The sequence below is a fragment of the Triticum urartu genome, chromosome 7A (genome assembly GCF_056163025.1).
Source record: "Triticum urartu cultivar PI428250 chromosome 7A, HENAU_Tu73, whole genome shotgun sequence".
Taxonomy (NCBI): domain Eukaryota; kingdom Viridiplantae; phylum Streptophyta; class Magnoliopsida; order Poales; family Poaceae; genus Triticum; species Triticum urartu.
The window spans coordinates 564511048-564581903 of NC_141879.1; the positions used below are offsets into that span (position 1 = coordinate 564511048).

At 46.3% G+C, this 70856-nt stretch overlaps 7 protein-coding genes, 1 non-coding gene and 1 pseudogene across 16 annotated transcripts in view; 2 read left to right on the forward strand and 7 right to left on the reverse strand.

Moving 5' to 3' along the window:
• LOC125522541 (polyamine oxidase 7) overlaps positions 1 to 56 on the reverse strand; it is a 4539-nt gene extending 4483 nt beyond the window's left edge. The window contains exon 1 of one of the 2 annotated variants that reach the window (XM_048687592.2): positions 1 to 55. This exon is cut by the window's left edge and continues 179 nt beyond it. The gene's annotated coding sequence lies outside the window, so the exon portion shown is untranslated. The other variant, XM_087535241.1, reaches the window with a different exon arrangement.
• Positions 57 to 1576: 1520 nt separating this feature from the next.
• LOC147960462 (uncharacterized) lies at positions 1577 to 2161 on the reverse strand. Its single transcript, XM_087533364.1, has one exon. It carries the CDS (start codon positions 2159 to 2161, stop codon positions 1577 to 1579), a length of 585 nt encoding a protein of 194 aa, XP_087389490.1.
• Positions 2162 to 6707: 4546 nt separating this feature from the next.
• LOC125522097 (uncharacterized) lies at positions 6708 to 7603 on the forward strand. The gene is made up of 2 exons (XM_087535570.1): positions 6708 to 6838; positions 7015 to 7603. The coding sequence occupies exon 2, from the start codon at positions 7049 to 7051 to the stop codon at positions 7358 to 7360; it is 312 nt and encodes a 103-aa protein (XP_087391696.1). The 5' UTR covers positions 6708 to 6838; positions 7015 to 7048; the 3' UTR covers positions 7361 to 7603.
• Positions 7604 to 13183: 5580 nt separating this feature from the next.
• On the reverse strand, positions 13184 to 13264 carry TRNAL-AAG (transfer RNA leucine (anticodon AAG)). The gene has a single exon. It is a non-coding gene; the product is annotated as a tRNA-Leu (tRNA).
• A 447-nt stretch (positions 13265 to 13711) lies between these two features.
• Positions 13712 to 15893, reverse strand: LOC125522960 (FBD-associated F-box protein At5g60610-like). The gene is made up of 3 exons (XM_048688002.2): positions 14870 to 15893; positions 14586 to 14729; positions 13712 to 14384 (listed from the first exon to the last, which is right to left on the reverse strand). Exons 1-3 carry the CDS (start codon positions 15701 to 15703, stop codon positions 13998 to 14000), a joined length of 1365 nt encoding a protein of 454 aa, XP_048543959.2. The 5' UTR covers positions 15704 to 15893; the 3' UTR covers positions 13712 to 13997.
• A 2710-nt stretch (positions 15894 to 18603) lies between these two features.
• Positions 18604 to 23169, reverse strand: LOC125524191 (pentatricopeptide repeat-containing protein At2g22410, mitochondrial). 8 transcript variants are annotated; one of them, XM_087534847.1, is made up of 6 exons: positions 21110 to 23169; positions 20735 to 20945; positions 20587 to 20624; positions 20433 to 20497; positions 20193 to 20321; positions 18604 to 19969 (listed from the first exon to the last, which is right to left on the reverse strand). In XM_087534847.1, the coding sequence occupies exon 1, from the start codon at positions 23118 to 23120 to the stop codon at positions 21216 to 21218; it is 1905 nt and encodes a 634-aa protein (XP_087390973.1). In that variant the 5' UTR covers positions 23121 to 23169; the 3' UTR covers positions 18604 to 19969; positions 20193 to 20321; positions 20433 to 20497; positions 20587 to 20624; positions 20735 to 20945; positions 21110 to 21215. The 8 variants fall into 8 exon arrangements, with proteins under 8 accessions (XP_087390973.1, XP_087390974.1, XP_087390970.1 ...); XM_087534848.1 differs by having other exon boundaries at positions 20433 to 20501; XM_087534844.1 differs by having other exon boundaries at positions 18605 to 19969; positions 20433 to 20624.
• A 2280-nt stretch (positions 23170 to 25449) lies between these two features.
• On the forward strand, positions 25450 to 28192 carry LOC125520216 (Pentatricopeptide repeat (PPR) superfamily protein). Its single transcript, XM_048685062.2, has one exon. The coding sequence runs from the start codon at positions 25527 to 25529 to the stop codon at positions 28098 to 28100; it is 2574 nt and encodes an 857-aa protein (XP_048541019.2). The 5' UTR covers positions 25450 to 25526; the 3' UTR covers positions 28101 to 28192.
• Positions 28193 to 29599: 1407 nt separating this feature from the next.
• LOC147960463 (putative F-box protein At5g55150) lies at positions 29600 to 36624 on the reverse strand (annotated as a pseudogene).
• Positions 36625 to 37607: 983 nt separating this feature from the next.
• On the reverse strand, positions 37608 to 38701 carry LOC147960464 (F-box/LRR-repeat protein At3g03360-like). The gene is made up of 2 exons (XM_087533365.1): positions 37989 to 38701; positions 37608 to 37644 (listed from the first exon to the last, which is right to left on the reverse strand). The coding sequence occupies exons 1-2, from the start codon at positions 38699 to 38701 to the stop codon at positions 37608 to 37610; spliced, it is 750 nt and encodes a 249-aa protein (XP_087389491.1).
• Positions 38702 to 70856: the final 32155 nt, after the last annotated feature.

Genomic DNA, 70856 nt, shown 5'->3' on the forward strand with positions numbered 1-70856 from the left:
GCACTGCTATAGCTAGTGAGGCTGCTGCCCTGCTCTCTAGCTCAGCCGGGGAGTGCACTTATATATACCCACACGAGATGCTGCCCTTGTGTCGAAAGAAATATCAGATTTTTTTTAAAAAAAAATCGGAATTTAAGACGCGGGAACCACACACGTTCCCAAGAGTTAATAATTTGTACCGTGGCCACCAAATCCAGTGGTCATGGACACCTGGACGGAGACAGGGGCCGGTGTGGTGTCGACCTTATCTTATTTGTTTTCCTCGGCGATGAGCCCTTTTTTCTTGTGAAAATGAGTGATTTGGCTAGATTAGACAGCTGCGGCAATCTCCAACACACAATTGTTTTTATTTATTAGGTGCCTTTCCTGCGTTCCACAAAGGGTGTGGCTAGGTCTCAGTCGACTGAGACTTAACCAAGTGTCAGTCAAGTGAGAATAGTACTCCATTCGTTTATACTGAGACATAGTATAGTACTCCATCTGTTTCTAAATATGTCTTTTTAGACATTTCAAATGGGCAACAACATACGGATGTATGTAGACATATTTTAAAGCATAGATTCATTCATTTTGCTTCATATGTAGTCACTTATTGAAATCTCTAGAAATATTTATATTTGGGAACAAAGGGAGTATATACGAAAATACGAAAAACCTAAAAATAAAAGATCAAACGAATATAGCGTCGTCGACTGAGACATAATTAACCAGTTATGTCGACCGAGACTTATCAAAACTGTTCCACAAAATTAAGGGGAACATGCTGGTCATGCGGTTTTTTCTGAACAATAAAAAAAGTCGATAAATAGTAATTAAGGGATTGTTGGTTGAGACTAAAGTTTGGCCAATTTAAGTGGGTCTCTTGTTTAAGACATACCTCATGCAATATGCATTTTTGCTACACTAACGACCCACATCACTTTAGTGTGGCGAGATTTGTCTTCAATTTTATTGAACTACTCTTATGCAAGTTTGGCCATATATATGCGGTGAAGTATGGCATTGTTAATCCTAGAACTAAACAGCCGCTGAATCAAATATGGTGAGATTAATATGGAAGCACGTCGTTAAAATAAAAATATATAATTTTTCGATAGTCTGTACACTAAACCTGGAGGTTTGCAAATCTACTCCGGGAATAATAGCTACTCTAATGCTGGTAGCATATGTGTTCACTTTTTTACAGAAGCTCCAAGTCCATGAAATTTAAAGTTCGAAGCCGAAGAGCCCTACTCAGCAAAGAGTTGTCTTTGACTATAATAGACTGTAAATATTGTAATAGTAGGCATATTTGGGTTGTAATAGACTATGTACAGATTGTAGTAGACTTAGTGTTATTTGATGAACTAAGAGCATCTCCAACAGCCGCGCAACGCGCCGCGCGCTAAAAGTCGCGATACAACGCCAGGTTAGCCAGTTTTTGCATGCAGCGCGCTGGCTCCAGCGGTCGCCGCAAATTAAACGCGCCCACGCCGCTCCAGCAGGCGCGCTATATTTCAGTTTTTTCTACTACATATTTGGTTTCGTAGGTAGTTCTCCTGCTACATATTTGGTTTCGTAGATAGTTCTCCTACTACTATTTGTCCGACTCGGACTCTGTCTCAGTGATGTCCTCCTCCGACGTCGGAGCGTAGGCGTCAAGGAACCGCTCGTCGCCGGAGTTCCAGGAGGACGCATCTCCTAGCGCTTGATTGTATTTAGCGACCGGCTTCCGCATTCGCTTGTCCTCACGATAGTCGGCTCGCTCCTCTCTCCTCTTCGCCCTCCTTGCCCTCCTCTGGGCGAAGAACTGTTCCTCGTTGGTGTCTTCCGGAAAGCGATGACTCCACAGCGCCATGGCTTGCTCGTCCATCTCGGCCAGCCTGAGACGATGCTCCCGCCTCCGGTGCTTGCGATCATCATCGTCAGTGAGAAGCCGCGGAAAAGGCGCCAACTCCTGTGCGTGCTCCCGCGTCGCCACGTCGGCGAAGTTCATGTCCTGACGGGACCGCAGGAGGCGCCACGCCGCAGCGTCGTACGCGCGGGCGCCCTCCTGGACGGTGTCGAAAGTTCTGAGACGGAGCCGCATGCCGCCGCCCGACCGAATCTCGGCGGAGTAGGTGCTGGACGGACGCACGCGGACGCCGCGGTAGCCCGTACCTCCCCAGCGCCGAGGCGGCATCGTGGCGCGGTGGTGGCGTGTCGGCGGCAGAGCGCGGCAGGGGGCGATGGAGAGACGGAGAGAGAGGCAAAGAGTGATGGAGAGAGCGGCGGAGGCGCTACAATTTATAGACGCGCCGGACGCAGCGCGCTAAATATAACGCACGAGCGGCCGCCTTTTCCCGCGCGCGCGCAATCGTTTCCCGCGCGCGCTAGTTTCGCGCCATTGTTGGAGCACGCGAAAACGTCCCGCGCGCGCTATAAAGCCAATTTACCCTGTGCGCGCGTTTTTTGACGCGGCTGTTGGAGATGCTCTAACGTCCATGTATCTACATCATTCATTTGTTGAAGGTATTGGCTTGATATATACTCCGTTTTATGGAGAAGAAGGGCTGACGCGGCACTGTGGGTTCCCCTGCATCTTCTGCAATACGATTATATGTGTGTGAATCTAAGGGTGTAGAGGGCTGGGAGACCCTCTTCCTGCATCTCGACACTCGCATCCCATGTCAAGATGATCAGGGTGATACAGTGTCTGCATGCATGAAGATATACGTATGCATGCATATGTTTTGAACCCTAACTCCTGGGTACTCCTCTTTTCCCATCCTCCCTTTGCCCATGACAGTACATGTGTTGGGGTTCAGATTGCATGTTGCAATCCAGATCCAGCGAGCTCTTGGTTGACAGGGGGCAACAGATCTTATCGCCTAGCTCAAGATACAGGGTCGTGGTGGCTTTGGGTGCTATGGTGGTCGGCGTTGTCTCTGGCCTTGGCATGAGCGCGGCTGTTGTATGTCGACTAGGCTATACTGGTGACCTTGGGAGGAAGGACACAGCTGGGTGAAGTGTTACCGGCGGTATCACGGAGGTCGTCGACGGTGGTGATGTCCTATTGGGCCTGCAGTGCACGTGGCAAGCCTAACAAGTACGTACTCCTTAACAAGTTAGTCCGGCTTGCTAAACTCGTTATCACCCCTCAAAAAATGCTACTCCATCGACCGTCGTGATTCCTGCTTTTTTTCACCACTTCAGACCATAGTTTTAAATAGCTAGCTATAGCCCTGCTATAGCCGTTTGAAAGTGTTGCCGCTAAATGATTTCATGTACAATTTGCTGCTATAGCTCCGCTATAGCACAGCTATAACTGTTTTTAAGAATCACTGCTAAATACTATAGCCCGCTATTTTAAAACATTGCTTCAGACAGGCGACACCAGATTAATTGGGTTGGCCGTCCGGGCCTGCTTTCCGGCAGGCGCTTGGCGCGGAGTGCAGGGTACCGGCGGTAGTTGATGTTGATCGGCGTCTCTGTGCTCGCAATGAAGTTTTTCTTTTGTTGTTTGCTCGCAATAATTACACTACCTTTTTAGGAGAAATACAATTACACTATTGAATATATATATATATATATACCAGATGAAAATATATTCTATGATAAATCTGATAATTTTGATTTGGTATTCTAGATGCTGATAAAAACTTCTATAAACTTGTTCAGAGTTTATAAGATTTTTTTTAAGAAAATCTAGTACGCACTGTGTTTTAGGACCGAGGGAGTAATGAGAAGATGAAAGTAATGAATAGATGAAGTATTATAAGAGCAACTCTAGCATAATCGTCATACTGGTCCAATCACCATAACAACCGTCCCTGCATTGATTTGGCCAAAAAGCCGGTCTAGTAGATTTGCTATCCCGCAACCCATCATCAATTTTTTGGAGGGCACTCCAAAAATCACCCTAGGCCTCTATATTTGGAGGTTGGGGAGGCAATATAGCGCTTCCTCCATCTATCAAATTTTTGGTGTCATGGACATTTCAGGATGTGACCCCTTCCGCCGCCATCCATAGCTCGTGTCGACATTGTCTGTTACCACCTTCTACCCCGTACCACCACGATCTGGCACGACTCAACCCTGTTGAACCGTTACTGGACCTACTACATGTCGGTGCAGCCCCACGCCTGCCTCTAGCCATGCGACCGACCACCGCCATGGTCGCGCCGCAGGACGTCGATGCGGGCATCTTCTGCTGTCGATTCACCCTCCCATGGCTTCCCGGGGAGGGTGGCGTCACTCGCTGACACCATCTGTCATCGCTAACTCAATCTTCCACATTGTCAGTGCGTCATACTGGCCCTGTGGTGCATGTAGCAAGCCTAACCGAGTTACTACGGATGCAACAGTGGCAAGCCAATGCACAAATTAAACTTTCTTTGTCTCGAATATGCATATAGCATGTGTGTCATTTTATAAAGAGAGGGAAAAGGGCATAGAGAACCCTCCACCGATGTGGCAATTACAAATTACATGCTACACCTCCACTGTTAGTCGACTCCATACTCACACTTCAACTCATACAGACGACTACTCACGCCTATTCCACGTACTCAACCTACCAAAGAAGCCCTCTACACCGCCCTTCATGAGCCCTGCATTCCACCAGGCGCGTCCTTCCTGCTCCACACGACGCATGGCCTTGGCAATCTCCAGTATAGCACCATCAGACTAGTCATAATGGGGAGTAACTTAGAATAGTAACATCACATTTTACTAGGCTATATTACTACCTTTACAGTGGGTAGTAACATATATGTGTTGTCATGTTATGGTTCATTTATTAGCCTATAGACTCATATTATTTTGGTATCTGTGATGTTACAGTAACTAGCTAAGTTACCACCGTCACCTTTCTCATCATTAAATATATGCCACATAAGTAAAATTATCTTGAAAAGTGTAATGTTACTAGTGATGTTACTCCCACTATGGGTAGTCTCAAAGACCATTGTGCATTCCATGCTTCCACGGCTCCCAAAGACCAAGCAAGATGATTGCCCGACTCGTCCTGATGCTTAGGCCCTGCTTCGCTCTACTTCGGCACTAGTCGGATACACAAATTAAACTAACTGCACCATGACCCAAATAAAAATAATTTCTCTAATAGTATTGAATACGAAGCAGGGTGGATGGGGCGCCGCTTTGCATCCCTGCAAGCTACAGTGCTCCTGAACAAGTTAGCCCGGCTTGCTAAACTCGTTATCTCGCTAGCTCGAACGTCTGTTCGGCCTGCAGTGCACCTAGTAACGAACGGATGAAGAAATCCCGTGATGGAGGCAGGAGAGCGGACGTCCTTGTGTGCCACAGTGCAGTAATAGCGTTGATGGTTGCATTAGGAGTGAGTCTTAGAAAGAAAGAGAAAAAAAAAGAGAGAGATCGGGAGAAAGTGGCGCGTCCCTCTCGCTGTCTGCAAGGTATATTAAACTCGCAGTGGCATGCAGGGGTACCAGCTTATAGGCATAGAAATCATCAACGTACGTGAAGTCGTGAATGTGTGGTCATCCGATGGCCGAGAAGCGCCGAGCTATCCGAATCCGAGATGATGATCGATCCGCCACGTTTAAGATGAGGCGCCAAGCTGAAAGGTTGTGTTTCACCGGACGCCACATTTCCAGGGCCGGGAGAAAGACCGTTTCGTCCGTTGGCTGCTGCTCCTTGGATGGATGTGACATGTGAGTGTGAGCTCACGTCGGTGTGAACTCAACAGACTGGAAATTGATGAAACATATCGTGTAAAATTGTAGGCTTGGCTCTTGGATATAGGAAGGGCCGCTCCCAGCCGCCCAGCACATTTCGAAGATTAAAAAGAATCCATTCTGACCAACCGTTGGTTTTCAATCAAAGCGTCAGTCTCCATCTTCAACCCCCGTCCAAACTAATTCGGCCGTCGGCTGATGGCCGCAAATTAACCAAAGGAAAAGTTGTGCCTACATCCAAGTACCCATGACGAACAGTAAATTTATAACAAATAGCAAAAAAAGTGAAACTTCATGGCATTGATTATGAACTGATATCTTAGGCGCTTGTAAAGTTTGATGGTCAAATAACATCATATGAACTCTATACAAACTAAATACAAATTTCCCTCAAACAGTGCACATAACAAAAAAGACATATTGCTGAAAACCGGCCGTGGCTTGAGAAAATCCCAATAGGACGCATTTGAGCAATTTGTGATAAATGTATCGTTCAACATCTGAACTCCTTAGAAATGGAAAGTTAGGGTTGCTTCCAGTGGTGGGCCTACCTTTGGAGGGAGAGTTGTGGAAAGGCAATCAGTTTTATTTATAATTTGCTACTAGTTTTTATGTGAATTATTATGCTTTCTTTGCAGGTGAAATTATGCTAACAATCAAAACAAATTGGAGATATAAAATAAAAACTTATGGCATCATTAGAAAACACTGCAACAAAGGCGCTTCTAGTATATGTGTATGGATGCAGATTTCCAAAAAAGCAGAACAATCAGGTAGAATGTACCATAGGTAGAAGACATAGAAGACAAAACTTATGGAGTAATCTACACTTGGATGACCCACACAAATGTCGCAAAATCACTCTAAAAATAGCGACCCCTTGACTCCTTATATTGGACTGTGCTCTGTCCATTTTGAATCTGCATGGATATGGATATATCCGATCCATGAGTGGCGCCAACGAATTCGGGATAGGCGGTAAAAATAGCTCGGTGTGGCCGTTGCGTGGCTTTAAATAGACCAGTGCATGGATAAAGCACCCCCTTTTTTTACCTCCCTCCCCGCTTTGTCACTGCTCACCACTACAACCCGTAGAGTAATTTAACTTAGGCTGATACAAGGATCCACAATTTACTGCACATTAGTCTTCCATTTCGGCAAAGGTAACTCGCATGATTCATTCTCCACGTACGTCTTTCTTGTGTTCAGATTTTTTCGTGGGGTTTGTATGAGAGGTTTCTGGGTAGACGATGACAGTAATTTTGTTAACATTTCTAGTACGATGTTCGTTGTTTCACCGGTTCTTGGTTCTGATCAAACGTTCGTTGGAATGGTAGAGGTCGATCGAGATTGCCGTCGTCGTGGCTCGGTCGATGGGGGGCAGCATGGAGGAGCAGCTGCAGGTGCCGGCGGCGGCGAAGAAGATCGCGGTGCCGTTGAAGAAGCACCACCCCAACCTCCACGTGGCCCACGCCGGCGCGGGCAAGGGCAGCGGGGAGGCGCCGGCGGTGATGGTGACCACGCCCAAGGCGGCGTCGCAGGCGCCGAAGCACGCGCACCTGCTGGCGAGCCCCCGGGCGTGCCTCTGCTCGCCGACGACGCACGCCGGGTCGTTCCGGTGCAGGCTCCACCGCGCCGGCGCCGGCCTCCACGAGATGGGCAAGAAGACCAGCCCCGGCGCGTGACGCGCGCGCCCACCCGTCCGCACATTCTTGTTTCTGTTTTGCTTCGTTGGATGGGTGGTGTGCAGTGCATGGAAAGGGAAAAGTTTTTTTTTTCTCTCCTTCGTTTTGGATCCTCTATTTGCGTCGACGGGGAACTTCATCTGGTTCTACAGTCGACGATTATGAATGTTGATCGATTCCGTACCCGATGGGAACCGGCCACCTGTATATATAACAAAGTGTACATAACTGCCGGTTCAGGGATGGGCAATTGCAAGGTTAGTCTTTCTAGGGGTGGGGGACGAGGTGGTAAGATGAACGATTTTTTCCCCGAAACTAAGGACCCCTCCCTCTGGCGGCGGCGATTAGGGTTTCGACGTGGAACACGACGGCGCTCGCTGATCTCGTCGGCGAGGCGTGCGGGGCTTGGATCGGGCGCGATGGCATCATCTCAGCCTGTTGACGCCAACCAGAAGGATGGGGGGAAGGGCTCCCCTCGGTCAGCAAGAACACATCTGGAAGAGGCGCTGGGGAAGTTGGATATCTCTGAAGAAGAAGCCACGCCTCTGGTTCTGGATGATCGTGTGGAAGGAGGCCCGGCGAAGTGGTTGCTGGCAGGCAAGATCTTGCACCGTAATCTGTACCATATCCAGACGATCACCAACGCCCTTCGCCCGGCTTGGGGCAATCCAAGGGGACTACAGTTCCGCTCTGCTGGTCCTAACATGTTTGTGGCTGAGTTTGAGAATCAACGAGATAGAGATCGAGTTTGGAGTGGATCACCGTGGCACCTGAACAAAAATGTTGTGATTCTAGCGGAGTTTGAAGATTGTATGAGGCCGGATGAATTGAAATTTGACAAGCTCCAAGTGTGGGCTAGGGTTTTAAACCTCCCATACAATCTTCGTGATGATGCATGGGCTGGACCTATTGCTAGACAGATTGACCCCAAGGCGCAGCTAGCAAAGTTTGATCACATCGGGGGCTATCTGCGGGTAGGGTTACCATTGAAGTGGACAAGCCTCTGAGAAGATGGATATTAATTGACTCGGCCAGGAGGAAGAGGGTTGATCCCTATGATATTCAGTATGAGCAAATCCCTTACTTTTGCTTCTCCTGCGGCCGCCTTGGACACTCGGAGCTGCACTGCCCTACACCGGGGACCCGAGACGCAAACGGCGACTTGCCGTTCGGGGCCAAGCTGAGGGCTGCTGACGAGTCCAAAAAACCAGCCACTAGTGACAACTCTTCCCGGAGCCAGAATTCAGAGCAGAGCAGCAAGAACAATACTAGGAATTCTTGCTCTAAGGAAGATGCAGGGGTAGAGGTAACTTCACCTGTGAAGAACAGGCAGCAGTATAAGAGGAAGGAGGGGCCGAATCCAGTATACAAACCAAAACAGCAGCTCCTCCTTACTTCGGGCCAGGGCGAACACAACAAGAATTCAGAAGACCCAATCATATCTGATGGTAAGCTAGACGACAAGGAGGGGGAGGGGAGAGAGTTTGCACGTGAGCCAAAGAAGAAGAAGCCTACACCTGAAAATTCGGCAGAGACCGCGGCGCGGTCCTGCTCGTCCCAATGAGATGCATGAGTTGGAACTGCCGGGGGCTTGGGAACCCCGAGGAAGTTCGAGAGCTTCGCAGTTTAGTGAAGCAATAAGGACCCTCTCTTCTCTTCGTCATGGAGACAAAGATTAGAGGCAAGCGTGTTGAATTTCTGAAATATGGACTTGGTTTTAGTGGCTGCTATGCAGTCGACAGTGAAGGGTTGGGCGGAGGTATTGGTCTGTTCTGGACAAAGGATATTTCAGTTGAGCTGAAGAATTTTAGTACCAGTCATATTGACGTGATGGTGAAGGATTTGAATCAAAACTCTCTGGAGTGGCGATTCACATGATTTTATGGCGCTCCTAGAGTGGAAAACCGACATCATAGTTGGCGCTTTCTGCGCACCTTATTCGGTATTCCACACTCGGCGTGGCTGTGCATGGGGGACTTCAACGAGACGCTTTTCGCATCAGAACACTTCAGTAGAACACCCAGGCCGGAGGGGCAGATGCGAGCTTTTCGGGAGGTTATAGATGACTGTATGTTACAAGACCTTGGCTGGTCAGGCTGTGCGTACACATGGGATAACAGGCAAGCAGGCATGTCCAATGTCAAAGCAAGGCTGGATAGAGCCTTTGCAAATGAGGAGTTTCGGCAACATTATGAGTATATCCGAGTGAAGCATCTTGCGGCATGTGAATCGGATCACTGTTTTGTTGTAGCGGATGTGCAAGCTTCTCTGCCGGGTAGATCTCAGCATACATAGCAGTTTAGATATGAAAATGTTTGGCAAACACACATGGATTATGATCAGCTTGTGTCAGAAACATGGCGTGGTCATGCTCGCGCCCCGAGACTGCAAGGTATATCAGATTCGCTTGATCTTCTCAGACGCACTCTTGGTCCATGGGGAGCAAAGGAGTTCGGGTGCCTCACACGTACGGTGAGACAGCTTCAGAAAAAGTTGAATAAGCTCTGGAGTGAGTCTGTTGGACGTGGCCCGACAGATGAAGAGAAACGTACGGTCACAAAACTCCGGGAGGCTATGCATCAGGAAGAGATATGGATGAAACAACACTCGCGTGTCCGTTGGTTACGCGAAGGAGATCATAATACTTCCTACTTTCAAGCACAAGCAGCAGTGAGAAAACGCATAAATAGAATTGTCGATCTCAGGCGTCAGGACGGCTCGGTTTGTGCAACAGAAAGAGAGGACAAGGAGGAAGTGCAAGCTTTTTACCAGAACTTGTATGAGTCCCAAGGTTTTTATGATGTTAATAATTTGTTGAACTTTGTTCCGGTGAAAGTAACACAGGCTATGAATGATCTTATGAATAAACCATATGATGCAACCGAGGTGAGGGAGGCTCTATTCCAAATGGCGGCCTCCAAAGCCCCGGGCATTGATGGGTTTACGGCGGGTTTTTATCAACGTCACTGGAGTGTTATCTAGGAGGACGTGACATGAGCAGTTTTGGATTTTCTAAATGGGGGTGACATGCCTACCGGACTTAACGACACTTCGATCACTCTTATTCCCAAGGTACGGCATCCACAGACAATTCTTCAATACCGCCCTATAGCTCTCTGTCCGGTTCTGTATAAGATTGTTGCCAAGGCAATCACTAATCGCATGCGGAGTATTATGGATGAAATTATTAGTGAAGAACAGAGTGCCTTTGTTCCTGGACGCTTGATCACCAACAATGTGTTAGTTGCATACGAAAGTGTGCACACAATGAAGCGGAGGAAGAAGGGGAAGAATTATTCCTGTGCGGTCAAGCTTGACATGATGAAAGCGTACGATAGAGTCGAATGGCACTACCTGGAGGCCATCATGTTGAGATTGGGTTTCTCTATGAGTTTTACTAGACTCGTTATGAAGTGTGTATCTTCTGTCAGATTCTCGATTCGGGTCAATGGGGAGCTTCTCCCTTTTTTCACCCCTTCGAAAGGTTTGCGGCAGGGAGATCCCGTATCACCATATTTATTTCTAATTTGTGCAGAGGGCTTATCTTCTTTGATCAAGTCATATGATGGGGGATATATTGACAGGGGGATCAGAGCTAGCTTCAGATCATCTTGGGTCAGTCATTTATTGTTTGCAGATGACAGTCTTATATTCATCAGTGCAAGTGGACAAAGTGCGGACAGATTGAATACGATTCTGGAGATTTATGGCAATGCCTCCGGACAGAGGGTTAATAGAGACAAAAGCGCAATTTACTTCAGTACAAACACCCCTGATTCGGTGCGGCAAACAATCAAGGCGATGCTGGACATTCAGGTTGAGGCCTTTAGCGAGAGGTACCTGGGTCTTCCTACTGCTGTGGGGCGCATCACAAGTGAAACTTTCGACCACATTGGTGACATGGCTCGAGGGAAGATGCAAGGGTGGTCTGAACGTTTATTGGCATGTGCAGGCAGAGAAACATTGATGAAATCAGTGGTGCAATCCATACCAACGTTTAGTATGAGCACTTTTCTTCTAACCAAGAAGGTATGCAAGAGTGTTACCTCCCCAATGGCAATTTTTTTGGAGCAGCTCTCTTGACAGGAAGGCAATGCATTGGGTCTCATGGGAACAATTGACGACGCCAAAGTGCAAAGGGGGCATGGGCTTTAGGGGCATGCACCAGTTTAATCTAGCTATGTTGGGCAAACAAGGGTGGAGGCTGCTCACACAGCCAGATACATTGTGCTCAAGGGTGCTAAAAGGACGGTACTTCCCGGAAGTTGATTTCATGGATGCTACGCTGCCCAAGTCAGCTTCCAAGACTTGGCGGGCGATTATGGCGGGCAGGGAAGCTCTCCAAGCCGGTTTGATCAAAAGAATTGGAGATGGCACATCCACTTCTATATGGACTGACAGATGGATTCCGGGAACCATCTCCATGATGCCACTGCTGCAACCATCGCCTACCACACTCGACAAGGTCTCTGATCTGATAGATAGTGATAACTGGTCATGGCGACAGCAGGTGGTCCGAGACAATTTCATTGCGCCAGATGCCCAGACCATTCTTAATATTCCATTGCAAGGCGGTGGTGAAGATTTTCTCGCTTGGGCGCTCGATAAGTCAGGCAACTATACCGTCAAGACGGCGTACCGTGCTCTTACTACTCAGAAAAGAGCGTTTAGCTCTAGAGGAAGGGACGGATACCGGTACTTCACGGGATGATCAACAGTTGTGGTCTGCACTTTGGAAGCTCAATGTTGTCCCGAAGGTGAGGGTGTTCTGGTGGAGAGTTATCCGCGGCATTCGTCCAGATGAGCACACACTCAAGAGGCGGCATATAAGTGAGATTAGCAGATGCAATATCTGCTTAGCTAGAGATGAAGACCTCCAACATGCGTTGATGTACTGTTCGCATGCGAAGAGGTTCTGGCACGAGGCTCGGTCATGGTTTGATCTTCATCTACCTCGGCTCCATCCAGACTCTTGGGCGAGGGATATATTATGTCATGATCGTTTCTCAGAGAAGGACAGGTCACTGATCATTACGATCATGTGGGCCATTTGGCACTCCCGCAACAAAATCAAACACAATGAGGAAGGAACATATCCGGCAACATCAATGCGTCTGACGAGAGAGGCTCTCGCCATTCTAGATCTTCCTCGAAATCTTACTATGACCATGGCGAGGCATGGGTGGCGGCCACCTGAGTTTGATCACATTTCTATCACTACAGATGGCGCCATTTACTTCGACACAAGCACTGGAGGTGCAGGTGGTGTGGCTCGTTCGGCAACCAAGATGTTAGGAGCTTGGTGTAAACCATACATGGGAATCACCGATCCCCTCTTGGCTGAAGCTTATGCACTTCGTGACGGGGTGTTGTTTGCAAGACTTCGAGGCTTCACACATGTGATAATGGAAGTAGACTGCATGAAGATGGTTGATCTCTGGAATTCTCGCCACAATTCGAGATCTATTGTGGCACCTATGTTAGTTCAGATTGGAGAGCTAGCTCGTGATTTTTCTCTTTTTGTTGTTCAACATGTAAATCGGTCAGCGAATGTTCCGGCTCATCTATGTGCTAAGCGTGCTTGCACATTGCATGTAACGGAAAGCTGCCTTGATGAGACTCCCAGCTTCCTTGTGACAAGCCTTATGGTTAACTGTCCAAGGAATGCTCTTGTTTGAATAAAGCTCTCTGAATTGATTGCAAAAAAAAAGGGATGGGCAATTGCACAGCTCTAGTAGATCAAAAAGTTTCAGAATATACCTCGCCAAAAAAAAAGTTTCAGAATATTTTTATATATACGCCTGGAAGGAAAAAAAAATCAACTGTTGACAGTGGGATTTGAACCCACGCCCTTTCGGACCAGAGCCTTAATCTGGCGCCTTAGACCAACTCGGCCATATCAACTTGTTGGCAAAAAATCCTCCCGCAGAGATCATGAACGCTTTCTACCATCATCCTTCTTAACTACCCCTTGTTAAAACATTTTCTGAACCTGTCTCTCAATTTCGTTCTAATTTGAGATCCCACTAGGTATTACTCCCTCTGCTCCAAATTACTTGTCACAGGAATAGATGTATCTAGATGCATTTTAGTTTTAGATACATCCATTTCTGCGACGAGTAATTTGGAACGGAGGGAGTAGCTAATTTGTATAGGGACTAAGCATCATGTAAAACTAACATGGCGCACAGCACCTGATAACCTGGCCACCTAGCTCTGTGCAGTCTGCTCATCTGATGATAACGAAGAAGCGGGCAGAGGTGACACGCTACAAAACCAGAGCATAGCAAAGAAAATGGCAACCAAGAATATGCTACAGAGCAGGCGCACTATATTCAGATTTCGGAGCCACATAGTTGTAGGTTATATATCACTAGTACGTAACACTGGTCTTTAAGTAACAGGATAAATAACACTGGTCTTTAGGTAACAGGATAAATAACACTGGTCTTTAAGTATGTTTCAACTTTCACCTACCATGTCCTTGAGTAGGTGAAAGTTGAAACATACATGTAAGGTCTTTTTTTGATGAAAACCTGAAATGTGCCCTATCTCAAGAAAATGCATACCTACAAACATGTGTTTCCCAAAAGGCTCGGATCGATCATGTGAACATATAGCGAATTAAACCGTGTGTTCAGCAACGAAGAAAAGGGTCGTCGATGGCAAGGTCCAGTGCTTTCTGCAAGTTCCAAGCACCGTCCACTTTGGGCGACACCAGCAACACTTTAGAGGCCCATGCTCGAAACTGAGGACACCCGCATCTGTCTATAATCTCATTCACCTCGACCGCTGAAGTAATTTTTTCGTCGAACGGCACAAGCAGCAAAGACTCAAGCTCTTGCGCATCCCTGGCGATGAACTTGAGGAATTCAAATTCTTTTTGATTCCCTCGGAACTTGTGGAAAACCATTTTCTTGACGCGTGATTTCCAGCATCTAACTGCACTGACCTCCTCCCAGAACTTGGCATGGTGCTCCCAAGTGGGTTGATAGGCAGTTGAGGACGGAGCATGTAGGGCAGACTGCATATTCATACCAGTGGGTGAACAATTCAGTTGCATATATGGATCAGGATGATATACAGTGTTATAGCATCGTGTCTGGTGCCGAACAATGTTGTATTTCCGTCATTCATGTAACGGAAAGGGGTAATGCCCGTTAAAAAAAGGTATTTATAGCATTGCGAAATGACTGACTGACTGAAGGAATTGGATGATATATACCTCAATGTGTAGGATTGAGATGTTGGGGAAGCATCCGAGGAAGCTGGCTAGCATCTTGACCTCGCTCAAGATACGGAAATTCACTTTCAAGGCCAATATCCTGACGCCTGGAACCACAGCGCATCTGCTCGTCATTGTGTCAGTCTGAAATGTCGTGCACCACGAAAAAGATAAGATACCACACGTTAAATGTTCAATAGTCATCAAGAAAATCATGATTGATGGATCAAAGCATACTGAATAATTTCACAGGTTGAGAGAGAGAGATGGAGAGGTAGCCATACCTCGACGACACTGTCACCAATCTGCAGCTTGTGAACTCTTGGCTCCAGGTACCCGAGCACTCGCAGGTTGGGTGCACAAGCAATGTTGATCCTCACACAATCGCACCCAGCAATAGGCGGCTCCAAAATGATGAGGCGCTCCAAGAGTGGCGCGTCCATCACGGCGAACTTCTCCATGGTGGACACCCCTACAAGCACACACCGGAGGCTTTGGCTGCGGAGATGGACGCGCTTGGGCGAATTGCGGGCCAGCGTAAGGGTGTGCAGAACGGGGCTGGCAGCGAGCAAGTAATCCAGGTCATGTTCGGCCATGCCGATACTTGTCATGTCGAGTTTCCGGAGGTGGGGGAGAAAGGCGTCGGCGCTGCGGGAGAGGGCGACGGGGAACCTCCATAAGGACAGCGAGAGGCACTGGGGCGAGGAGGAGCGGAGGATGTCGGCGGGGAGGCGCGCGTAGACGTAGTACTTGTTAAAGAGGGCGAGTTCCTGGGTGCCCTTGGCGGCGAGGAGGCGCGGCCAGTGGGCGAGCTCACGGTTCAGGTAGGCTGGCCTGCAGTCGGTGAGGAGGACGGCGCGGAAGGGGCCCGGGTGGTCGGCGAGGACTCGGACAACGGAGGCGGCGCGCGTGGGCTCCGGGAGGTGGGCGTCGTCGAGGACGAGAGGGGTGGAGCGCCATAGGTGGCGCCAGCGGGAGGCGAGGACGGCGGTGCGGGCGGCGTCTGTGACGGGGAGGCGCGAGATGATCTGGCGGAGGAGGTCTTCGTGGAGGGCGCTGATGCGGTCCTCGCCGTCGTAGCCCGCGGCGGAGAGGAGGGCGGCGGCGCCGTCGCCCATGGTGGCGACTGGCGAGGGTTTCGGTTTGATTTCGGCCGGAGCGGAGGAGCGAGCCGGAAATGGGTTCCTAGAGGCTCACTCTGTGCATTTAAAAACCGAACCAAAAAACCATACCGAAAATAGACCGAACCAAACCAATTTTATGGTTTTTATGGTTTCTGGTTTCGGTATGGTATAAACTTTTCATACTGATTTGAACTTGGTTTTTATGGTATATACTGGAAAACCGAACGGTTAACCGAATAAACCGAAGTAAAAAATAAATTTATATTTCTTAAGATGAACAACCATATAAGTTGTTATTTTTTTTACATGAGTCAAATGCACTACTAAGCACGTAATTTTTTTCTTGTAACATAGTCATTTTTCTATTTTTAAAATGCTAAGCACGTCCATAACCATCAACAGATGAATCAATGCATGCATATATACTTATATATATAGTCATATACTATTTGTGTAGAATAGTATGTGTTTTGAGTCATAAATTTGCTAATTATTATTACGGCATTTCCAAATTCGCGTCAACTTTGGTTTTTATGGTATATATCGAAAACATACCAAAATAATTTGATATATACCGAAACCGAACTGTATTTTAATTTTATACCATATTTATCGAAGTATTAATACCATACAAACTGAAAAACCGTATAAATCAAACTATGTAAACCGAATAAACCGAACGCACAGGGTGACTAGCGGCCCACCAAGCGGCCCCTGCCCACTCACCAGGAATAAGCTCGTTTTAAGAAATTTTATTTATTCAACACATGATATGATTTTCTTTAAACCATTTAGTTTTTTTTGCAGGTATCTAAACCCTCTAGTTTACAGTAAAGGATTTCTATTGTTATATGGGATTCATATTCTTTGCATTTTAAAGGAAAAAAGGTTAGCTACGACCTAATGGATTTTTTTATCTTATTATTGACATCGACTCCCTCCGTCCCATAATGTAAGACGTGTCAAAAAACGTCTTACATTATAAGATGGAGAAAGTGTTTTTCTAGATACATGTCATTTCATTTTCTATAACTTTCTTATTCCTATCTTTACGAATGATTAACTGAAGGGTGGTATTGACATTGTACTTAGATACTTAATTCTTGTGTCTAACTTCAAAATTATATCTACTTTGAAACGAAGGGAGTACACTTTTAGCTAGGTCCATCTTAACCGTAAACACTAGCATGGACTAATTTCTACCTATGGTATATTTAGAAAAAAAATTGGGGAGGGGGGGGGGAGGGAGGGTGAAAGTGGTGTCTCTTCCTTCTATAAGCACAACATTGCAAGAGCATGTGCTTTTGTGCGAGCATGTTACAACCTGAACTAACAATTTCCCTTGGCTAGTTGTAACCATATCTCCAACCCTAATTTCATTATAAAGCCGGCCTAAATGACCCATTGCTATGGAATTTTAGGCCACTCCAATATCCCCTGCCATCCCATCCCCTAGACCTACAAGTGTGTTATAGAGGTGCTACGGACTTGCCCCCCATCATCCACTAATCCACCACTCCCCTCTGCGTTTTGGGGTGTGGACTCCCTCACTCTCCCATTTCCAATCAAATCTCACCAAACTCAGCATGTAGCTTTAATTATGTAGAATTTATCTGTAGGTGTAGCAAACCTCTTCTCATTCTTAGGCAGGAGAATGTGGTGGTGAAGGTTGCCAACATATTTGTTTCATGACGTGCATTGGTGCCACCATAGGAGCTGGATTGCTGCTATGTTTCCTCATACTCCAGATCTGGACAAGCTAGGCTGTGTGGGTTCTTTAGGCTGGAAGATTCAGCTCCCTGATGGCTATGGGCAGCCAAAGTAGTTCCCCACCCCACCCCACCCCCTCGAATTTCATTTAACAAACACCTATAAAATAGGATAGTCGCACACACAATATAATAGAGACAACAACATAAACATGAAGGTGGTGTTCTTCTCCAATTATTCAAATCTCATAATAAGAGTCAATGTATATGATCATATAGCCATACCTCTAAAAATATAATAGATCACTAGGACGTGTTGGAAGAAATGCTAAACTTTTTCTTGGAAAGGAAAATAGGTCTTCTATATGCAAATTCCCTAAAGGAACGAAGCCAAAGCTTCACAGGATTTTAGGACTTCGAATCCATCGAATTGATTGCGCGAAGACATGAGTGCAAGATAGCACTTCATATTTCGTACAAGCAGATTTCAGGCGGCTTTTTTGGTGCATTTTATGTGCTAGTTTTCATTGGTTTTCTGTGTTTCTTTAGCGGTTTTCTTGCTTTTCCATTTTTGGTTTTATGTGTCCGTTTTCAATGGTTTTCTTTTGGGATTCAGTTTTCTGTGTTTCTTTACCGGTTTTTTTTGGATTTTTTAAAAGATTTTTTAAACATTGTACATTTTTAGTATACATAAGGAGTATTTTTTATAGACGTTCAACATTTTCTAAATACATGACACATTTTTCGTATACATCTAAAACATTATTACATACACATTTACCATGTTTAAAATAAAATACTAACATTTTTTCAAATACGTGTTAAACATTTTTCAGATACACTTTGAAACAGTTTTTAGAATGATATGAAACATTGTATAAACATTTTCTTTAAATGCCTCAGACATATTCTTGAAACACCCAAACATATTTGTAAATGTAATGCACATTTTTTCCTGAATGGAACGAAACATCTTTTTGAATTTTACGAACACTTTTTTACATTGCATAAACATTTTCTAAAATATCACTTACATTTTTTTTGAAACATGTGTGCTAACAATTACGCTAACATTTTTTTTGCACTGCGCTAAAAAATTTAAATTCATGGTTTTAAAATATTTTAAGTAAATTTAAGTTTTGGAATATATGTATTTATAATATTTTCGAAAATATAAATAAATAAAAGAATGTTTGTGACGCAGAAGAAAAATGAATTAAGCTGTAAGAAGTTCTTGGGCCGGTCCATTAGTAGTGATGCAGAAGCGAGACAAGCTTGTGGCTCGCATAAAGCGAGACAAAGCCGCTCTCAATGCCAAATGCTTCAAATAAACATGCATAGAGCACTCCGCAGTTGGAAAATAAATCAAGGGCAAGTCTACTCTCCCATGTTTTTGGAGTCTTGCGTAGTTGATCATGCTGTTGAACAATGATGCCAAGTAGTATAATAATTATATTTGGTTATGAAGTTGTAGCTGGATCTTGTTTCACTAAATTATTATTGGAACTGGTAATTCTTTTAGTTGCTGTATTGCTCTGTAATACTAATACTGTCTACACTGTAAGTGGTTAAATAAATGTACTCCTTGCTAAAGAAAAAGATAAAGCTAGGGATAGATTAAGTATTCATCTGCCCGTAGAAGGGTCGAAGGTTGTACTACTGCAACTATCAATCAGGATTCCTTAAAAAAAAGTGCCAGTCAGGATAACAGATCGACTTCTCTTCGTGCCGTAGCAGCTTGAATTAAAAGTGAAAAAAAAAGTGAAAACATATCAACACATACATCCAGTTGACTTTTCGTTGAAATTCCACCCAGAATAGCCCCTGTTGAGATTTGAGAAAAAGTCATCCACATTCAAATGTCCTAATCCTAAAATCTTGACCTTGGCTGGGCATATATGTGCAGAACCCTGGCAACATGCTGGAGCTCCAGTAGCATGAAAAGTCAGCCATGACTACTACCGAAAACTTTGCATGGTGAAAAATAAAGGTGTTTGTCATCCAGTTCTTAAAGTATTCCCCAATTATGATAAACTGGTGTTCTAACAGTGAATTAAGACCATGAAAAACCTTTATCTTCTGGTATCATGCGGTATACAGTGCTTGCCATCTGAATGATCAACACCGTTGAAGTGGCTTTGCATCTCAAAAAACAGCCTCCCCAGATGGAAGCATAAATATGTATAATCAGGCATGACAACATGGTTAGCTCTTTATGAAAGTCAATTAACAACCTTACCTCAATTGTAAGTCAACCAAGTACGCTTCAGCAAAAAGTTCATTGTTTTATGGAAATATGTCTGTCAGACTGCGGTATATGCTTCTACACTCAATTACCGAAAACAGTGGCTTCATCCTCCTCTCCAGAGAATAGCTGAAGTGCCTTGAATATTCCACAGTTGCTTTAAGAGGCTTCTTCGTGGTTTGTAACAGGAACTCAAGCTCTGGTTCCAAAACAAGCTCAGTACCGTGCCCAGAAGTGGGGACAATCTAGACATCATTGAGCACACCATCTTTCTTAGACAAGCCCATCCCCAGGAAGAAATTCATTCTGTAAACATGGCAGTTAACGCCTGTGAGTTACGCAGCATCTTAGTGTATATGTTTGACAAGTGAACAATCACATTGTTAGCTTCAGGAAATGAAGCAACAAACAGTAAAACCAAAAATAGGAAATTGGCTTCACTGGATTATACTACTGACTACAGTGACTTGGGACCATAAAATACACAGTTGATCCTATCATGTAAGAAAACATGATTCAAATGCTTTACCAATAGTTACATGCCGGTGGTGCACTTTCTTCGGTTAGTAGTTCCGATAGCAGGTCCTTATTACCAGCAAGGACCCTTGAGAAGTATCTGGATCCTGGATAGCCTGAAACTTGAACATGTGCACCAGTTCTGGTTGGGTAAAGGTTTTGCACTTTGTTAGCTATTTTTAGAAGAGCATTCTGAATTACAGGCTAATATGAAAATTTTCTAATTGGGTTAAAACAACCATAAAGGCCCTACCTGAATATATATCAGCTGAATAGGATTTGGCCTCCAAGGAGTGTATCAGGTGCAGGGTGCATAGCCTGCCTAGCATAATCCCGTCAAAAAGATCACCGATCCCAATTTCCAGCTGATCAATCGAACATTTATTTTCTACCAAAAATACAAATACCTCTTTCTTTGGTGAGTTCATATGTGACGATTAACTTTCTGTCATGATCATGGCACAGTCAAACTGCTGGCCAGGTAAAAGTACAAGAAAACTGTTGTATGTATACAGTTCAATCCCCAGTAAAGCTAAGAACAACTTGGTTCCTTACAGGTGATTAGCAGTCAGGATGCTCTCAGGTGGTTCTGTCGGTCTGATGAACTTACGTTTCTGAGCTTTAGTTTCTCCAGATATTGGTGAGACATCACAGCCAAGGCAGAGAATCCTGAGTGTTGTCGGTGTAGTGCCACTGACCTAACTGTCTGTACAGTTGGTTGAGTTGGTTGCCCCAGTGAACCGTGGTATCTGCAGAAAGCCTGAAACTAAATCAACAGGAAAAATGCAGGTTTACATCAAAGGAAGCTCGAATTTCCAGTATTGAAATGTGAGAATAAATTAAATGCCCGAAATTATATTATCCAATGTTCAAAATTCAAATGAAACTAAGCATACTTTCAGTATTTCAGGGGTGCTTCTTTACGCCTACCTTCAGGTTTCATCAGACAGGCTACTTGATATGAATATATCCCTTTGCAGCCCATGCTCTGCATTAGGTTCAGATTGGCTATCGGAGCACTCCTAAATAGCTTATTTCACTCTTCCATGATGAGTTCTACTGGCTGCACAGCCAGGACATGCAAAGAGAGTAAATGATATGCCAACTGATCAACTGCCGCATATATCTCACTTGAGGTTTCATGTCTAATATCTTCCACTCCAAATTCATGTATGCTGTTGTTTACTTCAATTGAACTAACACCCATATCCTTTTTTGTTCCCCGCTCTCTCATTAGCTTCCTGAGCCTTTTCATGTCCTCCCACTGGTGAGTTTCATACAGCAAATTAGAAAATAGGACAAACAAGCCTCCATTAATTCCCTCCAACTCAAGCAGTTGTTTGATCACTAGCTTGCCGATCTCTACATTGCCATGGATCCTGCAGGCTCCAAGTAATGCACCCCAAACCACAACGTCTGGCTTCATTGGCATATTTTTTATCAGATCAACAGCTTGTGCAAGATGGCCACGCCGACCAAGCAGATCAACCATGCAAGCATAGTGCTCAACTTCAGGCTTAACATTGTAAACATGTCTCATGGCTTTGAAGTAATACCGTCCATCTTCTAGTAGACCACCATGACTGCATGCAGAAAGAAGACCGACAAATGTGATCTCATCAGGGGAGAAGGCATCAGATACCATAGCTCTGAAGAACTTGACTGCCTCTTGTGCACGCCCATGCATGGCTAGCGCTCCAATAATCACATTCCAAGAGATAGTGTTTTTATTGGGCATCTCAGTGAACAAGCTTATGGATGTGTCTACCTGACCACATCTTGCATACATATCAAGAAGTGAATTAAGTAGAGTGACACCAGGATCACGAAAGCTGTCTTCAATATAACAGTGTATCATCCTTCCAGAGGCCAAATCGCCATTTTGTCCATGGGCAGAGAGGACACCAGCCAAGGTAACCTCATCTGGAGTGAGACCTAGAGATTTCATACGGTTATAAAGACCCAAAGTTTCACGGAATCGGCCACCTTGAACATAGCAAGAGATCATGGCATTCCAAGAGACTATGTTCCTCTCCGGCATCTGCTCAAACCAATCTCTCGCAGCATCAACGGAGCCATGTTTTGCCAGGGCACAAAGCATGGAAGTCCACGAAACGACATTCTTCACGGGCATCATGTCAAAGCATCTACGAGCCATCCACAAATCCCCGCACTTACCATACATGTCCACAAGTGCATTGCCAAGAATCAGATCAACCCGGGATCCACTAGCCAACATATGACAATGCACCAGCTGACCAACCTCAAGATTTCCCTCGCTTGAGCAAACGAGAAGCAGGCTGACGAACGTGAACACATCGGCCAAGACTCCTTGGCGCCTCATCTCTCCAAACAAGGCGCACGCCTCGCTGGTCTCCCCGGCCTGTGCATATCCACCAATCATCGTGTTCCACGACACAACATTCCTGTCCGGCGCCATCTCAGCAAAGAACCGCCGAGAGTCCCGCAGCGACCCGGCCGACGCATACGAGTGCAGGAGCGCGTTGCCCACGAACACCTGCTGCACATAACCCAGCTTGACAGCCACTCCATGGGTGGCCAGCGCGTGCTCTGCGGCTCGCGCCCTGGCGCACGCCTTGAGCACGAATGGCAGCGTGAACTCGTTCGGCAGGATGCCGCGCCGGAGGGCCTCGCGGTGCAGGCACAGCGCCTCCTGGGGGCAACCTCTGTTGGAGTACGCCCTGATAAGGCTGTTGTAAGTGAACCTGTCCGGGTCGGGAACTCTGTCGAACAGGCGGCGGGCGTGGCAGAGCCCGCCGTCTCCGGCTCCACCAGAGAGCGCGCAGTAGGAGGCGACGAGCTGGGAGGCGAGGGAGGCCTCGGCGGATGGGCCGTGGACGAGGAGGTGGGCGTGGAGCTGGTCGAGGTGCCGGATGGAGCGGCACTGGCGCAGGAGCTCAAGGACATGGCGGGGGTTCATCAACAGCGCCGCCCGAGACCACGGAGGAGACGGGATGTACTCTAGAAATGGCCACGTGGGGCAACTTTTGTTTTGAGTGATATATAGGTGGGCAAAGTTTTCACTTCCAGTTTAAAAAAAAAAATCAGTACCACCCAAAATCATCGAAATTCAGTGATTTGCGTTTCGGCCAAAAGGCCAAAATATTCACTTAAATTCAATCGTATATTTGATATTTTTGAAAAAAATAAATAGATTCATGTGTACTGCTGAAATTGCTTTTTTTTTTGCCCGAAAGGTAATATTTCAGTGATTGTTGAACTGAGAGTGAAAACAATGCATGGTGCAATCAAAGGTTCGAAGGTTTAGGTGATAAGAGCAAGTATAAGGCTACTCGTACCGAGGAGTTCGAAATATGGAGTATCATATATTAGTATCATTCATACGATACTATGATACTTTGACTATGGATAAGAGCAAGGTTGACTACTCGTAATGGGAGTATTATATATTAATATCGTGCGGTACAAAATTGTCTAGTTGACATATTAGATACTATTTATAGTACCTCACTACTAGTAGACTAATGAAAAATAACTTATGATTAACATGCATGAATTTATGATGTGGCAGCACTCCATGCATAGACTAAGGCAAAAAAATGTAGCGACTTATAACTTTTTCTGTGGGTACGTAACTTACAACTTAAATGGATGATTTGCTTATGTGGCATAGCTGCATGGCTAAAGAAAAAAAGTAGATAGTGGGTTGTAGCTAACATGAATGAATTGATGATGTGGGAGAGCACATGAGTAGACTAATGCAAAAAAAAAAAATTTGTTACTTCTAACTTAAATGCGGTACTTCCTTTATGTGACAAGGTTGCATGATTAGAAAAAATAGATAGTGGATTGTATCTATTTAGAAAATAGTGGATATGCTTTTACTGAATTGGAGAAGAAAGAAGAAGGGAGAGAAGAGAAGTGGGCTAGAGATTAGCAGCCAACCACAACTCATTATTTTAGACACTTTAGAGAAAAGTGATGTTGATCATGTATCAATAAAGTAGCATATTTTATATCTAACTACCATACTTATCGGTTATAATTTTGACTACAAATGATATAACAACATCATATAACCACTGGCTATACTATTTTTATTTTTTAGGGTCTGACTATACTATCAACCATACTATAAAGGGGACGATTTGAACCAGGCGGTCCAAATGTGAGCTGTTTGTTTGGTTACACAATTTTCCTCTCTTTTTTGGTTTTCAACAGTTTTTGTTTGGGCTTTTGATTTTATGCGTTTCTTCACTGTTTTATTTTTCTGTTTTTATTTGTTTTCAACGCATGTCTACATTATTTTATTAACACTGTGAGAACATTTTTATACACACTTAACATTTTTCCAAATATATGGTAATGTATTTTGAAATATATGTTTGATTTCTACATTTTTTCATATATATTAAAAAAAATTGTACATATGCAAACGAATTATACATGTTTAGCATTCTTTAAATACATGATTAACATTTTTTAAACATATGTTCTGATGTGTACTGTTTTTAAAACATTGTACATTTTTTGTATGCACGTGAAAAAAATTATACATGTTTACATTTTTTCGAACACATGCTTTGAGCATTTTTCGAATATGTTTAAAAAAATAAACACACGTTGAAACATTTTTCTAATAAACAAAACAATGTTTTGAAACTACATGGAAATTATTTTAAAATGTATAAATATTTTTAAAATGTAACATAAAATTTTCGAATGGTACAACTTTTTAAAAACACAATTTTTTAAAAAAATTATAAACATTTTCTAAAAGTGCCACGTACATTTTCCTGAAACGTGTGACCATTTCTAAATGTCATAAACAATTTTGTTGAAAGGTATAAACATTTTTATGAAAATACGCTAAGAATATTTTCAGTTCATTAACATTTTCCAAATTCAAGTGCTTTTAAGTAAATTAAATTTTGGACTATATGTATTTAAAGTTTTAAATATATAAACAAAAGTTTCAAAATTTTGGACATGTCCTATAATCTCTCTTAAGGGGTTGTGACCATATTTACACAACCTATTTTTAGCTGTTTTAGTCCAGCTCATGCTCACGGGACATGCCCTATAATCTCTCTTCAGGGTGCTGTGCTTCATGTTGTGTACATTGCTTCGGAGCTGACTATATTTGGCGCCTTTGGCGTTTCTTTCCCGTTAAAACAATGTACCACATGTGTATTATGGTACACAAATACAGTACTGTACTTGTATTGCTACTCTTTATTTTACTTTTGCGAAAGAAAAAAAAAATACAAATGCACGCGCGAAACAAAAATCCAGAGGCGTGGTCGAGCTCACTTCCCATTCCCCACTCTGTCACTCGGCAAGATAAGCAAGCCGAGCTGACCCCATGCCCGCCACCGTCCACCTCGCGCCGCTTCCCCACCGCGCACAGCCGCACGCAAGCAAGCCTCCTCCGCCGCCGGCGAAGCCCGTTGCCCCGTCGCTCCCGCAATGGAACGCCCTCCTCGCCGACCACTCCCGGGCCGGCCGCCATGCCGCCGCCCTCGCGCTCCTGCCGCCGCTCCTCGCCGCCTCGGAGGGCCTCGCTCCCGACAGGTTCACGCTGCCTCCCGCTGCCAGGTCCTGCGGATTCCTCCGCGGCGGCGCCGCCGCCACGGGGCGCCAGGTCCACGCGCTCGCCGCCAAGCTCGGCCTGCCCGGCGACCCCTTCGTCGGCAACTCCCTCGTCTCGATGTACGGCCGGTGCGGCCGCGTCGAGGACGCCGAGAAGGTGTTCGGCGGAATTCCGGATGCGGCCAGGAACCTCGTGTCCTGGAACGCGCTCATGGCGGCACTCTCCGGCGACCCGCGGCGCGTTCTGGAGCTGTTTCGGGACTGCCTGGTGGCGCTTGGCGGGATGGTGGACGAGGCGACGCTGGTGACGGTGCTCCCAATGTGCGCCGCGCTCGGGTGGTCGGAGACGGGCAGGGCGGTGCATGGCCTCGCGGTCAAGTCCGGATGGGACGCGGCTGCGCGGGTGGGCAACGTGCTGGTCGACATGTACGCCAAGTGCGGCGAGCTCGGGGACGCCGAGCGCGTGTTCCCAGAGGCCCCGTCCGTCGTGTCCTGGAACGTGATGCTCGGCGCGTACGCGCGGAACCGCGAGACCGAAGCGGCGTTCGGGCTGCTGCGAGACATGCACATGCAGATCGAAGAAAACGGCAGCGTGCCGGCCGACGAGATCACCGTTCTGAGCGTCCTGCCGGCGTGCTCCGGCCTGCCGGAGCTGGCCAGGCTGAGGGAGCTGCACGCCTTCACCGTTCGGAGAGGCCTGGATGCCACCGGCGACAAGGTGCCAAACGCACTGGTGGCAGCCTACGGGAGATGCGGGCGCCTGCTCCACGCCGACCGCGTCTTCGCCGGCATCCGGAGCAAGACGGTGAGCTCGTGGAATGCACTCATCAGTGCCCACGCGCAGCAGAACAGCGCCGCCGCGATCGAGCTGTTCATTCAGATGACCAATGCCTGCGGGCTGAAGCCTGACGGGTTCAGCATTGGGAGCTTGCTCATGGCATGTGCCGATCCGAAGCACCTGCTCCATGGCAAGGCCACCCATGGATTCATCCTCAGGAATGGACTGGAGAAGGACCCTATCATCCGGGTCTCGCTCCTCTCGGCTTACATCCGATGCAGCAGGACGGAGCCTTTGGCTCGAATGCTGTTCGATGCAATGGAGGAAAAGGGTGAGGTTTCATGGAACGCCATGATCGCCGGGTACTCGCAGAACGGGCGACCCGGTGAGTCGCTCCAGCTCTTCAGGGAGATGCAATCCATGGAAGGCCATTGTTCATCAGTGATTTCAGCAACAAGTGTCTTGATGGCCTGCTCAGAGTTATCAGCTGTTCGATTAGGGAAGGAGATGCACTGCTTTGCCCTGAAAGCTGACCTCTGCGATGACCCATTTCTATCCAGCTCGTTGATTGACATGTACTCGAAGTGCGGATTTGCGGACGACGCCAGGGCGTTCTTCGACCAGTTGAAGGCAAGAGACGCAAAGGTGTCATGGACGGCGATGATCACCGGGTACGCCGTCAATGGTTTGGGGAAAGAAGTTGTTGAGCTTTATAGCAAAATGAGGAGGGAAGGGGTGGAACCTGATGAATTTACCTACCTTGGTCTACTGATGGCATGTGGCCATGCCGGGATGCTGGAGGAGGGGCTGCATTTCTTCGAGGAGATGAGAAACCATCATCACAAAATAGAACCGAAGCTAGAGCACTATGGCTGCGTCATCGGCATGCTGAGCCGGGCAGGGCGCTTCGCCGACGCGGTGGCGCTCATGGCGGAGATGCCGCAGGAGCCCGACGCCAAGATACTGAGCTCCGTGCTCTCTGCCTGCCACATACATGGAGAAGCAGAGCTGGGAAGCGAGGTCGCTGACAGGTTGCTTGAGCTTGAACCCGACAAGGCCGAGCACTACGTCCTCGCCTCCAACATGTACGCCGGGTCCGGGCGGTGGAATGAGATGAGGAAGGTGAGGAAGATGCTCAGGGACACCGGCGTCCCCAAGGAGCCAGGCTGCAGCTGGATCGACGTCGCTGGCAAGGTGTACAGCTTCGTCGCCGGAGAAAACGCGCTCCCTGAGATGGGTGAGGCGAGGAGGATGTGGCTAAGCCTGGAGGAGAGGATCCGCGAGGCCGGGTACGTTCCCGACACCACGGTCGTGCTGCACGAGCTCGAGGAGGAAGAGAAAGTGGAGGCGCTGCGGTGGCACAGCGAGAAGCAGGCCGTCGCGTTCGGGCTGCTGAGGACGGCCGCGCCGGCGACGGTGAGGGTGTTCAAGAACATCAGGATGTGCAAGGATTGCCACAACGCCGCCAGGCTCATCTCAAAGGTGACAGGGAGGGAGATTGTGGTTCGGGACAAGAAGAGGTTCCATCATTTCAGGGGTGGTGTCTGCTCCTGTGGGGAGTACTGGTGAATATAATGGAATTCAGAACTCTCAAGTTGCATTCCATTTGTATTATGCAGATAAACATTTGTACAGAATAGCCAAGTTACAGTTCAGGAACATTTAAAGAAGAAAGGTAAGTAGTTTCGAATTGGCATAAACAGAAATATTTTTGTTCACCCTACACATGCACAGTTGCACACACACTTAAACCCAGTACAAATCTAAGAACAAGAAGAGTATTCAGTCAGGAACTTCACTGTCAAGTTGAACTGTAAATGCACTCCTGAAGTAATGCAAAGGACGTTTTTGTAGATATGAATATCACCGTCCCTAGTTGAATACTGACTTACTGAGACACATCTAATAGAAACTCGACACTTTATGTCGCAACTTAATTCACTATACTATTTCATGGTTGGCAGCGCAAGAAGGCGCTTGCAAAGTCGAAGGCCATGTATATATGTTCTTGGGCTTTTCACACACTGTTTACAGATTTGCTGTTGCATGATCAAATCGACAGCTGTAGTATGTTTGAGGATGCAACTCTTTTGTCATGTTGGTGTGGTTGTTGCTGAACCTGCATTTGTCTATCTCTAAGATATAAGCAGTTCAAACCAACCAAATGAAGCACATTTCCAACAAAGCCACAGCCAAAATACAGAACCAAAGATGAAAACAGCAGCAAGAAAGATTTGCACTGTGGCTTATGAGCCAGGCGACACATTAAAAAACGATATACAGTACCAGGCGAATCAACCAGACAGGCGACACATTAAAAAAAGAAGAGATACAAATATGTTGCTAGAATATTAATCCCAAACATCTAGATTAGAACTAGTGGGAAAAAGTTCATTATGATGTTATGCAATATTTGAAGTTCTCCTTCACAATTTGAGATCACATCAGCGATCATATGGTAAAGCCAAGCATGTCCATATATCTTCCCAGGAAGACCCAATTTCTCTGGCTAAAAAGAATTTAGCATGAAATAGCCTGAGATATACTCAAGAATTCGAATACGTGTAATGGCGTTTTGGACTTGAAAATACCAAGAGAGAACATAAAAATTATGTCCATCGAGGGACTTACTGCACACCGAAACCCATTCATCCAACCATAAGGTCGGCATCATTGAATTGTACAGTTTTCAACACCCTTTGGCATGAAATACAGATCAAGCACTACACCATACTCAACGATTCTGTTTTCGCACCAACGAGACATGGCCTAGTGTAGTAGTGTGATCAGTCTTCTTCATTCTAACAAAACATTATATAAGAGCAGACTGTACCATGAGGAAAACGACCATAATTTTAAGCAGCAACATCATCTACCTTTATCACTCTCATGATACAAATTTTCTTTCAAAGATCGCGAAAGAGCTACAAGGCTGAAAGCAAAGTAAATAAGGTTCAGCGACAACCAGAGATGATAATAACGAAGCATAAACTCTGACACGGCGATGGATTTAACAGATCCATGAAACTGACTGGTGACACTCTAATTCTTGATCTTATTCTTGGGCTTCAGCTGCTTGCTGTGACCACACGTGTGCTTGCAGAAGTCGACACCCCTTGGATGCAGGCGTACATGGCATCTGTAGATAAGTGAAAATATTAGAATGTGTAAGATCAAAGTGTTATTAGACTCACAGGGTTAAATTACAAATGAATTAATTCATTGTAAGAGGCGATCAAGGATTCCATGCATTGCAGTGGACCATTGTAGAATAACCAAAAGAATAGAAAATCCGAAGGGAAAAATGATCTGGAACCCTGACAGAACAGAAAAATGCAATCAGAATTCAGCATGGAACAAGGATTCCATGGAGGCTCACAGTGAAGGCCAATTTTTCATTCTTATTCTTATGAACACACCATGTAAGAAATGTTCTAGTCAGTATAAAATAGTAGGTTAACTTCTTTTCTTTCTATGAAAAGGTATCAAAATTCGGCATCTACAATTCATTCGCAACAGCTTGGCTTAATCATATAAAATACAGATTGTCATATCGGATAAACCGTTCTTAGTGAGATTGATGGTGAAAACAAAGACAATTCTGCATGCTGAATGAGCGCACGTCTGATACGGACAGTGTCAGAGCATCACGGGAAGTGTTAAAATAACCACTGCTGCATCCTAATCTGATATGCCACAGCAAATAGTTTCTGCACAAGCAACTCGCACAAGCTGAAGCACATATGTTCTCTTCAACGATTTGTGCACAAAGCAAAGCCGCATGCTGGCACTCTTGATGCTCATAGGATCTAAGACAGCTTAAACGACGGCAATTTAGATGCCAATTTGGCATGTAGTTCATATATAATTTCTAAGATTCCTAAGAGTTCTTCATAATGGGAACTCGCTCGACAGGGGGAAACCTGTTGTGGGGTGGCAGCTCGACCGAAGACACTCGACAGGGACGGCGGCAGTGCGCGCTGAGGCACAATGGCACAGAGAGAGCAGGACCTGGGGCTGGGGTGCCGCCATTCGAACTTGGATAACCTGCGGCGCGTGCTAAGGCACGACGGCACGGCAAGGGCAGGACCAAGGGGGCAGGGTGCCACCACTCGAACTTGGTTCTTTTTTCTCAATCATGGGCTGTGTGCTCTATCGAAATGGCAGAGAAAAATTCCAAAATACCCTTTCGCACCATTTAGGAAATGACGGGGTTGCCTTTCCGAGTGGACGGCCAAATCTACCTGGTACTCCAATGCATGCTTTCGAAGTATCAGGCTACCGTAAAAGAGCCACTCCCTCCGATTCATAGTACTTGACTACTTGTCGCTCAAACAGATGTAACTAGCACTGAAATTCGTCCAGATACATCTGGAGCGACAAGTAATATGGATCGGAGGGAGTAACATAATTTCTTTGTGTATGATACAAAATCACACATTCAAAGAAAGGCAGAATATGTAAGAGACTACGCATTGGGTTAAGGACAGACATTCAGGGAGTAAAAGGTTAATGAAGTAAGATCACAATCTTATACTCCCTCCGTCCCAAAATAAGTGTCTTGAGCTTAGTACAAATTTGTACTAGAGCTAGTACAAAGTTGAGACACTTATTTTGGGATGGAGGGAGTATTTCATTTCAGCAGGAGTACTAACAGAACATGTGGCTAAATCGCAAAACAGAGAGAGGGTCATACATGTAACAGGAGAAAATAATAGAAGTGACTATGACTTATAATGGTCTACCTTTAGGTGACGGTCTGACAGGGAAATGAGCTAGTAACTAACCAGAAAAGTGACCAGAATATAATAATATGATATATGAGCACTTCTCACATTTTAGTGTTAATCTTTCTTTTTCTTTTTCTTTTTGCATTTTCCATGCAAATTGTATTTATTGCAACGTACAGTGGCAAAAGGCTGCATTCTTTCAATGCAAGCATGGAGACATGAACTCATATCATGGACTATGCAAAGTAACACATTGAACGACAATACACACATGTGCATCATTACAATGATTGCAAGCATTCGTACAATTTTTTAATCTACGGTATGTGGTTCTTATTGGACCCACACAATAATTCAGTTCCATCTTAAACAGAAGAAAAAAATTGACAAGCAAATTTTATCAGAGTAAACAGGTAGGCGATCACTCCATCACATGTGGTGTAACCGTGTAAGTGTATTTATAATCCATTTGGTAGTTCTCCAGAACTGATAGGCTATTAACCCTAATTAAGTTAATAGTTAACAAATTAGTGAGCTTAGCAGCTCACAAGATTTTATGTAACTTCTATGAGAACAGAATATATAAAGAATGAGATATGTGATTTATATCAAATGTTATGTACATTCAGTTGCAATTTTTTTACATTTTTAGTAAACCACTTCCAATGAAAACAAAGATAATAATGTGAACAAATATCAAAGAAAACTTAAAATGCAAAAACAGCAAGATCCTCATTTGAACTACTGAATATAAAAAGAAAGACAAATATTAAAGGTACTATCGGCTGAAATTTGCACGCTTTCTGAACAACACCAAAATGTGTATTATATTATTGTACAGTATTAAAATAAGAACACCAAAAAGGCACAAAACTGCACAAATCAAAACAGCAAAAGAGAACAAAGGGGCACAAATCTAGAAACTCTAACCAAATGGAAAAGGAAATCGAAACTCAAAAGAAGAAGAAATAACAGAAGGCTAGCTTAACATACAAAATAATAATCTTTTTGTTACATAAATTTCACACCCAGCCAGACAACATAAATGATATGCTAAATCATCTTAACCCCCAATGTATTTAGTGGGACATATCATGCGAAAATGCACATCTTTCTGAAAATTTGAAATACCATTTAAAAATCACACACAAATTCTACAAACAAATTCTCACAAAAGTGTACTATTGGGGAAGAGCATATACACCTACGTGCAAACTTTCTCAAAAGAGAAATCCTTTTACGAAAACAAAACAAGATAAAATAGGCTGAATAGTGTCAAGCATAGTTTTAATTTTACTACACTATTCACATTCGGTTTTCTTTTCTGTAGGACACAACACACTGGATTTGAAGTTTCAAATTGGCATGAATTTGCAAATGCCCTTACAAACTACTTTAGTGATCTAAATGTTCTTATATTAGTTTACAGATGGAGCAAGAGTTATTTTGAGAATTTTAAAAATCTTGCACATGTGCTTTTCTGATTGTATTTTCACATTATCAAAAACATGTCCATTTTCACAGGATACGTACCACCATCTTTATATTCTTCCTAGTTTGTTTTACATGTATATGTGTGGAGTTTGTGTGTGATCATGGCAGTACCATAAAGGATGGACGCACATTTCTCCACTGTATCCAGAATTCTGGATTATCTGCCATCCATATTAGTATTATTTACTCCACTCATATTCGGAAATGTAACACTGATATTGTCAGTTAGATCTAGATTATCTTGTATTCGTGTCAAGATTATTCCTATTTCCCCAATATAAGTTAGCTGCTTCATGATAGCTTATTTGTTAGGTGAAAACACAATGTTTCTTCTATAACACTGCGCCAAACAAGCACAACAACATAATAATGGTCTCATCAATCCCAACCTACCAAACATCATCATGTTTCATGTTATTTAGCAAAAAGAATTTGACTAACATGGTAACCTTAGCCAAAGGGGTTTAAGAAATTCAACATAACCAAACACTGAAGCTATTCTGAACATCCAATTCAGACCAAGACGAAGGGAACACACTCAATGTTGGAAGTGCAATGCCCTTATTGTGAGAAGCAGATTTCAAAACAACAAAAATAAAATGAGGAGAAGTGCTGTTTGAAAATAAAATATACCTGCTTTTGCAAGATTGGGTTTCAACCATATGGGAGGGAACCACGTCCTCCAGGGTTCAGGATTAGCCAATTTGGTTCTGGTATTATTTTCCAAGCTGTACACTCCTATGTCACGGGGGTCATCTTTGTCGTCTAGTAAATCTTCGTAATCATCATGAGTATAATATACATGATTTGATATCAAGCCTGGATGATCCTTCACGCTAAAGCAAGATGTTGTGCTCCTCCCAGTAAACATTGCATAGTCACCTATTCCTATCATCTTAACACGCCTCAGCTCAACAAAATCAATCTTGTACACTTCGAAAGCAGTGGCATACATCTCACCATCTGGTCATTCAGGATCCCGGTCCCGTTCCTTATAGATTTGGAGGACATCTCCCCATGGTGCCTGAACAATGTAGCACTTCTGGACTATCTCAGCCATATCTGGTAAGATTCTTCTATGGATGACATATGATCCATCTAGATTGAACACATCGACTGCACCTAGGTCAGTCACTGCATAGAAAGAGCCATTATGGTGTATGCAATCTGCACAGAAACTATGCATTTGGAGCCAACTCCAGTGAGCATCTCCCACCGTGGCAAACGAGAGCTGCATGTATGGCTGATGGATGAGCATGACAATGCATTTGCCTGTCGATGGATCGGACGATAAAGTCGCCTTTATGAAGACGGTTTCACCGCACCTATCCAAAGAACATATGTAGGGCGTATCCTCCACCCTCGGAAGCTTTCCGTCGTAGAAAGACACCTTGTACTTTTCAAGAACCCCATCGCTGTTTAGGACAGGTTTAACATGCTCCATGGTTGTCGTGGGAGGGAGTGCAATCTTGTCACCGGTGATAGGGTTGAGCAGCATCAGATCAGACTTTTCATCCATGGTGACAAGCCATCCATGTGATGAGCCAATCCAGTAGTTGATGGGAGGTTCAGGGAGGGGCATGGTGTAGGCCTTCTGTTCAGGGCAAAATTGACAAATTTGACCTATGGACGAAATCAAATCACATAATGAACTGCCCGTGAAACTATTTCACGCGGCTGACCTTTTTGTGTGATGCCCGACATGAAGGCGCCACACTACACTGTGCAACGCCTCACAGATAGGCGCTACACGTCTGGCCAGCGTCGCACCCGTGTGATCCAAAAATTACTAAGTCATTGCGCAGCGCCTGAGAGCTAGGCGCCACACTATGCAGTGCAGCGCCTAGCTCTCAGGCTCTGCACAATGACTTAGCAATTTTTAGGCAGTCTGGGGTGCAACACTGCCAGACGTGTAGCGCCTATCTATGAGACGTTGCACAGTGTAGTGTGACGCCTTCGTATCGGGCGTCACATAAAAAGATTATCCGCGTGAAATAGTTTCACGGTCAGTTCATTCTATAATTTGATTTCATCCACAGGTCAAATTTGTTAAATTTGCCTCTGTTTGAAGAGACTGTACATGCCAAGAGCCTTGGCACCAGCGGCCTCGGTATAGTAGAGTAAACAGGGGGTCTGGCGACTGGGGCAGCCGCCGTTGCGGCGGGCCATGGAGTATGCCTTTTGCCATGATGTGCAGACTGCGGCGGATCGGAGGAGGTTTGGGCAGTCCAGCAATTGGAATATGCTGATCAATATATCCGCTGGTAGCCCGGACCAACCTGGAGCTGGTGCGTCCATTATGGATGAACAAAGAAAAACACGCGGGCGGACGGAGTTGTCAATCAATGAGACCAAGACTGCAGCGACGTGGAAACTCTGGCCGCGATTTATACCGAAAAAATCTAAAAAGTGCATACGCACTATTTGGAGACAACAAGCGATCGGGCTTTCTAGTCATGCATGAGTTGTTTTTTATCTGTTAGTGCATATCATTATTAGTATTTAATGTGTTTACACTGATTAGTTCGATTTGAAAGAAACAGCTTCACGTACAATTATTTTGGTTTCCGAAATTTTAAAAAGGCATATCTTTCAAACCACGCGTCGGAATTCAGATCCATCTTCACTGTTGAATTCTTTGTGACGAGATCTTTAAAACTAAATCTCGTCGCAAAAAAAATTCGTCGATCTCGACCGAGAGATGGAAAGGTAGCCATACTCTTGTTTGAGTATAATGTTTATTAGGAAAGATGAAATAGACTAGAATTTGATTCTGGCTTGTCTTGTACTCCAAGTAGATAATTGTACTCCTATATATATACCCACGAGGCTCAAGCAATACATAAAAACTATTTCACCAAATCCCCCTCTCCCTTCTAACATGATCTATCGCAATTCGATCATAAACCCTAGCCGTCGCCGCTTCCGCACCTGCGCGCCGCCCCCGGGGCGGTCGACCTCCATGACCGTCACCAGGGGCCGCGCCGCCCGTACCTAGGGTTCGTCCGCTGGCCGTGTTGGCCGGCTGTCCTAGAGAGTCTTTTTTTTCCGATCCTTTGATCCGGGTTTTCTCTTTCTCGCCGGTCGCTTTGATCGGCGTCTATTTTTTGGTTTCCCGGTCTATGTGATCCAGTTTGCGTTACCCACCGCCGCCGTCGACCCCGTGCGCCTCTACTCCAACACAGGCGCGATCGACCGGCTTCTTCACCGACCCGACGGCCTCATGCGTCATCCGCGCGTCTGCTCGTCGGTCGCCCCGACCCGGCAGCCTCGCACGTCGTTCGCGCGTCGGCCCGCCAGTCGCCCCGACCCGGCGGCCTCGCATCATGCGGCGGCCCTTCGCCGCCGCCGTTCGCACGCCGGCCCGCCCGTCGATCTACGCCGGCCGTCACCGCTCTGCTCCGACCGGGACTCCTGCATCACCCCGACCCGGCAGCCTCGCGTCATGCAGCGGCCAATCATAGCCGCCCTGCTGACCGCTGTCGGCTTCATCTCGGACTCCGCCGCCACCGCGTCTCCACCGAGCGGCGTCCCCGACCTCGCGTGCGATCGGATTGATCACCCGCCCGCCGCCGCGATCCGCCTCATCGTACACCGTGCGACCGACCTGGCCCGTCGGTTGCGCGCGCCTCCGCAGGCCCCGTGAAGACCGTCCCGAGTTCAGCGCGCCCTTCTACCGATCGAGCATCGGGCTGCTGCTGCGTCGCCCCGTCGAGCCGCAGCGCCGCCGCCCCGTGGTTCTTCTCCCGGCTGCACGGACCCGCGTCACCGCTGTGTCGCCCCTTCAGGCCGTAGTGCCGCGGCCCGCGGTCCCCCGCCGCCCCGAGGGCGTCCGCTCTAGGCCGTCCTGTGGCTGCACCGACCCTCATGTCGCCGCTGCGTTGCCCCGTCGGGCCGTAGCGAGCGTGGCACGCGGTCCACGCCGCCGTCCCAAGGCCGTCCCCGCGGTTGCACCGACTCACGAACCGCCGTTGCGCCGCCCCTACGGGCCGCAGCGTCGTGGCCCGTGGTCCCAGCCGCCGCCCCGAGGTCTTCCCGCCGCCGCCCTGACCCGCCTGCTGCCGCTGCGTCGCCTCTTTGGGCCGTAGCGCCGCGGCCCGCGGTCCACTCCACCGTCACCACGCATTGACCCCCCCGTGGTATGCGCCGCGCCATCTCCCTTGGCGCGGGAACACCACCGTCCGCGCCAGTCTTCGTCACGCTGTCAGGGTTCTTCGCCTACTTCGAGCACCTCCGCCGCACTCCTTACCTAGCCACCGCGGCCTCCGCCGCTCCACTTTGGCCGCCGCTGCTACCTTCGTAGCAGCCACCGCCGCCCGTCCACCCCTTTCGTCTTCGTTCAGCACCAGCTCGTCACCAGCGTCGCCGTCATCTACCCCGACCGCTTCATCTACTCCGACAACCATGGGCGACATTGGACCCGCGCCGATGGACGCCGCAATCGTCGTCGAGTTCTTCTCTGTCGGCCCCTCCGACTTCTCCGACATGGCGTATAGCTCGTGCAGGTCCCTCGTCTACGCATGCCCGGTGCTGGCAACACCGATGCGTGCCTTCGTCCACGACGTGTCCCCGGTCCTAGCAAGCATGGTGCGGCGCTTCGTCAACTTCGTCTTCGTTCGTCTACGCATGCCCGATGCTGGCAACACTGGTGCGTGCCTTCGTCTATGATGTGTCCCCGGGCTTGGCAAACCCGCCGCGACGAGTCGTCAACAACATCTTCTTCTCGGTGCACCACTACTTCGACACCAATGCGCCCATGCTAACTCGACGCCTCCTTGCACCCGTGGCTCCACGGCGACATCCTCGACACCGGCTCCCCGACTCGACATCGACCACGACATTCTTCGCACGGCTACCTCGACCACGGCAACACCATCCTTCGCTCTCGGCTACATCGACAAACGGCACAAAGGGCTACCGCCTTCTTGAGGAACCTCGTCGGTTTTCACTCCATCCACGACTCTGCGATGCATCGACCGTTACGACTGTGTGTGGGGGGGGGTGTCCGTCGGCTTGCCTTCGGATTCTTCTCCAGTCTCACCGTCTGTGTCGCTACCGTTGTGACTGCGGGGGGATGTTGAGTATAATGTTTATTAGGAAAGACGAGATAGACTAGGATTTGATTCTGGCTTGTCTTGTACTCCAAGTAGATGATTGTACTCCTATATATATACCCAAGAGGCTCAAGCAATACATAAAAACTATTTCACCAAATCCCCCTCTCCCTTCTAACATGCAGCTTGTGAATTCTTGGCTTGGGGTGTCCACCATGGCGGATTCCTCCGAAAGGCAAAACATCAGGCACAGGAGGCTTTGGCTGCGGAGACAGAGACGGGCGTGCTCGGGACTATGGATGACGAGTGTCTCTAGAACGGGGCTGGCAGCAAGCAAGTGCTCGAGGACCTCGTCGCTCATGTCAATCCTTATCATACCAAGATTCCGGAGATGGGGAAGAATTATATTGGCGCCGCGGGAGAGTCCGACGGGTAACCTCCAAAAATCCAGCAAGAGACCCTCGAGCGAGGCGCAGCGGAGGACGTAGGCAGGAAGGGGCACGGGGTTGGGCTGGGCCTTGGTAGGCTTGTTCATGAGGGTGAGTTCCTGGGTACCCTTGGCGGCGAGGAGGCGCGGCCACTCGGCGAGCTCAGGGTCGAGGGAGGCGGGCCTGCAGTCGGTGAGGAGGACGATGCGGAAGGGGCTCGGGTGGTCGGCGACGACTCGGGGGACCACGGCATCGCGCGCGGGCTCGGGGAGGTCTGCATCGTTGAGCAAGAGAGGGGTGGAGCGCCAGAGTTGGCGCCAGCGAGAGGCGATGGCGGCGGTGCGGGCGGCGTCAGTGATGGGGAGGAGGTAGATGATGCGACGGAGGAGGTCGTCGGGGAGGGCGCTGATGCAATCCTCGCCGTCATAGCCGCCGGTGGATGGGGAGGCGGCCGCGTTGCCCATGGCTGGAGAGGCGAGGGTTTTGGACAACGACAAATAATTTTGGTTGGGTTTTCTTTACGGTAGATTTTGGTTGGATTTGGGCCTGAGCAGAGCAGCGGGTTAGCTGACCCAAGCAAGTGCCCGAAGCAGGTACCCTCACACTTCACTAAATTGTCAAGGAGATCCTATCTCCCCTTACCTGTTTTTTGGCCAGCAGAGGGCCTTTCGTGCCTCTTAACACCAGAGTTTAGTCATTGCAGATAGGTGGAATCCAAGTAGCGCTACCGACGCCTCCTGTTAACCACTTTTTGTTTGCAGATGATAGCCTGTTGTTTTCCAAAGCGAATGGTTTGGGGGCGACTGAGGTGTCAAACCTGCTGGATAGTTATTGCAGGGCGTCTGGTCACCATATCAATGCTAGCAAGTCTTCTATATTTTTCAGTAAAGGATGCCCAACTAATATTAAGAAAGAGATTAAGGGGTTGTTGCATCTGCCTAATGAAACTCTAAATGACATGTATTTGGGGATGCCCTCAGATATAGGCTCCTCTGCAACTGGAGCCTTCAAATATTTAAAGGATAGGCTTTGGAATAAAGCTAAAGGATGGATTGTAAAATTATTTTCTTCAGGGGGTAAGGAAGTTTTGATCAAGTCAGTGGCTCAAGCAGTGCGGGTCCATTCTATGTCCTGTTTCAAACTTCCAATGGGACTTTGTGAGTACTTGAATAAACTCATACGTCAATTTTGATGGGGAAGTAAGGATGGTCATCGGTGTTGGGGAACGTTGCAGAAAACAAAAAAATTTCTATGGTTTCACCAAGATCCATCTAGGAGTTCATCTAGCAACGAGTGATTGGATTGCATCTACATACCTTTGTAGATCACACGCGGAAGCGTTCAAAGAACGGGGATGAGGAAGGCGTACTCGACGTGATCCAAATCACCGGAGATCCTAGCGCCGAACGGACGGCACCTCCGCGTTCAACACACGTACGGTCAGCGTAACGTCTCCTCCTTCTTGATCCAGCAAGGGGGAAGGAGAGGTTGAGGAAGATGGCTCCAGCAGCAGCACGACGGCGTGGTGGTGATGGAGCTACAGTACTCCGGCAGGGCTTCGCCAAGCACTATGGAGGAGGAGGAGGTGTTGGAGAGGGAGAGGGAGGCACCAAAGGCCAAGGTAAGAAGTCCTCCATCTCCCCACTATATATAGGAGGGCCAAGGGGGGGGCGCCGTCCCTAGGAGATCTAATCTCCTAGGGGGGTGCGGCCAAGGGGAGGAATCCTTCCTCCCCAAGGCACCTAGGGGTGCCTTCCCCCTTTGGGACTCTTCCCTCCTTGAAACCCTAGGCGCATGGGCCTCTTGGGGCTGGTGCCCTTGGCCCATGTAGGCCAAGGCGCACCCCCTACAGCCCATGTGGCCCCCCGGGACAGGTGGCCCCACCCGGTGGACCCCTGGGACCCTTCCGGTGGTCCCGGTACAATACCGGTGACCCCGAAACTTGTCCCGATGCCCGAAATAGCACTTCCTATATATAATTCTTTACCTCCGGACCATTCCGGAACTCCTCGTGATGTCCGGGATCTCATCCGGGACTCCGAACAACATTCGGTTTACTGCATATACATATCCCTACAACCCTAGCGTCACCGAACCTTAAGTGTGTAGACCCTACGGGTTCGGGAGACATGTAGACATGACCGAGATCGCTCTCCGGCCAATAACCAACAGTGGGATCTGGATACCCATGTTGGCTCCCACATGCTCCTCGATGATCTCATCGGATGAACCACGATGTCGAGGATTCAAGCAACCCCGTATACAATTCCCTTTGTCAATCGGTATGTTACTTGCCCGAGATCCGATCGTCGGTATCCCAATACCTCGTTCAATCTCGTTACCGGCAAGTCACTTTACTCGTACCGTAATGCATGATCCCGTGACCAGACACTTGGTCACTTTGAGCTCATTATGATGATGCATTACCGAGTGGGCCCAGCGATACCTCTCCGTCATACGGAGTGACAAATCCCAGTCTTGATCCGTGTCAACCCAACAGACACTTTCGGAGATACCCGTAGTATACCTTTATAGTCACCTAGTTACGTTGTGACGTTTGGTACACCCAAAGCACTCCTACGGTATCCGGGAGTTACATGATCTCATGGTCTAAGGAAAAGATACTTGACATTGGAAAACTCTAGCAAACGAACTATACGATCTTGTGCTATGTTTAGGATTGGGTCTTGTCCATCACATCATTCTCCTAATGATGTGATCTCGTTATCAATGACATCCAATGTCCATAGTCAGGAAACCATGACTATCTGTTGATCAACGAGCTAGTCAACTAGAGGCTTACTAGGGACATGTTGGTGTCTATTATTCACACATGTATTACGATTTCCGGATAACACAATTATAGCATGAATAAAGACAATTATCATGAACAAGTAAATATAATAATAATGCTTTTATTATTGCCTCTAGGGCATATTTCCAACAGTCTCCCACTTGCACTAGAGTCAATAATCTAGTTACATTGTGATGAATCGAACACCCATGGAATTCTGGTGTTGATCATGTTTTGCTCTAGGGAGAGGTTTAGTCAACGGATCTGCTACATTCAGGTCCGTGTGTACTTTACAAATATCTATGTCTCCATCTTGAACATTTTCACGAATGGAGTTGAAGCGACGCTTGATGTGCCTTGTCTTCTTGTGAAACCTGGGCTCCTTGGCAAGAGCAATAGCTCCAGTGTTGTCACAGAAGAGCTTGATCGGCCCCGACGCATTGGGTATGACTCCTAGGTCGGTGATGAACTCCTTCACCCAAATTGCTTCATGTGCTGCCTCCGAGGCTGCCATGTACTCTGCTTCACATGTAGATCCCACCACGACGCTCTGCTTGCAACTGCACCAGCTTACTGCCCCACCATTCAAAATATACACGTATCCGGTTTGTGACTTAGAGTCATCCAGATCTGTGTCGAAGCTAGCGTCGACGTAACCTTTTACGACAAGCTCTTCGTCACCTCCATAAACGAGAAACATTTCCTTAGTCCTTTTCAGGTACTTCAGGATATTCTTGACCGCTGTCCAGTGTTCCTTGCCGGGATTACTTTGGTACCTTCCTACCAAACTTACGGCAAGGTTTACATCAGGTCTGGTACACAGCATGGCATACATAATAGAACCTATGGCTGAGGCATAGGGGATGACACTCATCTCTTCTATATCTTCTGCCGTGGTCGGACATTGAGCTGAGCTCAATTTCACACCTTGTAACACAGGCAAGAACCCCTTCTTAGACTGATCCATATTGAATTTCTTCAATATCTTATCAAGGTATGTGCTTTGTGAAAGACCTATGAGGCGTCTTGATCTATCTCTATAGATCTTGATGCCTAATATATATGCAGCTTCTCCAAGGTCCTTCATTGAAAAACTCTTATTCAAGTAGGCCTTAATGCTGTCCAAGAGTTCTACATCATTTCCCATCAAAAGTATGTCATCTACATATAATATGAGAAATGCTACAGAGCTCCCACTCACTTTCTTGCAAATGCAGGCTTCTCCATAAGTCTGTGTAAACCCAAACGCTTTGATCATCTCATCAAAGCGAATGTTCCAACTCCGAGATGCTTGCACCAGCCCATAAATCGAGCGTTGGAGCTTGCACACCTTGTCAGCATTCTTAGGATCGACAAAATCTTCCAGCTGCATCATATACAATTCTTCCTTAAGGAAACCATTAAGGAATGCCGTTTTGACGTCCATTTGCCATATCTCATAATCGTAGAATGCGGCAATAGCTAACATGATTCGGACGGACTTTAGCTTCGCTACCGGTGAGAAAGTCTCATCGTAGTCAACCCCTTGAACTTGTCGATAACCCTTAGCGACAAGCCGAGCTTTATAGATGGTCACATTACCATCCGCGTCTGTCTTCTTCTTAAAGATCCATTTATTTTCTATGGCTTGCCGCTCAACAGGCAAGTCAGTCAAAGTCCATACTTCGTTTTCATACATGGATCCTATCTCGGATTTCATGGCTTCCAGCCATTTGTCGGAATCCGGGCCCGCCATCGCTTCTTCATAGTTCAAAGGTTCACCGTTGTCTAACAACATGATTTCCAAGACGGGGTTGCCGTACCACTCTGGTGCGGAACGTGTCCTTGTGGACCTTCGAATTTCAGTAGGAGCTTGATCAGAAGTATCTTGATCATCATCATTAACTTCCTCTCTTGTCGGTGTAGGCACCTCAGAAACATTTTCTTGAGTTGCGCCATTTTCCGGTTCAAGAGGTAATACTTCATCAAGGTCTACTTTCCTCCCACTTACTTCTTTAGAGAGAAACTCTTTATCTAGAAAGGACCCATTCTTGGCAATAAAGATCTTGCCTTCAGATCTGAGGTAGAAGGTATACCCAATAGTTTCTTTAGGGTATCCTATGAAGACGCATTTTTCTGACTTGGGTTCGAGCTTTTCAGGTTGAAGTTTCTTTACATAAGCATCGCATCCCCAAACTTTCAGAAACGACAGCTTAGGTTTCTTCCCAAACCATAATTCATACGGTGTCGTCTCAACGGATTTCGACGGAGCCCTATTTAAAGTGAATGCGGCAGTCTCTAAAGCATAGCCCCAAAAAGATAGCGGTAAATCGGCAAGAGACATCATAGATCACACCATATCTAATAGAGTGCGATTACGACGTTCGGACACACCATTACGCTGAGGTGTTCCAGGCGGCGTGAGCTGTGAAACTATTCCACATTTTCTTAAGTGTGTGCCAAACTCGTGACTCAAGTATTCTCCTCCACGATCTGATCGCAGGAACTTGATTTTCCTGTCACGTTGATTCTCAACCTCACTCTGAAATTCCTTGAACTTTTCAAAGGTCTCAGACTTGTGTTTCATTAAGTAGACATACCCATATCTACTCAAGTCATCAGTGAGGGTGAGAGCATAACGATAGCCACCGCGAGCCTCAACACTCATTGGACCGCACACATCAGTATGTATGATTTCCAATAAGTTGGTTGCTCGCTCCATTGTTCCTGAGAACGGAGTCTTGGTCATTTTACCCATGAGGCATGGTTCGCACGTGTCAAATGATTCGTAATCAAGAGACTCTAAAAGTCCATCAGCATGGAGCTTCTTCATGCGTTTGACACCTATGTGACCAAGGCGGCAGTGCCACAAGTATGTGGGACTATCATTATCAATCTTACATCTTTTGGTACTCACACTATGAATATGTGTAGCATTACGCTCGAGATTCATTAAGAATAAACCATTTACCATCGGAGCATGACCATAAGACATATCTCTCATATAAATAGAACAACCATTATTCTCGGATTTAAATGAGTAGCCATCTCGTATTAAACGAGATCCTGATACAATGCTCATGCTCAAACTTGGCACTAAATAACAATTATTGAGGTTCAAAACTAATCCCGTAGGTAAATGTAGAGGTAGCGTGCCGACGGCGATCACATCGACCTTGGAACCATTCCCGACGCGCATCGTCACCTCGTCCTTCGCCAGTCTCCGCTTATTCCGCAGCTCCTGCTTTGAGTTACAAATGTGAGCAACTGCACCGGTATCAAATACCCAGGAGCTACTACGAGTACTGGTAAGGTACACATCAATTACATGTATATCACATATACCTTTCGTTTTGCCGGCCTTCTTGTCCGCTAAGTATTTGGGGCAGTTCCGCTTCCAGTGACCACTTTCCTTGCAATAAAAGCACTGAGTCTCGGGCTTAGGTCCATTCTTTGGCTTCTTCCCGGCAGCTTGCTTGCCGGGCACGGCAACTCCCTTGCCGTCTTTCTTGAAGGTTTTCTTACCCTTGCCTTTCTTGAACTTAGTGGTTTTATTCACCATCAACACTTGATGTTCCTTTTTGACTTCTACCTCTGCTGATTTCAGCATTGCAAATACTTCAGGAATGGTCTTTTCCATCCCCTGCATATTGAAGTTCATCACAAAGCTCTTGTAGCTCGGTGGAAGCGACTGAAGGATTCTGTCAATGACCGCGTCATCCGGGAGATTAACTCCCAGCTGAGTCAAGCGGTTATGCAACCCAGACATAGTGAGTATGTGCTCACTGACAGAACTGTTTTCTTCCATCTTACAGCTGAAGAACTTGTCGGAGACTTGATATCTCTCGACCCGGGCATGAGCTTGGAAAACCATTTTCAGCTCTTCGAACATCTCATATGCTCCGTGTCTCTCAAAACGCTTTTGGATCCCCAGCTCTAAGCTGTAAAGCATGCCGCACTGAACGAGGGAGTAGTCATCGGTACGTGCCTGCCAAGCGTTCATAACGTCTTGTTCTGCAGGGAGAATAGGTGCGTCACCCAGCGGTGCTTGTAGGACATAATCTTTCTTGGCAGCTATGAGGATGATCCTCAGGTTCCGGACCCAGTCCGTGTAGTTGCTGGCATCGTCTTTCAGCTTGGTTTTCTCTAGGAACGCATTGAAGTTGAGGACTACGTTAGCCATTTGATCTACAAGACATATTGTAAATATTTTAGACTAAGTTCATGATAATTAAGTTCATCTAATCAAATTATTCAATGAACTCCCACTTAGATAGACATCCCTCCAGTCATCTAAGTATAACATGATCCGAGTTAACTAGGCCGTGTCCGATCATCACGTGAGACGGACTAGTCAACGTCGGTGAACATCTTCATGTTGATCGTCTCTTCTATACGACTCATGCTCGACCTTTCGGTCTTCTGTGTTCCGAGGCCATGTCTGTACATGCTAGGCTCGTCAAGTCAACTTAAGTGTTTTGCATGTGTAAATCTGTCTTACACCCGTTGTATGTGAACGTTAGAATCTATCACACCCGAACATCACGTGGTGCTTCGAAACAACAAACTGTCGCAACGGTGCACAGTTAGGGGGAACACTTTCTTGAAATTATTATGAGGGATCATCTTATTTACTACCGTCGTTCTAAGCAAACAAGATGCAAAAACATGATAAACATCACATGCAATCAAATAATAATAGTGACATGATATGGCCAGTATCACATAGCTCCTTTGATCTCCATCTTGGGGCTCCATGATCATCTTGTCACCGGCATGACACCATGATCTCCATCATCATGATCTCCATCATTGTGTCTCCATGAATTTGCTCGCCAACTATTACTTCTACTACTATGGCTAACGCGTTTAGCAATAAAGTAAAGTAATTTACATGGCGTTTCTCAATGACATGCAGGTCATACAAAAAATAAAGACAACTCCTATGGCTCCTGCCGGTTGTCATACTCATCGACATGCAAGTCGTGATTCCTATTACAATAGCATGAACATCTCATACATCACATATAGATCATTCATCATTCATCACAACTTTGGCCATATCATATCACAAAGCACTTGCTGCAAAAACAAGTTAGACGTCCTCTAATTGTTGTTGCAAGTTTTACGTGGCTGAAGTAGGGTTCTAGCAAGAACGTTTTCTTACCTACGTGAAAGCCACAACGTGATTTGTCAACTTCTATTTACCCTTCATAAGGACCCTTTTCATCGAATCCGCTCCAACTAAAGTAGGAGAGACAGACACCCGCCAGCCACCTTATGCAACTTGTGCATGTTAGTCGGTGGAACCGGTCTCACGTAAGCGTACGTGTAAGGTTGGTCCGGGCCACTTCATCCCACAATACCGTTGAAGCAAGATAAGACTAGTAGCGGCAAGAAAGTTGACAACATCAACGCCCACAACAAATTGTGTTCTACTCGTGCAAGAGAACTACGCATAGACCTAGCTCATGATGCCACTGTTGGGGAATGTTGCAGAAAACAAAAAAATTTCTACGGTTTCACCAAGATCCATCTAGGAGTTCATCTAGCAACGTGTGATTGGATTGCATCTACATACCTTTGTAGATCACGCGCGGAAGCATTCAAAGAACGGGGATGAGGAAGGCCTACTCGACGTGATCCAAATCACCAGAGATCCTAGCGCCGAACGGACGGCACCTCCGCGTTCAACACACGTACGGTCAGCGTAACGTCTCCTCCTTCTTGATCCAGCAAGGGGGAAGGAGAGGTTGAGGAAGATGGCTCCAGCAGCAGCACGACGGCATGGTGGTGATGGAGCTGCAGTACTCCGGCAGGGCTTCGCCAAGCACTATGGAGGAGGAGGAGGTGTTGGAGAGGGAGAGGGAGGCACCAAAGGCCAAGGTAAGAAGTCCTCCATCTCTCCACTATATATAGGAGGGCCAAGGGGGGGGGGGGCGCCGGCCCTAGGAGATCTAATCTCCTAGGGGGGTGCGGCCAAGGGGAGGAATCCCTCCTCCCCAAGGCACCTAAGGGTGCCTTCCCCCTTTGGGACTCTTCCCTCCTTGAAACCCTAGGCGCATGGGCCTCTTGGGGCTGGTGCCCTTGGCCCATGTAGGCCAAGGCGCACCCCCTACAGCCCATGTGCCCCCCCGGGACAGGTGGCCCCACCCGGTGGACCCCCGGGACCCTTCCGGTGGTCCCGGTACAATACCGGTGACCCCGAAACTTGTCCCGATGCCCGAAATAGCACTTCCTATATATAATTCTTTACCTCCGGACCATTCCGGAACTCCTCGTGACGTCCAGGATCTCATCTGGGACTCCGAACAACATTCGGGTTACTGCATATACATATCCCTACAACCCTAGCGTCACCGAACCTTAAGTGTGTAGACCCTACGGGTTCGGGAGACATGTAGACATGACCGAGATTGCTCTCCGGCCAATAACCAACAGCGGGATCTGGATACCCATGTTGGCTCCCACATTCTCCTCGATGATCTCATCGGATGAACCACGATGTCGAGGATTCAAGCAACCCCGTATACAATTCCCTTTGTCAATCGGTATGTTACTTGCCCGAGATCCGATCGTCGGTATCCCAATACCTCGTTCAATCTTGTTACCGGCAAGTCACTTTACTCGTACCGTAATGCATGATCCCGTGACCAGACACTTGGTCACTTTGAGCTCATTATGATGATGCATTACCGAGTGGGCCCAGCGATACCTCTCCGTCATACGGAGTGACAAATCCCAGTCTTGATCCGTGTCAACCCAACAGACACTTTCGGAGATACCCGTAGTATACCTTTATAGTCACCTAGTTACGTTGTGACGTTTGGTACACCCAAAGCACTCCTACGGTATCCGGGAGTTACACGATCTCATGGTCTAAGGAAAAGATACTTGACATTGGAAAACTCTAGCAAACGAACTATACGATCTTGTGCTATGTTTAGGATTGGGTCTTGTCCATCACATCATTCTCCTAATGATGTGATCTCGTTATCAATGACATCCAATGTCCATAGTCAGGAAACCATGACTATCTGTTGATCAACGAGCTAGTCAACTAGAGGCTTACTAGGGACATGTTGGTGTCTATTATTCACACATGTATTACGATTTCCGGATAACACAATTATAGCATGAATAAAGACAATTATCATGAACAAGTAAATATAATAATAATGCTTTTATTATTGCCTCTAGGGCATATTTCCAACAATCAGAAGCCTGCGTGGGTTTCCTGGAACAACATGATGCAACCAAAGTTTATGGGAGGCTTGGGATTCAAAGATTTTGAACTTTTCAATTTAGCTTTATTGGCTAAACAAGCATGGAGGATCCTACAGTCCCCTAACACCTTGTGTGCCAGGATTATGAAAGTTGTTTTACTTCCCCTCTAGAACAATCTTGTCACCTAAACTTGGTAACCATCCATAAAAAAATTGGAGAGCAATTATAGAGGGAAAAGATATCTTTACACCAAGGCCTGATTAGGAGGATTGGTGATGGGTCATCCACCAATATCTAGCTAGATAACTGGATCCATATAGATGAAAATATGAGGCCAATAGTATGCTTGTTGGCTGCCCGACCCACTTTTGTTTCTGAGCTCATTGACCATACAGAAGCTTCATGGAACCGTGAACTGCTACAACAACTATTCTTACCGGTAGATGTTGATGCCATCATGGCTTTCTACTAGACAGGAGACCGACTTCTGGAGTTGGCATTTTGAGAGGAACGAACTTTTCACTGTGAAATCATCATATCGTATGCTCGCAAGCACCAAAAGGAGGCGTGAAGCATGGCTTGAGGGCCGCACGAGCGCTTCTAGTAGGGCATCAGAAGAAGGAGGATGGAAGAAGCTTTGGCATGTTGATGTCCCGGGAAAGATTCAAAATTTTCTTTGGAGGTTAGTGAGGGAGTCCTGGACTAAGGGGTCCTCGGGCTGCTGGACTATCTCTTATGGGCCGTACAAATGAGTCGTTCTGTGACTACTAGAAGGCCGAGCTATAGGGTGACTCCGTGTCCGGACAGGAAACCTTCGAAGCCTTGGTGTGTCCTCTAAGTCAAGACAGGAGAATTGGCATGTTTACCTCTTTATTGTAACCGGACATGTGTAATCCTAAGACACCTGGTGTCTATATAAACCGGGGGGTTTAGTCCATAGAGGCTAGAAGAAGAACCTGTTGGGGAACGTAGCAGAAATTCAAAAAATTTCCTATGTGTCACCAAGATCTATCTATGGAGAGACTAGCAATGAGGGGAAGGAGAGTGCATCTACATACCCTTGTAGATCGCTAAGCGGAAGCGTTCAAGTGAACGGGGTTGATGGAGTCGTACTCGTCGTGATTCAAATCACCGATGATCCTAGTGCCGAACGGACAGCACCTCCGCGTTCAACACACGTACAGCCCGGTGACGTCTCCCATGCCTTGATCCAGCAAGGAGAGAGGGAGAGGTTGAGGAAGACTCCATCCAGCAGCAGCACAACGGCGTGGTGGTGATGGAGGAGCGTGGCAATCCTGCAGGGCTTCGCCAAGCACCGCAGAAGAGGAGAAGAACTTGGGAGAGAGGGAGGGGCTGCACCAAAGGCAAAAGGTGTGTTTGAGAGGACCTCCTACCCCACTATATATAGGGATCCCAAGGGGGGGGGGTGCGCCAGCCCCTAGGAGATCCAATATCCAAGGGGGCGGCGGCCAGGGGAGGAGTCCTCCCCCCCTAAGGCACCTAGGAGGTGCCTTCCCCTGCTGGGACTCTTCCTTTAGGGTTTCCCCAGGCGCATGGGCCTCTTCGGGCTGGTGCCCTTGGCCCATGTAGGCCAAGGCGCACCCCCTACAGCCCATGTGCCCCCCCGGGGTAGGTGGCCCCACCCGGTGGGCCCCCGGGACCCTTCCGGTGGTCCCGGTACAATACCGATGACCCCGAAACTTGTCCCGATGGCCAAAACAGGACTTCCTATATATAAATCTTTACCTCCGGACCATTCCGAAACTCCTCTGATGTCCGGGATCTCATCCGGGACTCCGAACAACATTCGGTAACCGCATACAAGCTTCCTTTATAACCCTAGCGTCATCAAACCTTAAGTGTGTAGACCCTACGGGTTCGGGAGACATGCAGACATGACCGAGACGTTCTCCGGTCAATAACCAACAGCGGGATCTGGATACCCATGATGGCTCCCACATGTTCCACGATGATCTCATCGGATGAACCACGATGTCAAGGACTTAATCAATCCCGTATACAATTCCCTTTGTCTATCGGTATGTTACTTGCCCGAGATTCGATCGTCGGAATCCAATACCTAGTTCAATCTCGTTACCGGCAAGTCTCTTTACTCGTTCCGTAACACATCATCCCGTGATCAACTCTTTGGTCACATTGCGCATATGATGATGTCCAACCGAGTGGGCCCAGAGATACCTCTCCACTTACACGGAGTGACAAATCCCAGTCTCGATTCGTGCCAACCCAACAGACACTTTCGGAGATACCTGTAATGCACCTTTATAGTCACCCAGTTACGTTGTGACGTTTGATACACCCAAAGCATTCCTACGGTATCCGGGAGTTGCACAATCTCATGGTCTAAGGAAATGATACTTGACATTAGAAAAGCTATAGCATACGAACTACACGATCTAGTGCTATGCTTAGGATTGGGTCTTGTCCATCACATCATTCTCCTAATGATGTGATCCCGTTAGCAACGACATCCAATGTCCATGGTTAGGAAACCGTAACCATCTATTGATCAACGAGCTAGTCAACTAGAGGCTTACTAGGGACATGGTGTTGTCTATGTATCCACACATGTATCTGAGTTTCCTATCAATACAATTATAGCATAGATAATAAACGATTATCATGAACAAGGAAATATAATAATAACCAATTTATTATTGCCTCTAGGGCATATTTCCAACAGTCTCCCACTTGCACTAGAGTCAATAATCTAGTTCACATCGCCATGTGATTAACATTCACAGGTCACATCGCCATGTGACCAACATCCAAAGAGTTTACTAGAGTCAGTAATCTAGTTCACATCACTATGTGATTAGCACTCAATGAGTTCTGGGTTTGATCATGTTGCTTGTGAGAGAGGTTTTAGTCAACGGGTCTGAACCTTTCAGATCCATGTGTGCTTTACAAATCTCTATGTCATCTCCTAGATGTAGCTACCACGTTCTATTTGGAGTTATTCCAAATAACTATTCTACTTGGAGCTATTCTAAATTGTTGCTCCATTATACGTATCTGGTATCTCTACTCAGAGCTATCCGGATAGGTGTTAAGCTTGCATCGACGTAACCCTTTACGACGAACTCTTTTACCACCTCCATAATCGAGAAAATTCCTTAGTCCACTAGTTACTAAGGATAACTTTGACCGCTGTCCTGTGATCCATTCTTGGATCACACTTGTACCCCTTGACTGACTCATGGCAAGGCACACTTCAGGTGCGGTACACAGCAAAGCATACTGTAGAGCCTATGTCTTAAGCATAGGGGACGACCTTCGTCCTTTCTCTCTATTCTGCCGTGGTCGAGCTTTAAGTCTTAACTTCATACCTTACAACTCAGGCAAGAACTCCTTCTTTGACTGATCCATCTTGAACACCTTCAAGATCACGTCAAGGCATGTGCTCATTTGAAAGTACTTTTAAGCGTTTTGATCTATCCTTATAGATCTTGATGCTCAATGTTCAAGTAGCTTAATCCAGGCTTTCCATTGAAAAACACTTTCCAAATAACCCTACATGCTTTCTAGAAATTCTACATCATTTCTGATCAACAACATGTTAACAACACATACTCATCGGAAATTCTATAGTGCTCCCACTCACTTCTTTGGAAATACAAGTTTCTCATAAACTTTGTATACACCCAAAATCTTTGATCATCTCATCAAAGCATACATTCCAACTCCGAGATGCTTACTCCAGTCCTTAGAAGGATTGCTGGAGCTTTGCATACTTATCAACATCTTTCAGGATTGACAAAACCTTCTGGTTTGTATCACATACAACCTTTCCTCAAAAAAACGTCGAGGAAACAATGTTTTGACATCCTATCTGCAAGATTTCATAAATAATGCAGTAATCGCTAATATAATTCCAACAGACTCTTAGCATCGCTATGAGTGAGAAAGTCTCATCGTAGTCAACTCCTTGAACTTGTCGGAAAACATCTTAACGACAAGTCGAGCTTTCTTAATGGTGACATTTACCATCATTGTCCGTCTTCCTTTTAAAATCCATCTGTACTCAATAGCATTACGACCATCGAGCCTTTCTGCCAAAGTCTACACTTTGTTTTCATACATGGATTCTCTCTCGGATTTTATGGCCTCGAGCCATTTATCGGAATCCGGGCCCACCAACGCTTCTCCATAGCTCGTAGGTTCATTGTTGTCTAGCAACATGACTTCCAAGACAGGATTACGTACCACTCTGAAGTAGTACGCATCCTTGTCATCCTACAAGGTTTGGGAGTGACTTGATCCGAAGTTTCATGATCACTATCATAAGCTTCCACTTCAATTGGTGTAGGTGCCACAGGAACAACTTCCTGTGCCCTGCCATACACTAGTTGAAGAGACGGTTCAATAACCTCATCGAGTCTCCACCATCCTCCCACTCAATTCTTTCGAGAGAAACTTTTCCTCGAGAAAGGACCCGATTCTAGAAACAATCCCTTATTGATTTCGGATCTGAGACAGGAGGTATACTCAACTGTTTTGGGTGTCCTATGAAGATGCATTTATCCGCTTTGGGTTCGAGCTTATCAGCCTGAAACTTTTTCACATAAGCGTCACAGCCCCAAACTTTTAAGAAATGACAGCTTAGGTTTCTCTAAACCATAGTTCATATGGTGTCATCTCATCGGAATTACGTGGTGCCCTATTTAAAGTGAATGTGGTTGTCTCTAATGCTTAACCCATAAACTATTGTGGTAATTTGATAAGAGACATCATGGTATGCATCATATCCAATAGGGTGCAGTTATGATGTTCGGACACACCATCACACTATGGTGTTCCAGGCTGTATCAGTTGTGAAACAATTTCCACAATGTCTTAATTCTGTGCCAAACTCGTAATTCAGATATTCATCTCTATGATCATATCATAGATACTTTATCCTCTTGTCACGGCGATCTTTTAACTTCACCCTGAAATTACTTGAACCTTTCAATAATTCAGACTCGTGATTTATCAAGTAAATGTACTCAACATCTACTCAAATCATCTGTGAAGTAAGAACATAACGATATCCACTACACGCCTCAGCACTCATTGGAGTGCACACATCAAAATGTATTACTTCCAACAAGTTGCTTTCTTGTTCCATTTTACTGAAAACGAGGCTTTCAGTCATCTTGCCCATGTGGTATGATTTGCATGTCTCAAGTGATTCAAAATCAAGCGAGTACAAAACGGTCCATTTGCATGGAGTTTCTTCATGCATATATACCAATAGACATGGTTCGCATGTCCCAAACTTTTCAAAAATGAGTGAGCCCAAAGATCCATCAACATGGAGCTTCTTCATGCATTTTATACCGATATGACTTACGTGGCAGTGCCACAAGTAGGTGGTACTATCATTACTATCTTTTGGCATGAACATGTGTATCACTACGATCGAGATTCAATAAACCATTCATTTTAGGTGTAAGACCATTGAAGGTATTATTCAAATAAACAGAGTAACCATTATTCTCCTTAAATGAATAACCGTATTGCGATAGACATAATCCAATCATGTCTATGCTCAATGCAAACACCAATCTCGATGGTAGAGGGAGCATGCGATGCTTGATCATATCAACATTGAGAACACTTCCAACACATATCGTCAGCTCACCTTTAGCTAGTCTCCGTTTATTCCGTAGCTTTTATTTCGAGTTACTAACACTTAGCAACCGAACCGGTATCTAATACCCTGGTGCTACTAGGAGTACTAGTAAAGTACACATTAACATAATGTATATCCAATATACTTCTATCGACCTTGCCAGCCTTCTAATCTACCAAGTATCTAGGGTAATTCTGCTCCAGTGGCTGTTCCCTTTATTACAGAAGCACTTAGTCTCGGGTTTGGGTTCAACCTTGGGTTTCTTCACTAGAGCAGCAGCTGAATTGCCATTTTCATGAAGTATCCCTTTGTTCCCTTGCCCTTCTTGAAACTAGTGGTTTCACCAACCATCAACAATTGATGCTCCTTCTTGATTTCTACTTTCGTGGTGTCAAACATCACGAACATCTCAAGGATCATCATACATGTCCCCGATATATTATAGTTCATCACGAAGCTCTAGCAGCTTGGTGGTAATGACTTCGGAGAAACATCACTATCTTATCTGGAAGATTAACTCCCACTCGATTCAAATGATTGTTGTACTCAGACAATCTGAGCACAAGCTCAACAATTGAGCTTTTCTCCCTTAGTTTGCAGGCTAAGAAAAATCGTCGGAGGTCTTATACCTCTTGACGTGGGCACGATCTTGAAATCCCAATTTCAGCCCTCAAAACATCTCATATGTTTCGCGACGTTTCAAAACGTCTTTGGTGCCTCAACTCCAAACCGTTGAACTATCATGTAGTTATCAAAATGTGTATGTCAGATGTTCGCAACATCCACAGACAACGTTCGAGGTTCAGCACACTGAGCGGTGCATTAAGGACATAAGCCTTCTATGAAGCAATGAGGACAATCCTCAGTTTACGGACCTAGTCCGCATAATTGCTACTATCAACTTTCAACTAATTTTTCTCTAGGAACATATGTAAACAGTAGAACTGAAAACGCGAGCTACGACATAATTTGCAAAAACCCTTTTTGACTATGTTTAGGATAATTAAGTTCATCTTATGAACTCCCACTTAGATAGACATCCCTCTAGTCATCTAAGTGATTACATGATCCGAGTCAACTAGGCCGTGTCCGATCTGTGCGTGAGACGGACTAGTCAACGTCGGTGAACATCTTCATGTTGATCGTATCTTCTATACGACTCATGCTCGACCTTTCGGTCTTCTGTGTTCCGAGGCCATGTCTGTACATGCTAGGCTCGTCAAGTTAACCCTAAGTGTTTTTGCATGTGTAAAACTGTCTTACACCCGTTGTATGTGAACGTAAGGATCTATCACACCCGATTAACACGTGGTGCTTCGAAACGACGAACTGTAGCAACGGTGCACAGTTAGGGAAGAACACTTCTTGAAATTGTTGTAAGGGATCATCTTATTTACTACCATCGTTCTAAGAAAATAAGATGTATAAACATGATAAACATCACATGCAATCAAATAGTGACATGATATGGCCAATATCATATTGCTCCTTTTGATCTCCATCTTCGGGGCTCCATGATCATCATCGTCACCGGCACGACAGCATGATCTCCATCATCATGATCTCCATCATCGTGTCTTCTTGAAGTTGTCTCGTCATTGACATGCAAGTCGTGATTCCCTTGACAAGAACATGATCAATCTCATACATCACATATATCATTCATCACATCCTTTTGGCCATATCACATCACATAGCATACCCTGCAAAAACAAGTTAGACGTCCTCTAATTGTTGTTTGCATGTTTTACGTGGCTGCTATGGGTTTCTAGCAAGAACGTTTCTTACCTACGCAAAACCACAACATGATATGCCAATTGCTATTTACCCTTCATAAGGACCCTTTTCATCGAATCCGATCCGACTAAAGTAGGAGAGACAAACACCCGCTAGCCACCTTATGCAACTAGTGCATGTCAGTCGGTGGAACCTGTCTCACGTAAGAGTACGTGTAAGGTCGGTCCGGGCCGCTTCATCCCACGATGCCGCCGAATCAAGATAAGACTAGTAACGGCAAGCATATTGAACAAAATCAACGCCCACAACTACTTTGTGTTCTACTCGTGCATAGAATCTACGCAATAGACCTAGCTCATGATGCCACTGTTGGGGAACGTAGCAGAAATTCAAAATTTTTCCTACGTGTCACCAAGATCTATCTATGGAGAGACTAGCAACGAGGGGAAGGAGAGTGCATCTACATACCCTTGTAGATCGCTAAGCGGAAGCGTTCAAGTGAACGGGGTTGATGGAGTCGTACTCGTCGTGATTCAAATCACCGATGATCCTAGTGCCGAACGGACAGCACCTCCGCGTTCAACACACGTACAGCACGGTGACGTCTCCCATGCCTTGATCCAGCAAGGAGAGAGGGAGAGGTTGAGGAAGACTCCATCCAGCAGCAGCACAATGGCGTGGTGGTGATGGAGGAGCGTGGCAATCCTGCAGGGCTTCGCCAAGCACCGCAGAAGAGGAGAAGAACTTGGGAGAGAGGGAGGGGCTGCACCAAAGGCAAAAGGTGTGTTTGAGAGGCCCTCCTACCCCACTATATATAGGGATCCCAAGGGGGGGGGGATGCGCCAGCCCCTAGGAGATCCAATCTCCAAGGGGGCGGCGGCCAGGGGAGGAGTCCTCCCCCCCCCCAAGGCACCTAGGAGGTGCCTTCCCCTGCTGGGACTCTTCCTTTAGAGTTTCCCCAGGCGCATGGGCCTCTTGGGGCTGGTGCCCTTGGCCCATGTAGGACAAGGCGCACCCCCTACAGCCCATGTGGCCCCCCGGGGTAGGTGGCCGCACCCGGTGGGCCCCCGGGACCCTTCCGGTGGTCCCGGTACAATACCGATGACCCCGAAACTTGTCCCGATGGCCGAAACAGGACTTCCTATATATAAATCTTTACCTCCGGACCATTCCGGAACTCCTCGTGATGTCCGGGATCTCATCCGGGACTCCGAACAACATTCGGTAACCACATACAAGCTTCCTTTATAACCCTAGCGTCATCGAACCTTAAGTGTGTAGACCCTACGGGTTCGGGAGACATGCAGACATGACCGAGACGTTCTCCGGTCAATAACCAACAGCGGGATCTGGATACCCATGATGGCTCCCACATGTTCCACGATGATCTCATCGGATGAACCACGATGTCAAGGACTTAATCAATCCCGTATACAATTCCCTTTGTCTATCGGTATGTTACTTGCCCGAGATTCGATCGTCGGAATCCAATACCTAGTTCAATCTCGTTACCGGCAAGTCTCTTTACTCGTTCCGTAACACATCATCCCGTGATCAACTCTTTGGTCACATTGCGCATATGATGATGTCCAACCGAGTGGGCCCAGAGATACCTCTCCGCTTACACGGAGTGACAAATCCCAGTCTCGATTTGTGCCAACCCAACAGACACTTTCGGAGATACCTGTAATGCACCTTTATAGTCACCCAGTTACGTTGTGACGTTTGATACACCCAAAGCATTCCTACGGTATCCGGGAGTTGCACAATCTCATGGTCTAAGGAAATGATACTTGACATTAGAAAAGCTATAGCATACGAACTACACGATCTAGTGCTATGCTTAGGATTGGGTCTTGTCCATCACATCATTCTCCTAATGATGTGATCCCGTCAGCAACGACATCCAATGTCCATGGTTAGGAAACCGTAACCATCTATTGATCAACGAGCTAGTCAACTAGAGGCTTACTAGGGACATGGTGTTGTCTATGTATCCACACATGTATCTGAGTTTCCTATCAATACAATTATAGCATAGATAATAAACGATTATCATGAACAAGGAAATATAATAATAACCAATTTATTATTGCCTCTAGGGCATATTTCCAACAGAACCATCATCCTACTCGCCTAGTGTTTAGTTCATCTGATCTTGTGGTAGATCGACTCTGCAATCATCATACACACATCAATATAATCAAGTAGGACATAGGGTTTTACCTCTTCGAGAGGGTCCGAACCTGGGTAAATACTGTCACTATGTTTCATGATCCCCATTGATCTAAGATTCACAGCTCGGGACACCTATCCGAGATCCGCCGGTTTTGACACCGACATTGGTGCTTTCATTGAGAGTTCGGTTGTTGGATCACCAAACGATCGATGGCTCGCCTAGCCATCGGAGGTGGCATCCGCACCGGGGATATCTTTGTCCCCGGCCAGCTCTTTGCATTCGGCGGCAACGTTTTGCATGCCAACTCGGCCGATCACCTCGACCAGGTCGACAGCTTTTCCCCTGAGAATCAAATCATGTTCGGTAACCTAGAGTACGCCACTGATGCTCGAGGCGATTTGATCTTAACGGGTTCTCAACCATGGGTCCAAACCGAAAAACCAAAAGCTTTGACTTCAAACTCTCTTTCCGACCCTATCCATGGGTCGGCCCCTACCTTTGATCTGGCTTCAAGCTCGGATACGATTTCGGCGTCCGAAGATCAGGAGTCAACCCTGGCCGGACTCACCCCTCACACTACCATACTGGAGATCGACTCCAAAGAAATCCGGGAGACTGATCCAGCAAGTCTCTCCCTATTAAGGGAGATGCTAGATCAGATCTAGACGATGAACATCACGAATGGCCCGTCCTCGATCTATGATCGGATCGGTCTTGAGGCAGGCCACCGGGAATTTTACGTCCCACCCACCACCTACTTAATAGCCATTGTCGAAGATTTAACCGACATGCTGGACTACGCTTCTGAGGAGGCCGACGACATGGATGAAGATGTCATCGCCATGGCTCATACTGCTACTGTCCCTCCCAACACTGTACGATGGACGGCCACCTCCACCTACGATGTATATATGGTGGACATCCCCAACGATAAGGGCGATGGCACCAATAGGAAGAACGGCGACGACACCCCCAAAAAGGATGGCTATAAACCCGACAAGGAGCTGCCCAAACGCCAATGACATCGCAGACGAGGCGTAGGGGCAGGGAAAGCAACATGGGCACCAGAGAAAACGATACCCCGGACAATATGGAAGACCTCGATGATCCCGTTGCCCCCGAGCAACAGCCCGTTGACTCGGAGGGGCACGAGGATCGGCATAGTCCCGAGGACCTCAATGTCTCCGAGGACAGTAACTACCTCCCTCTCTCCGAAGAGGAGGTCAGCCTCGGAGCTGAGGATTTCATCCACTGGTGCGCTCGGTCCTAAACAAACGGTTTTTAACCCCTTTTCGCGACGGCATTTGGAACTGTCGCCAAATGAGTGTGGGCGATAGGGGGGTCCTTCCCACACGACCCAGAAACCGTCGGGGATATGCCCTCCTAGCAGGCACGCTCAGCAAAATGAGAACGTGATGTAGTGCCACCAATATATAATGTTGTTCACGAGACTATGTATTTTCAGCTCAAAGAGAATGACTAGAGGCAAACTAGGACCCTGGAATACAAGGCTAAATTAGCTGAACATGCATATGGGTTGGAGAAAATGGACGTGAGACTCCTCTTGGTTGACCAATGGGAAAATGAGTTTGGCTCATCCACGTACATGACAGATAACAACGCAAGTCAGTTTGAAAAGGAAAGTGATCAAAAGAGACAGGAAAATAAAGATTGTTATTTTTTTAATCAGTCACCACCACCAGAAGTTGCCGATGGTTTGCCTAAGGAGCATCGCTCGTGGAGATTATTCTCCTTGAAGGACATGGGCTGGGGCCCACCAACATGCATGGCGTGCATGACAGAAATATTAGATACATCTGTTTAGATTTTTCTGGTTCTAGTCGGTTAGGTACTTTTCTTTTGGGTCAAGTTAGAGATGCGGCTACTACTATAAAGCCAAGCCTGCGTGCTTTGTACGTAATTGGGAGGCTATATTTTCTACAGGTTAGACAACATGTGTATTGAATATTAAGTGGCTCTCTTTAGGTGTCGTTGTTATTTATTTTGTGTGATTTTTCTGCGTGAAAGTTGCACTTGGCTCGAGATCTGTCGTTTTTGACGGGTTGCGTGCTGGTTACATCTACTTCGGCGGAAGGTTCCTCGTGTGTCGAGGGATTATCTGTTGGTCGTCGTTACCCTTATTTCAGGTTACACGTATTATTCGTGTAATTGGAGTAATTTTTATCAATGGATCTTGGAGGTTATTGCATCGTAAAAGATCGGGCCAAATCAGTAGCACGTCCGGCGTCCTGCCTTCATCAGTTGGTATCAGATTACTAGATTTATTACGGTGCAATTATTTTTCCTCTGACCTGGTATGTGAAGTTGTGTTCGATCGCTATATTGGTTTTGCTGCTTGTATTAGATGGGCAGCTTGTTCCACACTTCACGTGAGTCCTGCTCGATTCCATCTTGGAGTCCGAGAAGATCGGTGCAAATTGTTTTCATTGAGGCGTGGTTTGCGTACATCGGATTGGAAGTCAGTCCGTGCAAGTACTACTTTTGATTGGATTTGGGTCTTTGGCTGAATAAAAGAAAACAAAGAAGGAGCAATGTTCTGCGGTAGCTATTGCTCTTTGCCGACTACTATGGATGATATGGCTGCTATGTAGGTTTTCGGCTTGAAGAGAGAGGCCTCCATGATAAACTTTTCCACACAAAGGCGATTGTGCTGGACAGAGCCTGTGCTTTGACCATCGACCATTGGAGTTCGATCAACACTGCTAGCATCGAGATGGTCGAGAAATTAGGATTGCCGAGGACGTTACATCCGTAACCATATTTACTGCGTTGGGGTTCCAACGAGTTCACTATCACCGAACAGACCAAGGTACAATTTTGTTTGGGCAAATTTTCTGAAGAGGTTTGTTGTGATATTCTTCCAGTATACATGGTGTCGTGTCATTTGCTTCTGGGTAAACCATGGTACAACAAACATAGAGCAGTTCCCCACCTCGATCACACAAATTGGTATTATAAACAATGGCGGAGCTTTGTTGGGGCCGGGGGGGGGGGGGGGGGGGGGCGCTGCCCCCAGCCTTTGATCAATTCCTGAAGAAAAATTAGGGAGGCTTGGATTAGACTTTTTTTTAGCATTTGCCCCCCCCCCCCACCCCCCAAACACTGAAGATTTTTGTCCCCCCCCCCCCCCCCCCCAATGATCTCCGGCTAGGTCTGCCACTGATTATAAATATGTTGTTCGGGATGGTCGGGTTGAGTACAATTTGTTGTCTATGGATATGGCTCTGTTCAAAATTTGGAGAGATGACAGGCTTCAACAGAAGAAAGATGAACAGAACGCAAAGATGAAAAAGCACGAAGAGGCGAAAAAGAAGGAAGCTAGCGCTGCAATACTTCTTTCCCGCGCCAGTTCCCATGAAAGATGACACTGCTGTTGTTTGTGCTGATCCTCTTTTCTGTGCAAATCAAGTTCTTATTGACGTCCATGTTGATGAAGATGTTGCAACAGATGATGACTTGAAACCGAGGACGGTTTCGCCTGAAGAGGGGGAGAATGATGTAGCGCCACCAATATATAATGTTGTTCACGAGACTGTATTTTCAGCTCAAAGAGAATGACCAGAGGCAAACTATGACCCTGGAATACAAGGCTAAATTAGCTGAACATGCATATGGGTTGGAGAAAATGGACGTGGGACTCCTCTTGGTTGACCAATGGGAAAATGAGTTTGGCTCATCCACGTAGATGACAGATAACAAGGCAAGTCAGTTTGAAAAGGAAAGTGATCAAAAGAGATAGGAAAATAAAGATTGTTATTTTTTTTAATCAGTCACGACCACCAGAAGTTGCCGATGGTTTGCCTAAGGAGAATCGCTCGTGGAGATTATTCTCCTTGAAGGACAAGGCTGGGGCCCACCAACATGCATGGCGTGCATGACAGAAATATTAGATACATCTGTATAGATTTTTCTGGTTCTAGTCGGTTAGGTACTTTTTTGGGTCAAGTTAGAGGTGCGGCTACTACTATAAAGCCAAGTCAGCATGCTTTGTAATTAGGAGGCTATATTTTCTACAGGTTAGACAACATGTGTATCGAATATTAAGCGGCCCTCTTTGGGTGTCGTTATTTATTTTGTGTGATTTTTCTGTGTGAAAGTTGCACTTGGCTTGAGGTCCGTCGTTCTCGATGGGTTGCGTGCTGGTTATGTCTACTTCAGCGGGAGGTTCCTCGTGTGTCGAGGGATTGTCTGTTGGTCGTCGTTACCCCTACTTCAGGTTACACGTATTGTTCGTGTTATTGGGAGTAATTCTTATCAGTGAATCTTGGAGGTTATTGTATCGTAAAAGATCAGGCCAAATCAGTAGCACGTCCGACGTCGTGCCCTCATCAGAACGTGTGCGACCTGCGAGCGCTCAAATACGAAAATACGTACAGTAGAGCTAAAAAAATATAATTATACAGCGAAATTGTTTCCGGTCACAAGTACATCCCACACAGTCAGTCCCCACTAAACATTTATGTTCGTATGTACATCCCACACAGTCGCTTCAAAGAAAATATTTCCGTTCACAGGTACATCACACACAATTTTTTCTGTTAAATCGTTTGTGTTATTGTATCACACACGGTCCGTATAAGAAACTGTGTGGCAAAGGCTGTCCATCACACACAGTTTTTATGTGGTAAATGTTTGCGCAAAGTGGCCTAACGCAAACAGTTTTCAAGAGAAAATCATGTGTGATTGTTCATTGATCCAACACGGTTTATTCATAGAAACTGTGTGGGTTGACTGAGGTCATCGTCCACGGTATTTTTTCAACAACCGTTTGGAATAGCAAAACCCAATTAGCAGGCTAATTCACCATTAGCATGCTAATTATCGGATTATTCATAATCCATTTATTAATCTAATTGACATTTCATATTAAGCACACAATATATTTCATTTCAATATTAAGGAAGCAGAATTTCATAATTGAAATACATCAGAGTACAGCATGATATAGCTTCAGCACTCAGCTACCCCATTACACAACTGCACCAGCAGCAAGGTCCACATGCAACATGTAGAACCTTTCGAAATTAGCATCATAGACGGTATATAGACAGATGCATCTCATCTGGAAAACTGCTGAAGCGGAAGGCGAATATTGAGCCTTCATTCATGTTGAAGGTCTTTGCAACTTTAGGCCAGTGCATGTGGATGATTGACCATCCGTCCTTCGTCCTCTTCAGGAACACTTCAATATTGAACCGTGGGTGTTATATGAATACCTTCTTCGCCTCCTGACCATCGAGGTGGTTTGAGAGATAATCATCAGTGAACTGCTTTGGAAAGACCTGAAAATAAGGATGTGTATAAATATCTTCTCTATATTGGAAATGGGGCAAAGGAATAAAAAAGGCAAGGTATAATAGTTAGTACCATCTTGTAGTGAACTGGTGTCTTCTTCATTGTGCAGACAAAGATCTTGTTGTTTTTTGTCGCTAATTTCTTTATCCTAACAATCTTTATGAATTTCTTGATTTGATTGATATTCATGGACAACTCATTCCCATATGCAAAAAGGGTCGAACAGTGGGTCAAAACCTCTGACAGCAGGACCTACATGTGCAAGACCAAATTGTTAAAAATCAAAATATTAGAATGGTTCCTGCAATTGCACAATAATGTACTATTAGAGAACGGACCATGCACGTGCTAACCTCAATTGTAAACCTCACTGCTTGCCATTGTTTCCCTACAACACATATAAGGTAGTTAGCCATCAGGTTAAGTAAGGGTTTGCATGCTATCAGTAAAATATATTGATGAAAAATAAACACACTGCAGATTCATCAGATTAATTCAAGCCACACGGAAAACCCATTTATCTAAACCAAGCATGATTGAGAATTAGGAAATATATCACTTGTATATGTTTCTCATGTATTAAGTGCAGCCAAATTCGATTTATTCCTCACATGCACAACAATACAAAATTCTACCCACGACAAATGGACATCGCATTGCAGAATTGAACCAAGCGGTTAACTAAACACCACAACAAATGAACCAAACATTAAGTGAGTACCACATTGCACAATATAACATACTCCTAATAGAAGATCAGAAAGTTAACCAAACAGTTAACTACAACCAATTGTAGCAATTGTATTTGTTTCTCATGTATTTACTATAGCCAAATTTAATTTATTCCTCACATGATATACAATAATAGAATTCACCCACAACTATTGAACATCGCATTGTAGAATTGAACCAAACAGTTAACTAAACACCACTACACAAATGAACCAAACGTTAACTGAGCACCACATTGCACAATGTATAACCAAACCAAGCATGCTTGACAACTTGGAAATATAGCAATTGTATTCGTTTCTCATGTATTTTGTAAAGATAAATTCGATTTATTTCTCACATGGAAGACAATACAAAATTGCAGCCTGAAGAATTGAACATCACATTTGCAGAATTGAACCAAACAGTTAACTGAAGACGTCAACTAATTAACAAAACAGTTAATAAGTGAGCACCACACTGCAGAACATATAGAACATATACACTAGAGCAACAGATTGCATGATAAAATTAGATAGCATAATTCACTAGAATTTGTGAAGGAAAGGCAGGAGCAGCACACGCAACGGGTAAACCGAGCATGCTTAACCGGCGTAGCTAGAAAATGGCAAGGTGCTCCTCCAAGATTTGGGTGTCGGCATGAATGGCAGCCATCGCGACCTCATTCGCGCGTGCGGCCGCGATTTGCTTTTCCGTTGCCAAACGCTCCTTGAGATCCTGGCTATACTGCGTGCACCATGGCTTAGGGCAGCGCTTATTTGGTGGAGGGGTCAGTGATTTGGATGGAAGGTGTCGCGCTCGCGCCGGCGGTCGGGGCATGTGGGATGTGGAAGGAGGAGGAGGATGGGGGTCGGGTGTGGATTACCTGCCTAGATAGACGAGGCCGAGCAGTGTGAAGGAGGGTCACCGACAAGGAGGCGGCGCTGCAAGCAAGGAGTGAAGGTTTCAACTTGGAAAGGAAGGTGGAAACAGGGGAAATGTGGCTTTTGGAAAGGGGAGGGGGCGGGGAGGTAGATATTTATGTGGAAGCCGAAAATTTGGAATCGCTTCAGCCGAAAAACTGGCGCGCAAAGTGTCATTAGACACGGTCCCTTATTCAGAACTGTGTACGATATGTGGACATCACAAATGATTCAGATAGCTTCACCCGTGTGTGATGAGTTTGAATGTCAAAAGTTTTGATTCGAATTTTCATGGTTACAGTGGTCATCCACGTCATTGCATAATTTGGGTACACAAAGGAGACTACAACACACCTACACTTCTTAATCGAGCAAGTTCAGCAATTAAATAGAGCTAGCTGAACTAAACATTACTCTAACAAATTAAGGACCGACGCTCTTAATTAAACAAAACAAAGAGTACTACTACGGCTGGTGCTCGTCGATCTCCGCCGCCACCTTCATGTCCAGCTCGCGCCCGATGGTCTCCCGGGGAAGGGCCTCCATGGCATCCATCGCACCATACTCGGCAAGCATCTCGCCATCCGTGTCCGCCATCTCTTTGGAAAAGGCCGCCACGAGCTGGGCGTGGGAGGACGCGATCTGGGCTTGGACGGGCTCCGTCGTTGCAAGGTATGCGGCGGAGGAACGGACGGCTGCTCGAACGCTCTCGGTGATTGCCAGCTCTTCGGCCGTGGGTTGTCGACCATTGCCGGAGAAGCTTCGTTCGATTTGTGCGCTGACCACTAGGAGCTGGGCGTGGGCGGCCTCCATCAGGGATAAGGCCGCCGCTGCGGAACAGACAGCTGTTGTGCTGCTCTCGCCAGTTGCTATCCCCGAGGCAGATGTTGCTGCCGCCACCTGTAACACCCCGGATGTAACTTTCCCTATTTGTACTCCAACTCTTGCCGTTTCCGGCGTTAAGTTATATTTATTTCTCGGGTTCGGGTCTTTGTCTCCGTGTGTTGTTTTCTTTTACATGCATCTCATATCATGTCATCATGTGCATTGCATTTGCATACGTGTTCATCTCATGCATTCGAGCATTTTCTCCGTTGTCCGTTTTGCATTCCGGCGCTTCCTTCTTCTCCGGTGGTCATTTCTAGCTTTCTTTCGTGTGTAAGGATTAAACATTTCCGGATTGGACCGAGACTTGCCAAGCGGCCTTGGTTTAGCACCGGTAGACCGCCTGTCAAGTTTCGTATCAATTGGACTTCGTTTGGTACTCCAACGGTTAACCGAGTGACCGAAAAGGCCTCGTGTGTGTTGCAGCCCAACACCCCTCCATTTTGGCCCAAAACCCACCAAACTCTGCTCCATGTCCTAGAGCATTCGATCACGATCGCGTGGCCGAAAACCGCACCTCATTTGGACTCTCCTAGCTCCACTTATGCCTATAAATAGCCCCCTTCATTTTCGGATCATCTCCTTCCCCGAAACACTACCCTAAAAAAAAATTTCCAGATCCGCCGCCGACGGACGTGTCCGGAGAGGACCGGACAACGTCCGCCGCCGCGCCCAGCCACCCGCCGATCGCCACGTGGCACGCCTGCCCGCGCCGCCGACGAAGCCCGCTCGGCCCGGGGAGAGCCCCCGAGGCCTGAGCCGCCGCCGCCCTTCGTCCCGCGCGCCCGCCGCCCTTCGTCTTCGCGCCCGGTGGCCGGCGCCGCCACGGGCGACCTCGCCTCTCCGCCGGCCGGTGGCCGCCGCCCCACGCCCGAGCCGGCTCCGCCGTGCTCCTCCTCGCCGCCCCGGGCCACCGCCTCCTCCGGCGCCGACCTCGCCGCCCGCCGACGCCGGCAAGTCCCCGGCGAGCTCCTCCACAGTCCGGCCGCCACTGTTCCGGTGAACCCCGGCGACCTCCTCGGGAAGCGTGCTGGATCTAAGATCTAGAAGGAGGCGGTTGACTTTCTCTCCCGAACCCTAGTTTTTCGGGCATACTTTGACCAGTGATAACTCCGCATCCGTAGCTCCGTTTTGGACATATAGTATATCAAAATGTTTGTCTCAACGAGTACATCATTTCATTCCATTGCATCATTTTAATTTGAGTTCATCTTGATGCCCAAAATGCTGTTAGAAGGAGGCTTCGTGAGTTAATTGTCAGATCTGCTAGTTCATCTTAGACTTTTGTCATTTTCGCCATGATTATTGTGTGCATGATATGCCTGTGAGTCCTTCATATGTTTTGTTAAGCATTTTGTCTTCTTTCCAGAGGTGCAACCCATGCATTTTTAGGATGTGTGTGGTGACTTGTGCAAGCTTGCAAAGTGAGGCACCCGATAAATCTGTTTTCAGGGACTTAGTTGTTTTCACTAAGTCTGGGATTATTTAGTTCATGAGGCCATATGTTCAGCTTGTTTCCTAGTGATCCGTGCCTCTTTTGAGGATGATCAGTAAAGGAGTTTTGTTAATCATGTTATGATCTATCCATCCATGTCTTTGTTTGCAATTATGGAGCACCCTAGCTTGAGTCAATCGAGCTCTACTTTTGCTTCGTTGTGAATCTGGGCAGATCATCAACTCGTTTGCGATTTTGCCGGCGTTGTTGTAGTTGATCCGTGCATGCTATGCCATTGTTCTTGCCATGTCTAGCTAGAATTTTGTGCCTTCTTATTGGACGTATGCTTGCCTTGCCATGACTTGCACCGTAGTGAGTGCATCGAGCTTGTTTACATGCCTTCGTGAGTTATATTTCAGCATGTCTCAGTTTTCACTAAGTCTGAAAACTGATTGTGTTTTAGCTATGTTCGTGTGCCCGTTAGTATATTTTGTGATCCCTTCTGGCCTCAGGTCACTTAGGGACTTTTGTTGAGCTTGTTGAGTAGCTCCATGCCATTTTCTTACTTATCTTAATCAGGTCATGTATCATGTTGTTTTGCTGCTCCAAAGAGGGCTTCGTGATCTGAAATTTCAGACAAGTGTTAATTTCACCAAGTCTGGAATCTGTTTTGCATTTGCGTTTTTGCCATGCTTGTTTGAACCTCATAATGGATGAATTGGCCGTGGCTCAGTGCTAGTCTTTTGTTAAGCATCTTGTGTGCATCCCTGCCATGTCTTTTGTTGTCATGTTTGGTGGCTGTAGCATGTTCATCTCATTGCATTTAGATGCCTACTTGCTATAAATCGCAGACCGGTGTCATTCTTAAAACGCTTGCCATTTCCAAACCGTAACTCCGATTCCGATGATCTTTATATCGTTTTCAAGCGATTTCATATCATCTTTCCAGTGGAACCCTTGGAATTCCAAGTTGAGGCCAGGTTCATGCATTTCCTGTCATATCTTGCATTTTGCATCCCGCATCGCATCCCGCATAGCATATCATCATTTCATCATATTGCTTGGACTTGCACGTGGTTGATTGTACCCTTGTTGCTTGTTTGTCTTGTTGGGTAGAGCCGGGAGACGAGTTCGCTACTGAGGAGCCCGTTGAGTTTGCTTGTGAGGATCCAGTCAACTCTGACAACAGTGCAGGCAAGATGATCATACCCTCGAAATCACTACTATCTTTGCTATGCTAGTTTGCTCGCTCTTGCTATGCCAATGCTACGATGCCTACCTTTTGCTTGTCAGCCTCCCAATTGCCATGTTGAAACTCTAATCCACCATGTCCTAGCAAACCGTTGATTGGCTATGTTATCGCTTTGCTCAGCCCCTCTTATAGCGTTGCTAGTTGCAGGTGAAGATTGGAGCCGTTCCTTGTTGGGACATTTAATTACTTGTTGGGATATCATTATCTTGCTATGTTATCTTAATGCATCTATATACTTGGTAAAGGGTGGAAGGCTCGGCCTCTCGCCTAGTGTTTTGTTCCACTCTTGCCGCCCTAGTTTCCGTCCTATCGGTGTTATGTTCCCGGATTTTGCGTTCCTTACGCGGTTGGGTTATAATGGGAACCCCTTGATAGTTCGCCTTGATTAAAGCTTTTCCAGCAATGCCCAACATTGGTTTTACCATTCGCCACCTAGCCTTTTCTTTCCCTTGGGTTCTGCAGACTCAAGGGTCATCTTATTTACCCCCCCGGGCCAGTGCTCCTCTGAGTGTTGGTCCAACCGAGCGATGTCCGGGGCTACCAGGGGCAACTCTGGGCTGGCCTACCCGTCTCTTGCTCATCTGAGTGTGCCCTGAGAAAGAGATATGTGCAGCTCCTATCGGGATTTGTCGGCACATTCGGGCGGTGTTGCTGGTCTTGTTTTAACCTGTCGAAGTGTCTTGAGTTACCGAGATACCGAGTCTGATCGGAACGTCTTGGGAGGAGGTCTATTCCTTCGTTGACCGTGAGAGCTTGTCATGGGCTAAGTTGGGACTCCCCTGCAGGGATTGAACTTTCGAAAGCCGTGCCCGCGGTTATGGGCAGATGGGAATTTGTTAATGTCCGGTTGTAGATAACTTGAACCTTAATTAATTAAAATGAACCAACTGTGTGTGTCACCGTGATGGCCCCTTCTCGGCGGAGTCCGGGAAGTGGACACGGTGTTGGAGTTATGCTTGCGCAGGTTGTTCCTCTAGATTCTCGCTCACGCTTTGCCTCCTCTTCTCACTCTCTTTTGCGTATAAGTTAGCCACCACATATACTAGTCGCTTGCTGCAGCTCCACATATACTTGCCTTATCCTTCCTATAAGCTTAAATAGTTTTGATCGCGAGGGTGCGAGATTGCTGAGTCCCTGTGGCTCACAGATACTATAACTCCAGATGCAGGTCCAGGGGATTCCGCTCCAGGTGACGAGTACGAGCTCAAGTGGGAGTTCGACAAGGACTCTCAGCGTTATTATGTTTCCTTTCACGATGGTCAGTAGTGGTGCCTAGTTGGGGTTCGATTCAGGGCCTTGTCGCATGTTGGGTTCTTTTCCATTTTGGCGCCGTTGTCGGGCCATGAGTGTTTGTATGATGGATGTTATTTATGTACTTTGATGTGACGTGGCGAGTGTAAGCCAACTATGTTTCTCCCCCTTTTATTATGCTTTACATGGGATGTTGTAATGATTGCCTAACTTGCGACATTGCTTTCAATGCGGTTATGTCTCTAAGTCGTGCCTCGACACGTGGGAGCTATAGCCGCATCGAGGGCGTTACAAGTTGGTAATCAGAGCCTTCCCCGACCTTAGGAGCCCCATTGCTTGATCGTTTTTAGCAGCCGAGTTGTGTCTAGAAAAAATGTTTTGAGTCATTTAGGAATTATATATCGGAGAGCTTAGGAATTCTTTTTACTTCCCAGTCTCCTCATCGCTCTGGTAAGGCATCCTGACGTAGAGTTTTGAATCTTCTCTTCTCAAATTTCACTAAATTTTTTTTAGGATCACGCGAGTATCTTGGAATCGTTCCGATGGCTTATGGTGAGAACATTGTCTTGGTGCCTCCTGTCAGGGGTTTAGTGGAAGTGTCCCGGGGAGTTGAGCTCTGAGGTGTTGTCATCATAATTTTATCGTTGCAATTCTGGAATACTTGAGATATGTTCGCCGACATCGAAAATCTCTTTTATGCAGTTCGTTGGTGAGATAACCTTGACGCCACCCAGTACTGGGGCGGGAGTTCGGGAGTATCACCATAACTTGTATAACAGATGCTTTTCGAAGGTTGAGGTAGATGGTTTCCGAAGTTTTCTTGGTTATGTGTTGAAGGATGGATACAGCTGGATGTAGGATTTGCTAGTTTGGGTGAGATATTATGCTTCCCCTGTATCCCCAACACTTGATTGCATAACCGGAAAGGTTCGGGAGTTTCATAGGTGGGAATTCTAGTAGCTCTAGTTCTTCTTCCACGGATATTGGTTTGAGATTGGGATTTCTTACCGATTATTCATTCTTGATCCGTACCTTGTTGATTTATTTCTCTACCTTAATTCTACGTGGCTTCTCAATTTATGGATATGTGACCATTTGAAGAGGAATACATTCGTTCATTTTGTTCGGATGTGAAGACTATATGTTGCAATTTTCATTCCGTTGGATTCAGCTTCAATATTTATCTGTCTATGTGCTAACAGTGGTCAACCTCTTCAGGATGGCTCCCGCTAAGAGCACCAGTCAGAACCAGAATCAAGATCCGCCACCACCTCCTCCAGAGGCATGGCAAG

Excerpts from the sequence above, each read along its gene's own strand:
- LOC125520216 (XM_048685062.2), top strand. The coding sequence starts at position 25,527 with ATGCCCGCCACCGTCCACCTCGCGCCGCTTCCCCACCGCGCACAGCCG.
- LOC147960462 (XM_087533364.1), bottom strand. The coding sequence starts at position 2,161 with ATGCCGCCTCGGCGCTGGGGAGGTACGGGCTACCGCGGCGTCCGCGTG.
- LOC125522097 (XM_087535570.1), top strand. The coding sequence starts at position 7,049 with ATGGGGGGCAGCATGGAGGAGCAGCTGCAGGTGCCGGCGGCGGCGAAG.
- LOC125522960 (XM_048688002.2), bottom strand. The coding sequence starts at position 15,703 with ATGGGCGACGGCGCCGCCGCCCTCCTCTCCGCCGCGGGCTACGACGGC. Across the intron at positions 14,730-14,869 it reads TTGGTGACAGTGTCGTCGAG|ACTGACACAATGACGAGCAG; the intron begins GTATGGCTACCT and ends ACGACATTTCAG. Across the intron at positions 14,385-14,585 it reads TCTCAATCCTACACATTGAG|TCTGCCCTACATGCTCCGTC; the intron begins GTATATATCATC and ends ATGAATATGCAG.
- LOC147960464 (XM_087533365.1), bottom strand. The coding sequence starts at position 38,701 with ATGGGCAACGCGGCCGCCTCCCCATCCACCGGCGGCTATGACGGCGAG. Across the intron at positions 37,645-37,988 it reads CAAGAATTCACAAGCTGCAT|CCGAGAGCGAAGGATGGTGT; the intron begins GTTAGAAGGGAG and ends TTGTCGATGTAG.
- LOC125524191 (XM_087534847.1), bottom strand. The coding sequence starts at position 23,120 with ATGAACCCCCGCCATGTCCTTGAGCTCCTGCGCCAGTGCCGCTCCATC.